General features: G+C 48.3%; 1 protein-coding gene across 1 annotated transcript; it reads left to right on the top strand.

Moving 5' to 3' along the window:
* The first annotated feature begins 23782 nt into the window (after nt 1-23782).
* Nucleotides 23783-66944, top strand: MORC2 (MORC family CW-type zinc finger 2). Its single transcript, XM_031948881.1, has 21 exons — nt 23783-24852; nt 35772-35825; nt 41970-42004; nt 51356-51424; nt 51649-51739; nt 54753-54861; nt 56421-56580; nt 56696-56807; nt 58320-58457; nt 59246-59484; nt 59700-59805; nt 59912-60044; nt 60720-60794; nt 60893-61285; nt 62091-62234; nt 63791-63845; nt 64017-64158; nt 64259-64456; nt 64576-64669; nt 65751-65939; nt 66659-66944. Exons 1-21 carry the CDS (start codon nt 24785-24787, stop codon nt 66725-66727), a joined length of 2673 nt encoding a protein of 890 aa, XP_031804741.1. The 5' UTR covers nt 23783-24784; the 3' UTR covers nt 66728-66944.
* Nucleotides 66945-70790: the final 3846 nt, after the last annotated feature.

The raw sequence follows: 70790 nt of genomic DNA, 5'->3' as shown, positions 1-70790 counted from the left end.
CTCAAACTAACAAGATGTGGAATACTGAAAAGACTTTATTTCACAGTAAAAGAAGGGACTCATATCCAAGTCCATAGATAGTCAAGAAAACTCTTCTTCCTACAAGGATGATTGAAAGGACTCAAAGTTGAGCCTACAGGCAAGAAAAAATTTTCTCTTTCTACAAAGTCCTATGTAATCCTTCTTTTCAAGTACTGCTCTATTTGACTCCAAATTTCTAATCTATTGCCTATTGTCCCCAGGATCAAATCCAGACTCCCTTGTTTAGCTTTTGAAACCCCTCCTAAGGAGGTTCCAACCCACTTTTCCACTGTCGTTCCATATCACCATCCTCCCTGCTCCTGCATTTGATGGTCCTATCAAACTGCTCTCTGTTCTTTCTATGCAATGATTCCTCTTCTTCCTGTGTGTCTTCATGCTGATGGACCCCCACACCTGGAAAGCGTCCCCTCCCTCACCTCCTTCTCCACTTCTACCAAGAATTCTTCACTTCCTTCAAACAGAGCTTAGATAGCACTTTCCACATAAAGCCTTTCCTGGGCTCTACCTCCAGGGACCCCTCCAGTGTCCTTACTCCTTACCTTCTTGGGACTTAGTCTATATTTACTACACATACATGACATTATATATCTATACTATATGTAATATTAAACATAGTATACATGCTATACACACTAAGTAAATATAGTAATCTACATTGTTGTTCTTATTGGGGTTTTTTTTGTTGTTGTTCTTTATTCTGGAAGAGGATCATTGACATCATGGGTGATATCTTGGCTTGCACGTGAATTGGATTTAAGTGAGACAAACTTGCACAAAATCTTCAGTCTCTCTCTCTCTCCTGAGTTGTTGAAGTCCAGTGGCAGGACTAATGACAAGATGACTGGGTATGGCTATGGCTATGACTTTTCTATTTGTGAATAATATTATATAATAACAGATAATATAATTATTAAATAATAATTACATCATCATCATAATATTCTATTTTTAAAAGACTAAGATCTCCCATTGCATCTGGTCTGACTTTTGTCTTGCCACTGGACTTTACTAATAATAACTGATATTATTGGTCCTTTTTGAGAATGAAGGATGAATAACAACATATATGCATATATAATATTAAATATGCTAGTATATATATGCATTATGTATACATACAATATAATATTACTATATATACTACTGTGAGAATTGGATGAGGGTTTAGTTTCCATAGAGTTATGTAAAAAATCAGATAAATGAAACTTAAATCTGAGAAATGAAACTGAGACTTAAGAAATGAAACCTAAAGGTTAGATTGATGGGAAACAAAGGAAATGAAAGGGAAGACATTAATTAGAATAATTAAGGAGCTATTAGATGCAGAAGGGGTGTAGACATACCCAAATAAGACTAAAAGAAAGTAAGAGCTAAAGTCACCAAAATGTGGAGGCTCACACTGAAGTGGGGCAATTAAGCACTCTGGATAGGCTATAACCTCTGCAGTACCTAGCCAATGGGTTGAAACAGGGAGAGATGTGTTTCAGGAATGATATAAAAAGTCATGTTTTGGCACTTTGTAAGGTGTGCCAGCTTCAGGACAACTGGTCTTGCAAGATCATGAATAATAATCTTTTTCTGGCTTCATAAGTTCTTAGCAAGATGCTCATCTGACATAAGAATACTACGCATACATATGTTGAGGGTGAGATACCCTAACAGTGATGGGGGTCCCCAGGCAGGTGCCATGGGATTTGTGAAAAAATTTGCAGTCCCAGTCTCCAAGCAAGGTTTGGCAAAAATAGGTTTATTTTCACTGAGGATCTCTTTCTCTCAGTGGGCCCCTTCCTGATTAGGAAGATAGCAAAGATTGGGGTAGTTTTGATTTTATATAGCATTCTATGGCTTGGGGCTAGGGAGCTATTTGAGGGACTAATTTCCAAATCAATAAAGGGTGATTGTTTCCTAAACCAAACTAATTTCCAGATCAATTGAAGGTGGGAGGAATTTTCCCCCGAGCCCAGGAGGGGTTGAGATTTTTTACTCCAGGCCCATCCCCCCACAAAAATCAGGGGAACACAGAATCCTATTATATCACATGCACATTATGCAATACATATTCTACATATGAATTATGTTTATGTTGTTATATATGCTATATATACAGAATATATTCTATATCTTATATATGGTACATGCATAATATAGACTATGTCTACATATGTAGTATCATATATACCATACATATACATACATACTATATATATAAAATGGTATATATATATATATATATATATATATATATATATATAGTCTATGCACATATATTTACACGTGGTGTATATCCATACCCACATGTCCCTGCCATAGTACACAAGTTTCTTGAGAAAAGACATAGTTTCATTTTTGGTATGTACACCCTGAGTGTTCAGCCCAGTGATGAGCACAGTGGGAACCATTACATGCTTACTGATTGCCTTTCTTTCCATTCCTAGTCCATGCTGTCTAGGGGATTTATAGTATCTGAAAAACTCAGTCCTCCCTAGCACTCGTGGCGCTATACCTCGTTCCTAGTTTCTCTTCTCTTTTGGCCCTTGGCTCTCTGTAATGCCCTCCCACTGCCAGGTCCCCCTTTCCCTCTGGCACTCGCTGTTTCTCTGCTGCTGGATTCGGTGTCCCTCTGCAGGCTTGGATTAGCTCAGGGCCACTTTCTCACTAGATCCTTTCCTCCAGGGCTCACCCATAAGAAGCTCAGTCATCTTTCAGGTCCACATGTAGGTCAACTTCTCCATCCCCATCTGAGAATGCTACTCCCCCAGTCGGTTTGTGTTTCTTGGTATCTCTGGGACCCGACTTCTAGCTCAAGGTCTCCCTGGGGCTACTGTCCCTTGCTGTGCCTCCTGTGGCCCACACAGCTCCCCTCTTTTTCGTCTGTGATGGGAGTTTGGCTTACCTGAGTTCTCTGGCCCATGCCCGCTGCTTCTCTAAATCCTGAAAACAACCTGGGTGCATAGATACTGTCTAGCAGCACGAGATCCATTCTCTCAGGGTCCCACAGGCACAGCCCAAGCCTCTTGCCAGGTTCACAGATAACCCGGAGTCTCCATCTAACCTTCCATCAACTCTTCTCCATGCAGTGCAAGATGTTCTCCATGTCTACAGGGGGATGGCCAGCATTTCCTTTTGGCTCTCTGTTGTCTCTAGACTGTCGCCCCTCCTCAATGACTGCCCCCATTCAGTGAGCCAATGTGCCCTGAAAATACCAGGTCCTTACCCAAACCCTCTTGCTATGTGCCCATTGCATAAAAGCTATAAGAGGTTTTACAGATGATCTAATCTAATCCAGCCTCCTATTACAGATTAAGAAACTGAGGACCAGATAGAGGAAGTGACCTAGCTGCTGATACAGAAATAGCCATGGCAGTATTTGAAGCCAAATCCTTACCCTTCCAATTCTGGGTTCTTTCCCCTATACCACACTGTCTCACTGATCTGAATAGAGGCTTTGGGACAATGTTAATGCCACGGGTATTTCCCCTCCCCCCTTATCAATTATATCTTTTTTTTAAATTTTTTAAAATCAATTATATCTTTATCAAATATCCTTTCATTTTATCAATTCTAGCATGAAAATAACCATGATTTTCTATTATTTTGCACAGATTTCCTCATCTATAAAATGAGCTGGTATAGGAAACAGCAAACCACTCCATTTGTTTGTAAGATAGCAAAGTATCCTTACTATGTTAGTAAGATAACATAGAGGAAGAAGAGAGTCTTAAGAGAGCTCTGTGGATACTGAGAGTTAGCAGGCATGAATTGGATAAAGATCCCATAGAGAAGCCTGAAGAGAAGTATTTGATAGGAGGAAGAGTATATAGCAGAAACAAAATTCAAACCAATGTCCTGACTCCAAATTCAGCAACTTTCTCTCCCATACAACACACTGCCATCTCAATTTAAGGGTTGTTAATATATTTCTTGCCATATATTTTGTTTTATGTAATCTTTGCTTCCTAAATATACCTCCCTTGCCCAGTGAGCCATTATTAGTAACAAAGGAAAAAGAAAAAGGGAGGTAGGGAGCAGGTCAGCAAAACCAATCAACATATAAACTATGTCTCATGGTATAAGCAACATTTCTGCAAAGAAGAAAAGGAAATCAATTTTTTTAACTCTTCCCCAGAGATAAGATGGATCATTATAATTATACAGTAGTCAGGACCATTTTATCATTCATTGTAGTCATATAATTGTTTTCTGGGCTTTACTTACTTCATTGTGCATCAGTTCATAAAAATTTTTCCAAACTTGGGAGAAAGTCTTCCCTTGTTTCTTGGGGAAGTCATCAGCCTCATGTTTGTCACTCCTGCAACTCCCCCTCTTCCCAAGCAAGAGATGATCTGATGTAACTCTTGGACTTACTCCTTCTCCTTGCTGAAGATTATGAAATGTGAGAGGAATCTAAATCTAATCTGATTGGGTCAAAAAATCACTTCAGTCTATGCTTTATGACTGGTATAGAGGAGACAATTTTAAAAAATACTTGTTGACCTTAGGATTTAGAGTTGAAAATAACCCGAGAGAGGAAATCACTAGCTAAAAGTAGAAAATTTCAAAACTGGATTCTGATTCAAAGCTCTTTCTACTCTACCACCCAGCCTGTCTCCCAATCTTCCTTTTCCTCTAGCTGCCAGATTCTTGGTATTTGGGGTCCAAAAGTTATTGCTCAAAAAACTAGAAAGAGATTGGCTTCAGCTCCTGCTGGGTCTCTTGAGGGCTTCTTGATCTTTGGGTAGTCTCTTCCACTTTATTATTTTTTTTTATCCCAGTTTAGGTCCTCTTGGGTTTGTGGGCTTCACAAAAGTTTTGCTCTACTCTTAGTAACTAGAAATATCTTAGCCAGTGCATATGATGTAGCCTATATGCAACATGTATAAATTTTAAACACACACACATACAAAATCAGGAAGTATATGTACATTTCACAATTATATTTTTCATTCTAGAATTCCATCTTTTGGTTGGAGTTATTTATTTTTAAATATTTATTTTTTTCAATGAACAAAGATTTTCTCTTTCTACTATTCTCACTCCTCAACCTACAATTGAAAAGAAAGAAACACCGCTTTGGTTACAAATTGGCATAGTTAAGCAAAGCAAATTCCTACATTGTCCATGTCCAAAAATGCACATCTCACTTGGTATCACGAGTCTATCATGTCTCTGCTAAGAGGTAAATATTGGAATGTTTTATCATGTGTGCTCTGAAACTCTGTTCACTGCTCTGATGAGAGTTCCTAAGTCTTTTGCTTGTCTACAATGTTACATAAATTGTTCTGGTTCTTCACTTTACTTTGCATCAATTCATACATGTCTTCCCAGGTTTATCGAATACATTCTTTGCATAATTTTTTATGATGCAATAAAATTCCATTCCATTCATATGCTGTGGTTGATTCAACCATTCCTCAGGAGATGGATGGAACTCCTTTGATTTCAAATTCTTTGATACCATAACAGAGCTGCTACCCTTTCTTTGATCTCTTTGTAGTATTTCTTTGTAGTTCAGTCCAACTAATCCAACCCAAGAAGCATTTATGTGCTTATTATGTGCCAGGCACTGTGCTAAGCACTGGGGATGCAAATAAGAAAAAAAAACAGTCCCTATCCTCAAAGAACATTTATAATCTAATGGAGAGATACAACTCACAAAAGGTGGGAAAGCTGGAGGGGCCACAGTGATATCTTGTTCTGAGGCATTGAAACCAAAGCAGCAAATATGGAGTGAACGGAAAATCTAGTTTCTGCCCGCTATAAAGAAAGACTTTCAGAGGAGTTTGGTATTCCACTCTTAAGCTTTCCAATCAAATGGAAGAGAAGGCAAGAGTTAATGAAGTTAGGTCTTGAGTTAGTAGCATGGGAATGAGATTAAACATGATGAGCCTCTCCTGGTAAGGGAATCTTGTTCTTAGAACTGAAACCAGGCAAAGCAGCAGATAACAAGTGGAGTACATGAACCATACATGTTAGTGCACCCAGATGACCTGTTTTTAGAAAACTGTTGCAAGAACAGGAGACAAGACTGATGACAATGTTAGACCAGTCAGAAGCTAGTCTGAATGGGGTCAAGTGACAAATGCCAGCTTTACCAAACATCTATCAACTATACAGTTCATATGGTGTTCCAGTGAAAAGTGTTATTCAGGTAATTTTCATCTACGTGTGATTCTCCATGGGGTTTCCTTGACAAAGATGCTGGAGTAGTATGCCATGTCTCTTCAGCTTATTTTACATTTTATATATGAGGAAACTGAGGCAAGCAGGGTTAAGTGGCATGGCCAGGGTCTCAGAGGAAATATCTGCGGCCAGAGTTGAACTCAGGAAGATGACTAACTCTAAACCAAGCACTCTAGACATTGTACCACCTAACTGCCTAGTAACAACAAAGAAGTGAATACAGGTTCAGAAAAGACAGAAGCAGTTCTCAATTAGTCACATCCAAAAAATGGAGCAATAACCATGCTTTTATTGCCAAATCTCTCATTGATCTCACTTGAAGGTACATGACTGGGAAGCAATAGAAGCAGGTCAAGACTTAAACCCTTAGGGAGTGATTTGGAGGATATTAGGTTGGAAAATATAAACAAACATTTAAGTGCCTTATGTATGCACCAGTGTTGACCTATGTAAACTTGGGCAAACTATGTCACATACCAATTATCACTTTGGGGGCTGGTCTGTATCAAGAGAATTGTGGTCATCAAAAGCTTATTGTATAGACAAATAGAGGAACTACTGGCAGTGATTCTCAGTATCTCATATGCACTAGAGTTTTTGGTTTTGAGATGGGTTATTGGCTGTTATCTTTCATTCTCAAAGACAACCAAAATGACCTCACTATGTTAGAGTCAAGGTACCGCGTGTCCAACTATGGGTGACCAGATCAGCTTATCACATGTCAGAAACATATAGTCCACATGAATATTTGGAGTGGGGATGTTTCTAAATTTGTAAATCTCATGTTGCTTTTGAACTATTGTAATTCTGCTCTGCACACAGGACACAGTACTTTCTTATGATGTGGTAGTCCTTTGCCAGTGTCTCCCATAACATGCAATTGATTCCAAAGTTCTTCAGAGAAATCTTAAAAGTGTCTTTGCATTCCTTCTTCTGAACTCCAGATAAGGGCTTCTCTTGTGTGAGTTTTCACATAAAATAGTTTGTGTGGCAAACCTACATTTAGCATTTAGACAACGTGATCAGAGCATTGCAGTTGTGCTCTCTGGAGTAGAGTTAGACTGCTTGGCAATTTAGCTTGAGAAAATACCTCAGTGCTTAGTATCTTATCTTGCCAGGTGGTCTTCAGACTCTCCCTAAAACTATGCAGATGGAAGTGATTCAGCTGCCTGGCATGGTGCTGGCATACTATCCAGGTTTCATACATACATACATACAACAGTGAGGTCAGCAAAAGACTCGGTACACCTTAATTTTGGTAAGCAGCAAAATACCTCTTCTCTCACACTTTTTTTTTTGGAGGAGGGGATCCCATTGAGCCAGCTCTGCTAATACATGTTTCAACTTCATCATCTTTGTATACATCCCTGGAAAGCATATTGCCAAGGTAAGAACTTGTCCATAGCAGTCAAAATTTCTCCATTTGCTGTAAACAATGGTTCCATGTAGGGATGGTATGGTGCTGACTGTGAAGAACTTGTTTTCTTGATGTTAATTGTTATAGCAAAATTAGCACAAGAGCAGAGAGTCCATCTATATTTTGTTGCATCTCAGCTTCTGAGGCGACATTGAATGCACAATCATCTGTGAACAAAAAAAAGCGTGCATTGACTCTCCCTCTATTTTTTAGTCTTATGGTAGCTTTTTCAAGTTAAATAATTTGCCATCAGTGTGGTAGTTGATCTTGATGCCATTACTGCCATTGTTAAAAGAACCTAACAATATTGCTGAAAATATCATGCTAAAAAGCACAGGAGCAATGCGCACACTGTTCTGCTTCACTCTCTTGGTTTCTGAGAAAGCACAAGAACATTGTTATCCAGAACCCAGACAAGGATGGGGTCATGAAAGTGACATAATACTGATGAACTTCTTTGGTTACCCAAATTTTGCTATCATTTTTCCAGAAGCCTTCATGACAGCTTCAAAGGCCCTGGTTAGATTGATGAATGTTGCATACAGACCTGTTCTGCTCCTAGCATTGTTCTTGAAGTTGTCAGGCAGTAAACACGATATTTGTAAATTGCTTAACACAAGGCTTAATGCAGTATAGGTACTATATAAATGCTAACGCTGATGAAGGGGAGAAACTCACTACATGGGAAAGTATGTCTTTGAAGATGTGGGAGCTACAACAGGGCACAGATAATCAGCTGATTCATCTGGATTTTAAAACTAGTTGGTCAGATAAGATAGGTACCATGCATGAACTTTTGAAATCAAGTTATCCTCCACTGTCCAGTCTTCTGCAATGCACTCACATTAGAGAAGCTATATGTGGGAATATACCAGACAATATAGACTGAAGGCAGTCACCCGTTGAAGTGAGATAATTCAATGAAAGAGAAAGGAGAGACAGGGGGAGAGGGAGAAGTCATTCCAGGGGAAACTCCCAAGCTGGGAATAGGGACATGCCCTTGACAGATGCTCTCATTTCTTCAGTCTTTTCCCTCAGCAATCTGAAATGCAATTGGCCTCTTCCATTTCCTTTCCTAAAGCTGAAGGTTGACTGGATGCTTGAAGAAAACTTGAAGTTTTCTAATCCCAAAGGAAGATTCTCTATAGAGTTTAAAAGGGGGATTGGAACTGAAGAGTTCTGAAACAAGACACGATGGGGATTCTCATTTGGAGAGTCCTAAAAAGGACTGGCAAAGACTAGAATTTTCTAATCTCTCACCAACTCCTGGCCCTTACCCCCTTACCTCACACAGGGCAAAGCCTTCATCTCCACTGATAAGGAGTGGGTCTTTTGTGGGGCAATGGACTTTGGAATAAGGATTACCTTTTTCTCTGGGGCTAAAACTCTTTGCTGGTCATTGGTAAAGATCAGCTGCAGCAGGTCCAAAGCTCCCTTATAGTATAAACACAAATATCAGTTTAATCCACTGTCAAATGCTTAAAATGCCACCATCCCAAAATGGGTAATGGCTTTGGCCAACCATGAGTTGTGTATTACTACTTTAAAGAGAACTAATGTGGAAACATACCTTATTCATCCAAAATAATAGTGATCGTGGAAGTGTCAATTTGTGAAATGTAGGGAAATGAACTAATGGAAGAAAGCAAAGCTAAAAGCTGGGACATCCTGAAGCTGAAACAATCCCTCATCTACAACCATGATGGATAACAAGCTCATTTGCAGGCTGAGAGTCACCAATTGATTATAAGTAAATCACTAATACCATTTAACGGAAACTGCTAGTTGTTTAATTTGAAAGCAATGAAAAACAAGCCTTTAGAATTTCTGTTTATAGATTTCCTAGCTTTGGAAAATATAAAAAGAAAATAAGCAACACCCTAGTGGCTTAAAATCACTCCAATAAACTCAATATAGGATCCAGGTTTCCACAATAGCCAAAAGTGATATACGAAGTTTTCACTCACTCCTTTCTTGCCAGGAGTTGGAAGCATCAAGAATTCACAATGTATTTTAAACTCAACAAATAAGCTGGGAATCTGAAACTTGGTTAGAAAGTTCAGCAGAATCAAAGATGGATTTTTAAATGCGCACATAGAATGCCACAATAAATTGTTTCATAGGCTTTTTTTTTTTTTCCTTTTTGTACATGTTTGGGTGGGAGCTGTAATTATCCGCTGACTCATTTTAAAATTTTTATTCTGAACTTAAATCAAGTATTTCCATAGAATTGAATAGAAAAAAAAAAGATTGCACATGAAACTATAAATTATATACTGCTATTCCTTTTAAATATATAATAAAGTTATGTAACACCACCCCCTTTTTTTTCTCCACCATCTTAGAGATGGTACTATTAGGCACAGATATGTATACATATGTAAACCTATTGAAGTTACAGGGTGCAAACTTTTCCGGTATTGGGCCACCAAAATGAGGTAAGGGGTGTTTCCCCAAAAGTATATTGGATTACAAGCTGGGGTTGCAGATTGTCTCAAAAAGATTTGTGTGCTTAGACCTCCTTCAAATCAAGGGGTTGCTGCTAAGACTGGGCTAAATCCATAAGGGTTGTTTTTTTGGTTTTTTTTAGCAAAGAAAAACAGTTTTAGCGTTAATAAGAGCAAGATAGATTTCCTAGCAAAGATGCCATTGGCAAGGGGTGGGGGGAATTACGGGGCTAACCCTAAAAGTTTAGGATCCCAATGTGTTACCTATTGAGATACTTAAAAAAAAAAAAAAAAGGTGTGTGTGTGTGGAGTTATGCCAAGCCCTAAAAGTCAAAGTCGGTATGAAAAGCTAAAGTAAGTTTTGTTTTGAAAACATGGAAGCATACCAAAATTGCCCTGGAGGCAATGTGGGGGTGGGTGCTGAACTTCCCCACCTGATATTCCAACTATGGAGGTCCCAAAAGAACAGAGATAGCACACACAGGAAGAGCATTCCTCCTACATCCAATGGCAGAATTGCAATGAACCCAAAGATACCAATGTACCCATACAGCTTGTGGAATATCTGAGTGTCACTATGACAGCAAGACATCAGAGAAGTGCCTCAAGGCATCCTTTTAATAACTGGATTTAACTTGAAGACAGGGTCTATGCACTATGAAGAGGACAACGAAGGCTACATTTTCCCCAATTCTGTGGGTACTCTGAAATTCCTACTTCCCTGCATTGAGGATTCCCTGCCTTTCTGAGTGGGGGATAGAGAGCTCTTCTTATATTCCCTAAAGAGGGCCCTCATCTCATTTCCCATCTATTTGAACTAGTCTGGACTCCCCCCTTTCCCTTTTTAGTTTCCTTTTGTGTCTTCACACAATTAAGACTATGAACTCCTTGAGGGCATCCCCAGCACTTAGCAAGGTGCCTAGCTTATAGTAAATTCAATGTTGATTGACTGTGGGCTCAAGATATTAACTGTGGAAGACTCCAAATCTCTATGGAAACAAGGGAATGATTGGCTATGGCTGTAAGCAAGTGTTCTCTTCCCTCTCTCAAAAAAGAGAAGTATAGCTATGTAGCAGCAATGTATATAGCTAGCTACATAGGTAATTTGTAGGCAAAAAGGCCTTGCAAGGGCAGTGGTAGCCTTTGGTCCATTAGTCATTGGCAAGCATTTATTTAGCATATACTATATAAAAGCACCATACTAAGTAACGGGGATACGAAGAAAAGCAAAAGGTTCTTGAGGTCTTCACATTCTAATAGAGAAATCATGTAAGTCATGCAATAAGACCACATAAATGCAAATTATGCAGTGTGACTGGAAAGCAGTTAAAGAATGAGTGGTGAGTGGGTAGATTAGGACCGGACATGCGATTTGAGTTGCATCTGGAAGCTTCCTGGTATATAATATGGCCGTCTCACTCCTACTCTCAATCACCAACAGACATTTTGAACATAAACTTTATTATGTAAAACAGATATACATGTATAAATGGAGGTCAAAAGTATATCTGGTAGCAAGAAACAACCATGACCCATGGAGAATTTCCAACAGCCTGAAGGTATAGCAATGGAGATCACATGATAAATGTAGGTTATATATTACCCTGTCTATTCACTGTTGAAACCACTTTCAGAGTTGGTATCAATTTCAGCTTCTTATAATCTAGGTTATAATAAGCTGCTGAACAGAGCTGGAGAAAATCTTGGAATCATGCTGATTGGATCCACTGCAAATTTATGCTACAAAATCTCGACTGGACCCTCACTGAAGGCAATCCTTTTATATTTCCCAAAGAGATTAAAATTCCACTCATTTCCATGGCTATTTCAAAGCTTTCCATCCCTTCTCCTCCCTTTTAGTTGAGTACTGTTTCACATGTCACAGAAAAAAAAAATTAAGGACATTATTGAACATCTTTTCTCTCATATGATTCAGATATCTTCTTCTAATAGCTTTCATTCCTGTATCATAGAAGGTGGCTGCTTTCCTTACCAAAGCAAATTCCTTAAAGCATATCCTTGATCTCTTCCTGAATCATATTTACCGCTCTTTAATCCTTAATTTCTCCCTTTCTGCCTCCACATGTCTATTTCATCCTTAAATCCTCACTTGATTCTACTGCTTACTGTCTTCTCTCCTTTGCTCCTTGAAAAAAATGCCATCAAAACGTCACCACTTCCCTGCTTCTTAATTCTCATAATCTGGCTTCTGACCTTACTATTCAATCTAAGAAATCTGGACTTAGTTGGGCAACAGGGAATAATTTATCAATCTAGCATGACAGGCTTTCTTTCACTTGTAGCTTGAAGTTCAAGCCAGAAGCAGCTATCAAAATTAAAGCTTGGTTTAAAACTTTTACAGACAGTACTGCATCTGTATACATGAACCGAATACAACATGAGATGTATGGACACAATATCAGTGACAATCCCAAGTAGAAAAAAGCTAAAATGAAATCTCATACACTCCTCAGGTTCTATCAGAAGTCCAAAGTCTGCCTTTTTATTCCCAAATGCTCCACTAGCCCAGCTTGTGATTATCTTCAGGCCAGTTTCATTAATGGGGTGGCTTGTATTAAATTGGTAGGTTCTTGTTTTTAAAGCTGAATCTAAAGTCACTTGCTTCCGTTGTCCAGCTTTGAAATGTGATATAATCTGCCTTCTTTTCTTCAATGGACTTCTTAGTTACTACTGGATTCTGCTGCATAGCCCTACAGTACTTTGTTTGCTCCTTTGGCTAAATGAAATTTAGTCTGACTGAATGATCCTGAGTGAAAACACTGTAGTTGAAACTAATCTTACCTTCTATTTATACTCGCTCTAACTTTGAACCTTAATAGCCATTCAAACCTTTTAACTCCCAAGGTCTATACTCAGGCTTAAAGAATTGGAAGGAGTCCCGGAAAGGCCAACTTCTTGAGGGAACTGCGCTTTAGAGTGGTTTGTACCTTGCCAAAATGGCCTTAATTTCTTCCCTACAGCTTAAGTTATTCCAAATGTGAAGAGTCAAACCCAAAAAAACTGGTTTAGGTCCCTTTTAACTGCAAAGAAGGGAATGGAATGCAAGCTGCAAAGAATGGAATGACTTTCATGTTCCTTTTGATGTGCTTCAGTTTCATTTTTTTTTTCCTATCTCAAACTCTTATTTTACTTGCACTGTATTTTGATTATTCTTGGCCCCAGATTTCTGCAGTTCCTAGAAAGGTCTGGTTTATGAAGAGTTCCTTCTCACAAAGATATATTTAGGAAATATATGGGCTTCATTCACATCTTTTTGGCTTCTTTTGACTCTGCAGCTCAATTTCACACTGCTTTAAAATGCCTTTATCTTTTCTAAAAGATAACTTTTATAAACTTTTCAGAGCATCAATGTTTAAATGTGAAATTATTTCAACGAGGATAAATAAATGACCATAGTATCTAAGGCCACAGACAGTTGGTGTCAACATGGACCAGAAGCCAGCCAAGTCAACACTTTTAGATTATTTCTGGCAATTTGAATTCATTCTTCCATTAAAATAGTGTTCTGAATCCTTAATAGCCTTAAAATTCAAAGAAAGAAAAAAAATGTTTCACGGTAACTCTTCCATCCTAGGAAACTTTTGATATCTGGTGAAATTTTTTGGGACATTAATAATAATGAATTCATTTACAGTACTTCTAGCATTGCCACTCGGAGAGGTAAATACTAAACTGAAGTTTGTTTTTGCTTTAACAACACATTCTGCTTTCAGAAATCAAGTTTTCTCTCGTTCATAAGGTTGCACTAGGGATCACTGCCATTCTTCTACATGTCTGTAGTACTTCGATTCTGTAGGACCAATGTCAAAGTACAGCACATATGGCCTCTTAGAAACATCTGGTTCTCATTTGTAAGTGGCCGTTTTCTGAAGATCAATTCATAGATTTAATGCAAATTTGCCTACAATTGTGGAAGAAGTAGATGACAGGAAGGGACCTCTTGACCCAGAGACTAGCAAACAGTTAATGTGTGGGAGTCAGAGACAGAAATGAGCAGCAGCAGGAGGAACATGTGCAGCCAGCCACGTTGAGAGCTGGCCAAATCTGATAGGAAGGACACACGAAGGTCAAACAGGATGGGGACACTCCATATCCAATCAAGGATAGATGGAAGACACAAGGGTCAAACACGTGGATGGACAAATCTGGGAAAAGATGATCTTTCAATGCTAGAAGTCTTCAGCCAAGTCATTCTTCGGCCTTGGTGGTTGTTCGAGTATCCTTTGGTTTTCACTTTTGTGTGTGTATATGGAAGATGGAGGGGAAGAGATGGAGAGCACATTGAGAACAGGTGATTTTGGGGAAAATGTGGATTTCTTTCATAATTCTTTATGAAGTTGATTTTGTGGAATCCAAATTTGGTCACAATTGTGTATACTAGAAAATTAACCTTTTTGCACTTAGAAAATAAACCCTTTATATGAATGTTATGGAATATTATCGTTCTTTAAGAAACGACCAGCGGGATGAATACAGAGAGGATTGGCGAGACTTACATGAACTGATGCTGAGTGAAATGAGCAGAACCAGGAGATCCTTATATACCTCAACAATGATACTGTATGAGGATGTATTCTGATGGTAGTGGATTTCTTCGACAAAGAGAAGATCTAGCTCAATTTCAATTGATCAAGGATGGACAGAAGCAGCTACACCCAAAGAAAGAACACTAGGAAATGAATGTAAACTGCTTGCATTTTTGTTCTTCGTCACGGGTTATTTATACCTTCTAAATCCAATTCTCCCTGAGCAACAAGAGAACTGTTCAGTTCTGCACACATATATTGTATCTAAGATCTACTGTAACCTATTTAACATGTATAGGACTGCTTGCCATCTGGGGGATGGGGTGGAGGGAGGGAGGGGAAAAATCGGAACAGGAGTGCAAGGGATAATGTTGTAAAAAATTACCCTGGCATGGGTTCTGTCAATAAAAAGTTATTTTAAAAAAATAAACCCTTTTGAGCTATGTGGCTTCCCTACTTCTTGCCCACATAATTTCCTTTTGTGCTTTTAATTGTCCTATAAAAAATTTCTAAGAGATTCCTTTTTTTTCAAATGTTTTATCTTGTTTTGGCACTAATTCTGCCCTGCATTAGTTAATAGTTTTTAATCTCCCATTCTTAGTCCTTATATTTCTGCCTCAGATACTTCTGAGACATTTCATCTTTGCTCAGGCCTACTGTTAGCATGAAACCTAATTATAATTTCAATTCTTCCCAAAATGTCGAAGGATTTGAACAGGTGGTTTTCACCAGAAATGAAAATTTTGCTATGTAGGAAAATGTTCTAAATCAGTATAGAGATGAGAAAAGGAAAACAAATCTTAAGAGGTAACATCTCACACCCATCATACTGGTAACCCCACCAAAAAGGAAAATGCTGTCCAGGATGTGGAAAAGTGAGGCACTAACGCACTGCTAGCAACTAAATGGGGCAGTGGATAGAGCATCATGCCTAGTCAGGAAGATTCATCTTCCTGAGTACAAATTAGACCTCAAGTCATCCTAGCTGTGTGATCCTGAGCAAATCACTTAACCCTACTTGTTTCTGTTCATCTGTAAAATGAGTTGAAAAAGGAAATGGCAAATTACTCCAGTATCTGCCAAGGAAATTCTAACCTCAAATGGATCACAAAGAGCTAAACATAAATGAAAATGACTGAACAAAAATGCACTGCTGGTGGAGTTGTAAACTGGTCCATTTCGGAGAACAATTAGAAGCCACATTCAAAGGGCAACAAAAGTGTGCATACCCTTTGATCCAGTAATACCACAACTACTAGTGAACTTCAAAGAGATCAAAGACGACAGAAAAGGACTCAAGATGTACAAAAATATTCGCAGCAAATTTTTTGTTGGCAAAGAACTGGAAAATGAGGGAATGTCCATGGATGACAGAACAAGTTGTGGTATATGATTGTAATGGACTATTATTGCACTATAAGAAACTCTCAAAAACTTGTGAAGACTTATATGAGTTGATGTGAAATTAACAGTAGAACACTGTAATACAATATTGTAATGACAATCAACTGTGAAAGATTTAGCTACTCTGATCAAATGACCCACAATTTAAAGGACTCATGATGAAAAAAATTTACTTCCAGAGAGTAAACTAAGAAACTGAATACAGATTGAAGTATCTTTTTTATATTCCATGACTATGATATAGTCATGCGATGGGGAGAGAGAGGAAGGGAAATTGAGAATCTGGAATTGGAAAAAAGTGAAAATAGAATTTAAATTACTTCAATTCCATTTACAGTTATTTTCAGTTTACTTAAGATTTTAAGGGAAGGTGAAATTTATAGATTTGAATGGCTTGGCTTACCATTCCAGTAAAAAAAAAAATATCAATGTCCAACTGTCTCTTCCATATGACAATATTGATCTAGAAACTGATATGTTAATATCTAGAGTCCATCGACTCAACAGAACAGCTTATAACATCAAGAGGAAAAATTAGGTCAGACTGAAAACGATTTTTAGGTAGCTTCTGGCTTTAAAATTGCACACTCTTTAATAGTTATTAGATTGAGATGGCCTGAATTTTTAAAAGTCATGACCCATCAGCTACTTGGCACTGAAAGCTAATTTGAGTGGAGACCTTTTCCTCTAGATCAGGGATCCTCAAACTTTTAAAATAGGGGGCCAGTTCACTGTCCCTCAGACTGTTGGAGGGCCAGACTATAGTGTTAAAAAAAACAAACAAACAAAAAAACTGTTATGTGGGCCTTTAAATAAATTTCATAGCCCTCAGCTGCCACATCCAGCCCACGGCCATGTTTGCGGAACCCTGCTCTAGATATATAGAAAGCCTATTACAACTAGTGGTAATCTATCATTGCATTCAAGGGGCTTCAGAGGGTCCACATAGTATGTTGAAAGGGCTTAAATAGAAGACAGTGTTCCTGAAATATAAACAGCTTTCAAATTTTAGTCTTGTATGTTTCTAAATTAAAAGCAGCACAAGTATGCACTGTATCCTGCTCAGCTTAAACAAATATTCAGAAATTTCCTGAGCACTGAGTTCTTTCAAAGTGTAAATACAGCAAGGATATGTCACTAATAATATCTTAAAAGATTTATGTGCTAAGGCAGAAAGGTTTCCCTTTCATATCTGGAAAGGATACACTTGCTGGCTTTGCAAAAATTTTTAAAGCTTTTTGTTCCATTCAAATATCAAATAAACCTGCTGACTCAGGAGTGGGAAAAAGTACTTCTAAATATTCAGCAAAACTCCATCACAGCTACATTTTGCACTTGATTTAAAGATCAATATGAGCTCTCTTCTTACAAATACAATTTCATTACTAGTTTCATTAGTTCATAGGATTTGGAGATAGAATTATCTCCCTCATTTTACAAATGAGGAAACCAAGGTTGAGAGACAATCTCTTTGCTTGAGTTAGCTAGGGTAGCAGAGCTAAACTTTATAAAACTAAGGCCCTTTCAATTTGATTTTACACCATGCAATTCCAAAGCACATTGGTTTTTCTTAGCAACAATGCATTTGGTAGAGTAGGAAATCCACTTTTTGTTCTTATTTCCATTTCCAGACTTCTATTACAGTGAAGTCTGTCCACAATATAGGTGTTCTCCCTAGCACTGCAACAAGATTAGGTCATCTACTATACCACAACCTCACAGAGGTCTTCAAAACTCACATAGTTAAGAGTGAATATGTATTTTATACATACATACACACCTGCTTATAACAATCTACCTTTTAGAAAGCTTGATCCTGGAGATGAAAAAAAAACCACACTTTACTCAAAAATCTTAATTCATTGAACTTCAACAAAGGACACCAGAAATCAAAGATGGGGAGAAAAAAAAAAAAAACTGAGGATGTGATTTAAGTGCCTAAAATAGAAACAAGACCCTGGTCTTTGCTATAAAGCCAATCTTTCTACTACATTGCCTTCTTAGTATAATGCTGTTGTCTGATGTAAAAAAGGGTGTTTATTCTTTTCAACATTTCCCTCCATTCTCACCAAAGCATGAGATGTTTTATTGAACCACTATGAAAGATTGCAAGTTACAATTTTCATGCAGTCAAAAGGCTTATCTGGTTATGTGATTAGGAGACTCCCCCCTGCCTGCAAGAATCAATGGCTGGTAGATAATTGGATGCTAAAAAGATAACCGGAGCCAAATTGATGGCTAGTATTCTGGAATTGGAAATAAGAAAATTATATGACCATCCAAAAGTTTCTAAGAGATCAAGGAAAAGATGTACATATTTTAGTTCTGCCTCATCTGTATTTGAAATTAAAGTGTCAAAGTGAATTTGATTTATCAAACTCATTTAGAAAATGTTTAGATTGAATTTCCTTGTTTTCAAGTTCTATATTGGCTGTAATGCAGGGAATTTGAACTAATCAAAGTGTTCTCAATTATCTTCCTTACCTATCTAGAATATCATTTTCCCATTAGTTTATTTTTATTGCTCTTTCTAAAACAGGTTAATTTTCTCGACAGAGAAAATGGGTAAAATTGAGTTGAGCAGCAATGTATTCTCTGCCAGAGATTATACTTGTCCCATCAATCCCAAGCAATGTTACCCAACTACACCTATTTTTTTTTAAAAAAGGCCAGAGCCCTCCTTGTTCACAGATTTCCTTACCTGGTCAACTCATTGTGAGATTAACCCTCATTAAAGAACTGGGATGACTCAAATATACTATGCTGCTCCACAATGGTTCCAGTTTTCAATTAATAGGCCAGTGAGCATGACTTTCATGGCAAAATTTTGTACTATTTAAAAAATTATAGAGCTTAGTCACCTTTGATATCAATGTATCATACCAGAATGGACTCATTTTACTTTTGATCAGGTCCCTAAACTAAAAGTTCCAGGGAATTTTATAGTTTAGATATGGAGAGAATCTAAATTTTGGGGGTTATACTTGTAGAAAAGCGAGATGCAGGCAGATCTAGAATTGGTTGAATGGCTAAACCACAATAGTCATTGTTTACTTTCAATTTGGGAAGGTTTCCAAGGAAATATCTGTGCTTGGCTGTGTGCTGTCATTTTTATCAGTATCTTGGATAGAAGCAATAAATGGCATGCTTATTAAATTTGTGGAAGACCCAAAGCTATAACATTAGCTAGCATACTGGATTTTTTTGGGAGGGGGAGAGGGTTGAGATGGTTGGGGTTAAATGACTTGGCCAGGGTCAATTTTAAGTGCCCAAGTTTGATTCTGAACTCAGGTCCTCCTGACTTTAAGGACTGGTGCTCTATCCACTGCGCCAACTAGCTGCCCCTCACTTGATTTTTAAATTCTTGATAAGCTAGAAAATGTGAGCTGGATCAAACAGGATAGAATTTGATAAGGATATGTGCAATTACGCACCTACCTTTAAAAAAAATTATCACAAGTAGAAAGTAGGGAAGGCATAGCTATATATTTTGAAGATCTGAGGAGTCTGCTGACAAAGACAGTGTGACTCAATATATTGCAATCTTAAACTGCACGGAGAGGACTTTGTATCCAGTCATAAGGGAATTACTAGGTCATAACTGAATTAACTGCCATATTTTAGGAAGGATATTGATGATCAGTTGATAGAACTAGGGATGTTTGGTCTAAGAAAAAATACTTAAGTAGGACATGAATGCTTTCTTCACAAAGTGTTTCACATGTAAGGTGGCTTAGATTTGTTCTGGAAGGTATCTGATGGTAGATTTATAGTGAGACAGAGGCAAATTTAAGCTTGTTAGGAAAATTCCCTAACAATTAAAATTATTCCAAAGTTTTAACAGGCATCTTGGGGCTCCCTTTTTTGAGGTCTTTAAACTAAGAGTACATGTGTGTGATAAAAAGGAATCCTTTTTCAAGTATGCCTTACACTAGATGGCCTGAGGTTTCTTCTAACTGTGGACTTTTGTTTTTGATGACATCTGTGTGCTCTTACCATCTCACTTATCTTGTGTTTTCACTCCCTATTATATACTTTTATGTTCTTTTCAAAGAGAAAAACGCAAACTAAAGACTGAGTTGTCTGCTTCTTTTTCCTTGTGTTATTGTTCCATGTACCCTACCCTTAAGAGTAGTTTATGAACTTTTCTCAAAGTTTCTCCAGAGCAAGGAATACATGAATACGCCTTAATACTTTTCTCCCAACCCCCACGCCTCACCAGTGTCTGATCCATACAGAAGCTTGGCATCTGACTGGATTAACCAATAAAGTAATTTGGCAGGGGAAATCTTCACATCACTGGTTTCCTTCCTGCTTTAGTATGAGGTGTTGCAAATTACCCAAATAGCACAACTAAATTTTAAGTGAAAATCAGAATAATTTTCTCATGGTCTAAAAAACAAATTCAACTAGATGATCTCTAAGGTCCCTGCCATATATAAATCCTACCATGTCAAAGAACTTCCAAATTATTACTTATATGGAAATAGGTTGACTTGAAGGTAGTGGATTCCCTAATCAGTGGAGATCTTCAAGGAGAAACTGAATTCACTTGTTATGAATGTTGAACAGAAGATTCATATTTCAGATGGGGTTTGGATTAGATGGCTTCTGAAGTGTATTCCAACTATGATTCCATGAGGCATTTTTTAACAAGGGATTCGTTGAATGTCCTTGATTTACACCTCTGCAGGATTCCTGAATCCTGGCTGTGATGACACTTTCCTGTAAGGACCTTTCTTCAAAGGTGCCTGTGGTTATAGGAACCTTTTATACTGAAACTAATTACTGAACTTGCTTGAGAATCCTCAAAGCCTGTAACATAGAATTTCCAGGAAGTGATGCATACCATGGCTGATCTTTTTGAGAGTGCTCTTGTTAACAGACAATAACACTACTCATAGACTGACTTGGACAGCTTGAGAGAAATTCAAGCTTGAATCTTAGTTGCTTTTTTTTTTCTCCTTTCCTTCAAAGAACTATGCATCACTTATATTTCACTTGATGTTATTTCCACAGAGTTAAATGTTCGAGATGTTTTTATCTACAGCAGCCACATCTTAGGGACTGCCTTCTTTTTGGTTCTGGCTCTTAGAAAGTTGGCTCCAAGACTCTGGCTGACATCTGCTTGAGACTGAAGGAAGACTGGTAAAATATGTACTTACTGCAAGGATCCTTGAGTCAAACTGACATTCTTCCAAGCCTTAGTCTTTATGAGTTGCTGTGGTCAAAAGAATCCATCAATGGTAATGAGCCTCTCTGAATCTAAGCAAACAATCGGTTATTTACCTACCTTGAAATATTTTCAGCTTGGAATCCTGCCAGAGCATTTATTTAAAAATAGACCCAGAAATATCTCTTTTTTCACAATAAAGCACTGGACAAAAATTTTAAATCATATAAATTAATTAGGTTTTTACATGCATCAGAAATGTACCATGTGTACTCTTATAAAAACGATTTATCATTTCCTTAAAATGTCAATACTAAGGCCAGAACAAATTTGATCTGCAAAACAATAGAGTCTTTACTTCTAAACACCTACACATTTTTAAACGTAAGGATTCTCTTCCTTTTGCTCCTCTCTCCCTACTTGACTCCATGCCTCCTGATCATAGCAGTGAGGTTAACAAGAATTTACATAATTTATCTAAACTCAGCACTACAGCTAAGTTTAGAAAACAATATTTGTTGGTCAAATCACTTCCATTTTACAGAGGAGAAAAGAGGAGGACGACTTCCTCTTTCCAGTCAATTGTAGGGCTAGTCCTAGAAGCCAGCTTCCCCGACTTCCAGTTCAGGGATCTGTGTCTTATAACAAAGGAGACAGCTCACAATTGCTGGGAGGAAGCGCAGGACCCCCAGCTTCAAATTCCTGCTCCGCCTCTCGCGTGTGACTCTGTTCAAGGTAACTCTCTCCCTGAATCAGTTTCTTTGTCTATAAGATCAGGAAATCGGATTTCTAAATTCTTTTTACAAACTTCAAAATGGAGGATCGGAATAGAGAGGGAGGTAATAGTTGCACAGGACCATGAGATTCACAACAGGAAGAAAGTTTTCTACAGTAAATCTCTCCCTTTTCTATAAAACTGCAGTTGCGGTTCAACGACTTAAGGTCAGGCGACTCAAAACTTCGGAGTCCTTTTACATTACTGCAGCCAGACAAAAGCCGCGTTATAAAATACCCCAGCAGAGCAGCAATCTCCCGTTACAAATAGAGCATCCAAGTCCCCGAGAGGCCACTAAGCGCTATCTCGGTACTTGATTCTAAACTGGGAGTTTCTGGTTTAAGTGTGGGCCGTTTGCTTTGGGCCGGGGTAGTCAGAAGCCCCGGAGGGCCTAGGACAATTCACCCAGCATTTGAAGCCCCGCCCTCTGGCCCTGTCGGGCAGTTTACAGAACCCACCAGACCGCTCTCGAGCCCAGTCAGGGGTCACTCACTGCCGGGGAGGGGAGGCCCCCACTCTGTGGGACTGGGGGCCTGCTCTCCCCCGGCGTCAGGTGAGGAGGGGCTGCTTGGTGACGATGAAAGGCTGGGACGACCCCTCTGCCCTCCCCAACCTCCCGGGAGGGGTGTCCCAAGGCAGAAAGGGCGAAGGGAGGGGCCTGGCTCCGAACAGAAGCCCTCCCCCTCCCAAAGAGGCACCGAGGCTCCCACGAGACCGCGACCACCAGCCCTCCCCCAACCACGGACCGGTGGGAGGCCCGGGCGTGGCGGGCCCGGCCCGTGAGGCGTCCGTCCGCCCACGGCTGCGGCCGCGGTTCCGGCCCTGACCGCGTCAGCTCAAGCCCGCCGCGCGGCGCCTCCCTCTTCCCCCCGCCGCTTTGTTCCCCTCAGGCGGCCCGGGCGCCGGGCCTCACCACCTGCGCTCCGGCCTCCGGCCCCGTCAGTTGCCGCGCGCTACCCAAACGAACAAACAACTGCCACCGCCTTCGCGCCGGCGCGAAGGGGCAGAGGGCGGGGCGGTACCGCGCAGGCGCCAGCGCGGCCTGCGAAGTTAGCCGCAAGACGAAACAGCCGCTAACCGAGTCATCGATCCCTGGGGTTCCCAAAGCTAGACGGGCGGGAGAGCTGCCACGTGTGTGGAGGCGGGGGAGTGGGAGTGTCGAAATTTTTGCCCCGAGACCCGATCCAGAGTTTCTCGACTCTCCAAATGCCCCATTAAAGCCCACTCGTGTCGCAAGTAAACCTAAAAACAGCGCCTGCCACGCCCCGGAAAACAAAAGTACCGCGGCACGTTAGGCTCGAGGTCTCTTTAAAAGGCGTAGGAGGACAGCTCACGTGACGCCTCCAGGCCTGCGCTCCTCTCTCCCTATCTGTTCTTCGCCGTCATTGGTCCCAGTACTTTAATCATCCGGGCCCTAGGCCCTTAGAAGGAAGAGATGCGCTGGGATTGGCCGGGAGGGACGGAGGGCGGGACACTTTTTCCCCGTGATTGACGGGCGGGGCGGGGTTCCTCGATTGTCTGCAGATGTGAGGGTATGGGTAGCGGGGGCACCGCCCTCGAATGGCACGTGGGCGGGGCTGAGTCGCTATGATGGACGCCGCGGGCCTGGCCTGTGATTGGCCGACAGAACCGAGCCGGGGCGCTGGGATTGGGCGGCGGCCGGCTAAGGGGGTGGAGGACGAGACGGGTGGGGCGGCTGAAGCTAGAGCGGAGCAGTGTGCTCGAGACCGCGGACCGGGAGCAGACAAAGCAGCAGTTGCGGCAGCGGCGGCGGCGGCGGCGGCGGCACATGGTCGGCGGCGGGGCGCGTGCCGGGGCGGTTACTGCAACATTCGCAGGGGCTGCCGACGGTTGGGCGTGTGCTCCGCACCGGGCGACTCCGCCGGCCTCGGGGCGCCCGTGACTCGCTCCCTCCCCCCAAGAGGAGGCCGCGGCCGCGGAGGAGACTCGGAGCCTGCGCCTTCGAGGGGGAGGTGCCGCGTGCAGCCTCCTCGGGAGGCGGGAACTGGAGCCTTGGCGGCTCGAGCCGAACGCCCCGCCCCCTCTCCGGTGTCCGGATCCTCTCCCTCTTTAGGGGGCGCTCACTGCCACTAGGGTAACCCTGGTTGCCGAGCCTCGAAGGAAGCATCGGAAGTCGCGGGGCCCCTCCCTGCACCCAGACCGGCAGCGAACCCTCCTGCTGGCTCCCATCCAAAGATTCTTAGCGTTCCCCGCGGCCGCCGAGACTCGGGGCGCCAGTCCCGCCCGGGATTCTTAGGAAGTGACACGTGCTGGGGGAGTCTGCCTGCTCCTCTCCCGCCCCTCCCAAGAGTGTTGGGAGCGAGGCCGCCGCCTGGAGGGAAGAACGATTGTCTAAGCGATTCCTGCAGAGCTAGCAGACTGCCTGCTGAACTCCATCCGGACTAGCCCGGCCAAGGACAGAAAAAGAAAGCCCACCCTATTCTAGAATCTTCTTTGAGCTTCCCCCCCCCCCCCCCCCCCCCCATGGAATAGTGGCAGGACTTGCTGGCCAAGGAACCGCAAACCCGAATTTTCCTGAAGAGAGCTTGAAAAGGTGGTTCAGAGCACGTCAGTCACCATCCTGAGAAGCTGGCCCTCTTCCAGTCCAGATTGATTCTCTGAAGGACTCTTCATGTCTTTCCGAAATTAACTCTTTAGAAGAATTGTGGCACCTTAACTGCAGATTTTTTGGGGGAGGGGGTGGTTAGAAAGCAGGATAAGTGACCCCAAGCATAATTGTAACTCCTGGGTGGGCGGTAGAGAGCCCCACATGTTCAGGCTTTGACAAGACCACCAGTTATGGCATTTACTAATTACAGCAGTCTGAATCGAGCCCAGCTGACATTTGAATATCTACATACAAATTCGTAAGTATCATGGGGGTGCTTCCTAAAGTCACCCATAGCCACGTTCCTATTTGTGCTGGAGCCATAGTTCCGTTTGACCTTTGAGGTTTCACAGGTGCAGGAGGTGGAATCAAGCCATGGGGAGTCGGCAGAAGAAAAGGGATCAGAGAAGTATGGGGTAGTTGATGCAGAAGAAGCCTCAACTTCACTTATTGGCTCAAGCTGTTCTACAGTGTTGATCTAACAAGGAGAAGCTTTGATTGAAGGCATTTTTATGTGGAGCTGTTTCGTGGAAGAGTTTAACCAAAACTCACCAAGGGCTGGCTGATCTGTGGATCCCCACAAGGGAGGATTTCCTAGCATCAACTGTGGTTTCCTTTAGTGGGAGCAGTGATTACCTGTCCCCTCCTATTGGAATGAGTGTATTAAAGAAAGGAAGCCATTTTGGAGAAGAACTTTCAATGATAATTCATGAGAAGAATAGTCTTACTTGTAGTAGTAAACAGAGTAGGCCTCCCCTGCCCTGGGAGTTTGCACATCTATCGAATAAGCAGCATATTCTTGTCAGGCAATAATAGCATCCATTTGAATCACATATTTAATTAACCTTAAGAAAGCCTGCTGATGGCAGTCTAGTGGGACACAAAGTGATTTGCTATGGTGTTCACTTGTGTACCTAGACAGAATACCATCCCTCTTGTAGGGTCTTGAGCCTGTGGTAGTATGTTGCTTTTGTATTTCAGTTGATGTTTTTCTGTCTGAGCTAATCAGAATGAGGGAATTTTTGCTCCTACGGACTCTCTGTTTAGAGGAAAGCCTCCCACTAACACTCCCGGGAGGAAGGTAAGTATTCTAAGGTTCTGTTAAGGAGTTGAAGAGCAGTTTCAAAGACACTCCATATTATTTGGTGAGTTGCCCTCCATCTGGATCAAAGTAGAAGTTTCTAGTTTAGAATTTATTGACACATTGCCAAGGTACTCGCTGTTGTCAGAAAAGGACGAGATGTCTTAGTTTCTTAAAGGTCCCTGGAAGAGTTTTAGAGAAAAAGAATTGATCTATTTTTCCTCTAGGGAGGTAGTAGGATATTTAGGAAGCAGTGATCCCTGCTGCTATAGTGATAAGATCAAGGTTATTTGCTTGTCTTGGTCCTGGAAAAAAAAGATGTAAAAATACTGTCTATGGCCTAGAAGGCCCTAAGTAGCAAAAAGTGAAGGAATTAGATCTGATGAAGCTCTGGGAACAAAGCGGGGGAAGGAAGAGAAAGAAAATGCAACAAATTAGTCTGTTTTGCTAGTTGTAAAACACTCCTTTTGGGTTTTTCCTTTTATCTAAAAGTTTAGTGGAAAAAAAAAAAAACAAAAAAAAAAAAAAAGAGGTTTGGAAATTTCCTCTGGATTTCAGATGACACCAGTTTGCAGCTACCTCTTTTAGCAGGTACATCTTAGGCCTGAAAATGTTTTGGAAGCTGTAATGATTGCAGTTTGGATTACACTATTACTCTCAAGTTTGAGGAGGTTATAGACCCTCAGAATAGAAAAGTGTCTTATAGGTCAGTTAGTCTAAATGTTTGCCTTTCTGTCTCACTTTCTCTTCAGTTCATCTGATTGAATTAAGTGAATTTCTCAACCTAGGTCACATGTCCTCAGGATTTCCTGACATTTAGACTTACTGCTCCATTCCCAAAGCATGATGGGAAGGTTTGAGTGGGCACCATTTATTGATTGCATCAGCCATGAGGTGTTTTTTTGTTTTTTTTTTTTGAGCACCATATAGATACCAAGTTTATGAACCACAACCAGAAGAGAAGATAGACCTTTTTTAAGATACTTTGTTCAGTATAGGAAATAAAAAACAAATTTCTTGACCTCAGAATCAGAATTAGGATTGGAATTCTCCCTTGGGCCTTAGAAACCCACACATTTAGATTTTGATGTGAGGCTTGAGACCAATATGTGACCATGGTGTTAGAATTCTGTTTCTAATCCTGATTTCAGAAGGATGAAAACAAGTATTGAGAACTTGGCCTGTGCCACGCACTGTGTAATCATCATAGTTCACACATGATAAACCTTTTAAGGCAGTGAAATGGAGATGACTGCCTTATCTGTTATCTAAGGCGTTCTTTAGGGAAGAAAAGATATCTTTTCTCATTATCTGCTGCTGTTGATCATTGCCATTTTAAAATCAAACTAAATCAGGCCTAGGTCCTGTCTTTTAACATAGAATCTGACATTGCATCTGAATGATTCTGAATAACCTTACATGATATAGTCTCTTGTGTATTTTTAAAAAGTTGCTTTTTAAAAACAGGATGTCAATGAATCAGTAAGTCAGCACTTCCTAAGCCCTATGAGCCAGGCACTGTACAAAGTGCTGGGGAGACAAGTTCAAGACAAACAGTTCCTGCCCTCAAGGATCTTGCCATATAATGGGAGAAAACAGCACATAAAAAGAAGCTGAAAAAAGGGTGGGGAAAGGGGTACCCACATGGAGAAGTCTGAAAAATCCCAATTTCCAAAAAAATCAGGTGGAAAATGAACTCTCATTAAGTGGAAGTTTTGGAGTTCATGGTCCACCTTCCAGTCAGAGACATTTTATTGTTTGGTGGTTGTGGTTGTTTATTGTGATTGTCTTACTCTTTGTGACCCCATTTGGGTTTTTTTTTTTGGTAAAGATACTTGGAGTGGTTTGCTAGTTGCCATTTCCTTCTCCACAGATGAGGAAACTGAGGAGAACAGGTGCCCAAGGTGACAACACCTAGGAAATAGTATTGCATTGTGATTATCAAGGTTGATTGGATTTTGCCCGGTGATAAGGTTTGCTCCATGATGAGCCTCTAAGGACATGGCAGAGAAGTCTTTTTTTGGTTTGTTTAATGTGTTGAATCACATTAAATCCTGTTGCTGAAGATGGCACCTACTTTGTGCCTATCCCTAATGATATCAGAAGAAACTTCTAGCTGGGTTTTAAATTGTTTTCTCTGGCTCATTGTGACCATATTCTTATTTTTGATACTCAGTTATTAGGGTAGACCTAACTAGGCCAGGGATATTTATTTATTTGCACTTAATAGTATTTTGGGTTTTTTACAGTTATATGTAGAAATAGTTTTCAACATTCATTTTTATAAAATTTTGAATTCCAGAGTTTTCTTCCTCCCCCACTCCAAGACAGCAAGCAATTCAATACAGGCTACATAGGCATGTTAAACATTTCCCTATTAGTCCTATTGTGAAAGAAGAATCAGAGCAAAAGAGGGAAACCATGAGAAAGGAAAAAAAAATTAGAAGAATGAGAATAAGTAAGGTTTGCTCTACGTTCGGTCTCCATAGACCTTTCTCTGGATGTGGATGTCATTTTCCATCACAAGTTTATTATAATTATTTTGAATCATTATATTGCCGAGAAGAGCTAAGTTGATCAAAGTTGATCATCATGCAGTGTTACTGGTACTGGGTCCAATGTTCTAGGCTAGATGAATTTTTTTTTTTTAATTGTGAACTCGGGGGTTTCTGTGCATTGTGCCTTCGGTATGGTTCATGCTAATGGGATGCATTAGAAACTGGATATCGGCTCTGTGGCTATGATGTGGTTAGTGGCAGAAGTTGGTATGTGTGGCTTTGCGTATGAAATCTGGTAAAAGAACTGACAAGAAATAGCTTGATGAAGGGGGTAAGACACTCCCCTATCCCCCAGGGTCACGGTAGTGTGTCTTAGTCATTTAATTGTCTGAATGTTTTGAATACTGTGGATGGCTTGGGAATTGGACTTGGGGACTTGGGGATAAGATTCTTTGGTTCTCTTCCTAGCCCTAGAGACTTAACCTGTGGTCACATGATATTTCCATTGGTTGTACCCATCTGTGACTGGAAATGGAACTACCAACCAAATAGGACCACTAGGCTCAATTAAAGAGCTTCGAGCCTTTTAAAATGTCACTTAATAGCACAGAGACTGTTGTTTATTCTGGATATAAAATATTTCTTAAATTTTTCTTAGAAATTTGGACAATTGCTTCCCTATGAGCAATTTTTCCTTTTTGAAAAAAATAAAAACCAAGAAAGTACACTGAACTGAGCTTAAAGCTAATAATTTGTGGGTCCTAGTTCAAGCTGAGCATGACTAGATAAACCATCTCCATATTTAATTACATTCTTTTGTACTTATTTCATCCTGCACTGAAAAGTGAGTTTGAATCCAAATTCTAAGCTATAAAAATTCTTTGTGCCAGAGTTTGTTGCAAAGTGATTTTTAAGTGGTTGATCTCGTGAACCCACAGGCAGAGAACCAAGATGAAAAAGTCAGTTTTCATTTGATAAATCGACTTCTAAAAATTCTAAACTGAAGTGGATCTTTTGCTTGCCCCAAACGGTTATATAGTCTATTTTATGATTTGGATGAGCCTTCTTAGTTTGAAGATATGTGTTACTAGAGAGTAATTTAAGAGCTCTTCATATGTTTAGTAATGGTATTCATGGGATAAAGGACCATATTATTTTAGGCCACATTATTTTTTAGATGAAGAAACTGGCCCGTGGTCAGTCAGAACCAGTCCTCCCAGTTATGAGCTCTGCCTAACCAGCTTTTCATTTCTTATATAAAGTTGCTCTCTTGGGATGATTGGTAAAAGGAGGCTGGTAAAATGGCTGAATGGGCTATCAGGCTGCACTTGGCCCTTGTGCAGGAGGCTCGGCTCTCCTAGGCAGGTCAGCGGAGGTCACTGAGCAAAGGGCTGGAAAGCATGGACCTTCCCAACTTTTCTCCAGATCTCTGCTTTCAGAAAGCAGAAACCTTTGGGAGCTTGCCTTGTGCCTGGAGAGATCGTTTCTTCTGAAATTAGTTCATTCTAATTCAAACTCCAAGTGTCTCCACTGGTGTTAATGAACAAAACATGAAGTAATTCCAGAAGAAGCTGCCCTGGCCCTTGGGGGGGGGGGGGTGCCTGGGGTCTCCCGGAAGGTGCCGGAGCATCTGGGTGTAGTGCTGTGCCTGCAGGGCCCAGGACAAGAGTGTGCTTTGGGTGCTCCTGAAAGCTTTCTTGGGGGGCTCCAAGATGAGCCTTTTTTTTACTCAAGGAACCACTTGTTAGTGTCTCAAAGGATACTGTGCCAAGCTTTTCTTTCTCTTCTCGAAGACTGAGGAAAGTTCTTTGTGCCTGTCAGAATTACTTAACCAGAGCCCAGTCCACCATCCAGATTTGAGGGCCTCCCTCCTGAACCTCTACTCTTTTTTTACCTGTAGGCATCTAGTATGAGTTCTTTCCTTGGAAGAATGTAGATTCCTTCAGGAGAGGAATTATTCCATTTTTGTGTCTTATTGTTTATGACCTCGGCACATAGTTGGTGCTTAATAAATGATTGCAGATTGATCAGTTCTCCAGGTGCTAAATTCTTAGGGTCTTTGCAAATTATTCTAAATTTTTCCAAATTCAGGTGGAAAGGCTGCTTATCTTTTGTGGGAGCATCTCAATAATTATGAGCATTAAATTCATTAATTTAGTACATTACCTCATAGGAAATGTCATGAGACTCATTAAAAATTTTTTTTTCTTTTAAACATCTCCAATTACTATGTTCTTTGGTGCCCATTTTTTTTGTAGGATGGAAGTTGAGGTAGACGATGGTGGGATACTAGATTTAGATTCAGAAGTATTGGGTATGAGTCTGGTTTTGTTACTGTGTATGAATTTAAAGACAGCTAGGTGATGCTGCAGTGGAATCAGGGAGATCTGAGTTCAGATCTTACCTCAGACCTTTACTAACTAGCCTTGTGACCCTGGATAGTTACTTCTCCCTGTTTGCCTCTGTTTCCTCATTTGCAAAAATGAGCTACAGAAGGAAATGACAAAGCACTTCAGGATTTTTGCCAAGAAAACCCCAAATGGGGTCACGGAGAGCTAGACATGGACTGAACAACAACAATATTTGACCTTAAGCAAATCTCTTTCCCCTTTGGACCCCTCTTTGAATGATGATCTCTTAGAGTTCTTTAATTCTAAATCCTGATTCTTAGGAAGTGATTTCCTCCTGATCCACAGAGTCCCTACAGTTTAGCATTTAGGTCTTTAGCAATTCATTGCAAGTATCCATTTTGGATTTGACTGGACAAATAGTCTGACCTTTCTAACCAAAGATGGTAAAGGATGAAATTTCTTGATCTGTAGTTTTCCCTTTTATTGATTTCATGAAGGCCTAAGTTAAAAGTTGAATTTCTGTTCTGGTCTCCATTTCGGAGATCTTTTTGGCCTTACTACATCCTGGGATTTTCCTCCTTCTCATCTTCAGATGCATTTTCATCTACGATTCAACTGGCTGAGGTCAAGCTCGGTTGAATTGTGTTATTTCTTAGTTTTCCATGGCCATTTCTTCCTTTCTCCCCATAATTACCATTTATACATGGTAAGTGCTTTTTTTTTTATAATAGCTCTATGATACAGGTATAAAAATTAGTAGGTTTTTTTTTTTTTTTTTTTTTTTTTTTTTTTTTTTTTTTACAGTGATGAGAACAGAGCCATAAATTAAATGACTTTACTAAGCTCACCCAGCCTCAGATTAAATGTCAGCACCTGGACTCTGCATTTTCCTTTCATGGCCTTAATTTTCTTGTGCATTTCTAACAGCATTTTTCTGGTTTGAGGGCATTGGGCTTCCTTGAAATCTTTCCACTCTTCAATTTTCTTAGAAGCCAAGGAGGAAGAACTCCATTAATCTTCGTAGAAGTAGCTTGAGGAGGTCAGTGTAAGGGAAAGCTTTGGGAAGTTAGTACCAATGCTTCAGAAGCCAGGTAGGGAGCAGTCTGAGGGAACAAAGCCCAGCAGGAGAGTTAGGGCCAAAGGTTAAGTGGTAACACAAAGTTGATTTTTGACTCTCAGATCTTGATCTTAGAAATTCTAAGTTACTCTAACTTTCTGTGTTTCTCTCTGGGCTTTCATAATGGGATCCTATACAATGCTTTTAAAAATTTCAGTGACAATCATAAGAGTCCAGAGATGAACATTATTATAGTGGTACAGAGAGGCAGTGGTCTTGCTCTCCACTTAGCTCTGAGTCTCAATTTCCTTATCTGGAAAACTGATCATGGAACTCACTCCCAGGCAGGTGATTGTGGGGAAAGCTGCATAAGCTACTTAAGATAACTGATAAAGGAAGGCCATGAGTACAGGGAACACATGGAACCAGAAGAATTTGTTTTCTCCTCTTTCTGTTAATATGATCCTCCTTTTTCTTGGTGTGTTGTCTTTGGATTAGGAGAGCTCTTGCTTAAAACCCTGTACCTTGGTGGCCCTGCTAGAACTGGGGTTCCTCTGGTGTACCTTTTACAAATTGGAAGAGTTGGGAGACAGTTTTATTAGACATAGCTTTTTCCCTTTTTTTTTTTTTTTTTTTTTTTTTTTTTTTTTTTGCTGAGGCAATTGGGGTTAGGTGACTTGCTCAGGGTCACACAGGAAGTGCTAAGTGAGGCTAGATTTGAACTCGCATCCTCCCCTGACTTCAGGGCTGGTGCTCTATCCACCATTGCCACTATTTGACTGCCCTTCTCTCTTTTTCTTAAAGAAAATAGGTCTATGCCTTTTTGTCCTAATAATCCACTTTCATTTGCAAATATATCCCTGTCTTCCTAGATTGTGCCTTGTAATAAAAAACAAAACATAAGAAAAACTGAGATGGATGAGCAGAATTCCAAGGAGAGCTTGAACTGGCCCCGGTGCCGGTGGTGTTCCGGTCACCTCTGTCCTTCTGAGGAAGGAAGGGAGGGATGCTTCCACAGCTCTTCTCTGCCATTGGAAGTGCACTGGTTTTGTTTCCATTCGGTCTTGTGTATCATTTCCTTCTGCTTTTCTGCATCTCTTCATGCAAGCCTTCTCATGCCCCTCTGAAGTCTTCTTGGTACCAGTTTTACAGCACAGGGATATCCCCTCGCGGCCTCAGTCTGTCTGTTCTGCAGCCTCAGATACCCTCTTCCTTTCCAGTTCTTTGCTCCCATAGAAAGTGCCATTGGGGGTCTGTGGGGCCTTTCTGTCTTTGAGTAGGTTGCCTTTTAAAAGCTTTGACTTTGCAAACTGAAACTGTATTTTTCACCTGCAGCTGGTCAGGGATGCGGAGGTACTTAATCTGTTTATCCTGCCCTGGGGAGTCCTTGCTCAAGGCCTCAGGGGCCTTGGCTTTCTGCAAAGAGAACTTGTTGTTCTGGAAGGCTCAACTGCCCAGGTGGATGAGCTACAAGTCAATTACACCTAATTATCGAGCTCATTAAAAATTAGTAGCAGAGTTTCATCATCAGCTTTTCTTCTTGGGGGTGGGGGGAGCCTCAGATTCCCACAGAGGTGACTCATTTCCTTGGAATCAGTGCCCCCAAGGGGAAGCCTGCCTTCTAATACCAGTGGGCTGGTACTGCCCTGTGACTGGCACTGGTCACGTTAGTCCTTTGTTGCCAGCTTTAAAATCTTGGGGTGAGTAAATTCAGGTTCTGAATGCTGTGGTCTAGGCCCGGTGTCATGGAACATATCCGTCTGAAGCCCACAGGCCTCTCCTGGGGATCTTGTTTGTTGCAGAATCAAGGGAAATGTACAGACACAAGTACAAGCAAAGATGTGACTTTCCTTTCCATCTAGGTTCTCCTAGACCCCAAAATCTTTGCATGAATCCTTTGGGGTTCCATGGGGGCCCCAGGTAGGAACTTGATCAAGATGAAGCTTTGAAGACTAGTGGTCGCTGTTATGGATTTTTTGCCAAAGGGTAGATTAATGTGAAGAAGTCCTTTGTCGTTTTAGAATCGATGCCAATCCAGGAAACCTGAAGGAGCTCCATAGGGAACCGGCAGTGGGTGGCTGTCAGGGTCCCTGGTTACGGGCCGATGCATTGTGGTAGGGCAGAGCAGTGGAAAGCCGGGGCTCTCCTCCCCGTGTAATGTTTTGGTCGGCCTCTAGTACTGTTGTCACTTGTCACAGTGTAGATGATCTTCGGTCCAGAGGACCTGGATTTGAATCCAGGTTTTGCCAGTCATCATTAAGTGACTTGCCCCGTCAGTTCCCCTCAGCTCCCTGGACTGTGACCTTCTGGTCCCAAACAGTTGGAATTGGTCTCCCCTTTATTTTCCTCAGCAAGGGGAACTGTTGACTCGAGTTTCTTGTTCACCTGCAGAAATTGAGGAGTGAGTAGGGAAAAGGAGAGGAAATACAGGAATGTATTGGGTGACATCAGATGAAGGGGAGTCAAGAAAGGGTCTGCTCCTGAGGCCAGTGGCCCAGGGCCGGCAGTAGTAGAAGGTGGCAAGAATCAGTTCCTTACTTGGCTTCTGTGTTCTGGAAGAGTCGTCTTTGGGATCAAAGGAAAAGGCCCGTTCTTCCTACCCTGCCTCCAGAAAAATGACCAACAGGGAGTTGACAGCCAGAGAACTGGGGTGTAGTGGGATAACAGTCCCAATTGATTCTCGAGGAGTTTGCATTGCTAGACCTTGAAAGGCCTCCTGCAACTGGCTCGAGTACCACAGCCCTGGAGAACAGGCCTTTTCTGGATTTTCCTTCTCTTCCCCCCAAGAGGAAGAGCCAGCAGACTAGAAGCCAGGGAGATTGACTCTGATTTCTGGCAGCTCTGTAGAATTTATTGGTGGTTCATCATCAGCAAGAAAAGGGAGCGGCGATCCCAAAGAGAGGCAGCCTGCGATTTTATCAGAAATGTGGTTTTTTTGGCAGGTCACCTGGTGTATCAGGGAATTAGCTAAATTGATCAAAATACTTGACATATTGTTATCCTCGTGGACAGGAAGTGGGTTGAAAGACAGTACGATCAAGTGAAGTTGGAACTGGTTTAATTAAGGGAGGTTCAGTAGGTGGTTTGAGGTCAGTTAGGCTTTTGGGATCGTGTTTGACCCAGTGCTGCCCATCCTTTTATAAGCAACTTTAATAAGGGCCATGCTATGGGCTTCTCCAGTCTTCAGATGGCTCAGAGCCAGCAGGGACAGCTCTAGGAAGGCTGGAACCCCGAGCCAAATTCAATTAGATCCGATTTTAGAGTCCTGAATTTGGGTCCAAGAAATCACCTTCGTAAGGATAAGATGTGAGAAGGTGACTAGATGTTTTAATTGGAAAGACAGGAGTGACCAGTGTATGTGAGCCAGCACACTGACAAGGATGCTAATGAGACCTGAAGGAGCATGAGGGAAGTCATGGCTCTGCCATACTCTAACCTGATTGAACAGCCACGGCGATTTGGAAGAGGCAAAACTTGGGCTGGATGTCAGGAACCGGCTTTTTGTAGCAGAGTTTGCCTGAGCAAACTCTGCTACAAAAAGTGTGGAGCTGGGAAATTTTCTTACCCAGGAAGGAGTGACTTTGTAGTCACTGGAGATCTTTGAGTGGAAGTTCTGCATCAGGTGTGTTATTGAAAGGGTTCTTGGGTGGGAATTCTATGAGGTGTGCCGCCACCCCCCCCCCCCCCCCCCCCCCCCCCCCCCCCCAAGGTCTGTAATTCTATGCTGAGACTGCCTGGAGCAGCATGTGCAGATGGGAAACTGAGCTAGAGAAGGAAGGGACTTGGGGATCCCTTCTTCCAAACCTTTCGTTTTATGGACCAGGACTTGAATCTAAAGAAAGAAAGGCTTGGCTGACTTCATGCAGTCTTCATGCAGACTAATAGTAAGTGTCGTGGCTGACATTCTCTCCCCAACTGGAGCTCTTTCCATCCCAAAATAGAGTAGAGGTAAGGCAGCAATGGAAGTAAAAGTACAAGCCCCTTCTATTCATGGAGCTGAGGATCCATGATGCTGAGAAGCACCAATCAGTTCAGCTGGTGGGAATTGAATAAATTAGAAGAATAAGAGCATGGGATGGGGAAGTTCTATCCTAAATTGATAGCAGTAACTTAGATTTTTTTTCTCATTTTTCTAATGATGCTCATTTTGATGTGTCTGTGACCTCACTGACTCTGCCTTTGACCTTTCAGAACCACCCATGAGTTCCTGTTTGGAGCCCTTGCTGAACTCGTGGACAATGCCAGGTTTGTATCCTTGGGGCTTATCTGTCCTGCGTGGATGGGAGGCTTTTGTGTTGTGATGTGTCTTTGTTATGTTTTTGTTAACTCACCGATCTTTGCCCTCCAAAGCAAGGTGAGTGGAGGTTCTGTTTTTGGTGGTGCTATGAAGGATAGTTACTTGCTCACTTAATGGAGCAAGACCATATACACACGTTGATAATAAGCCAAAACATTTGTCCTCTAGCACTGTTGACCCTAATGGAGACAGAGGAGCTTAGAGTTAGATGGATAGGGTTAGAGTTGACAGCGGAAATACTTGTGAACAACCCTTGTCCATGTTTGCTAGTGGTTTTCCCTTTGTAGCTATAGTAGATAATTTTCATCAGCTAAAATCTTCAAGGAGATGTGAGGGTTCTGGCTGATGAGGCTTTGACAAAAAACGAGTTTTCTTTTTAATTCTTATTGAAAACTTAACAATGTATGAGTCATTTTCCTGCCCTAGTAAGGAGAGTAGTTTAAATATATGAGTTTTTCTTTTAGGATCTTGCAGTGCCTCACGTTTAGGTGTTGAGTTTGCATGGGCACATGTCACCTTTGGTGTGGAGGTCTCCCCTGACTGCTTTTCTAGGCCCTATGCTAACTAAGACCTCTCTTTCCATCTCCCATGATCCTGTTTGCTCATGCTGCCCTCTGGTTTGTCCGATGCCCACCTATATTGATTTGGAGGATTTGGCAGTTCTTGTGGTATCGATGGATTACCACTCCTTAGGATTCAAATCAAATGCCCTGGGGGAATCACATTCTGAGTTTTCTGGGCCTACTGTCTTCAGTTTCCAGAAAACAAGGATCTGCCAAAGCAATGTCTGCCATCAGACTCTGGTCCCCGTCATCATCTCCAGAAGTAGCATGTCTCCTCCTTCCTCTGTGCCCTAACCACTCTTCTTACTCCCCCTGAACTTCAGTGGTGGGTGGAGGGGTTGGTGAGCAGGTGGACATTTCCTGGGAAGACTGACAGTTCTCCTTCCTCCTTCTCTCCCTCCCCATAAAACCTAAAAACCGTTTGGTGTCCTGCGTTTTTAGCCAGGATCCTAGCTTGAGGAATTACCGTTGGTGCTGCTGCATGCTAAGCCTGGGCATTCCTTCGAAGGCATTTCCCCGTCCTCTCTGTAGAAGAGAATCAAATAGACTTGGGAGTCTCCATTCTTTTACCTGGCTGCCAGCCCCAGCACAGAGACAATGCTGCTTTCTCTGCATTTACCTGCTCCTAATCACTCAGGCCCTCATCTTTCGTGCTTTTGAACTCTCCCTCTTCCTGGCTATTCTCTTTCCCTTAGATGTCTGTCTCCATTGGTTCTCTGCCAGTCTGCCTGCCTAAATGCTCCGCTGTCTCCTTTCTTGCTTCTCTTCCACATTCTTCCCCCTGATGATGATTGTCCCATAATGCTCTGTGTCTCTGCCTTGTTGATCTCATCACCCACACATTGAGTTATCACCTCTCTTCAGAAGACTCTCCTCTCTGTAGATCCAGCCCTGCTATTTCCCTGAGCTCCCACTCAGTCCCACTGCCTGTTAGACTTCTCCATCTGGATGTCCTTTATGTGGGAGTCAGTTGCAAAACGTAACATAACTAACAGAAAGCTGCTTTGTGCCAACCATCCTTCATCCTTTCTAGGGTTTTTAAGTGTGAAATTGGAAGGAAAGAAGTGAATATATGGAAAAGAAAAAAAAAAAAAAACACAGAACTTTCTAAGACAAACCTGCATAAGGGACAGTGCTGCCATCACTGAAGGTGAGGAAACTTGTGAACCTGGTTGCTGCAATAAGGCAATTAAAAAACTACCATCAATCAACCCATAGGCCTTCACTTCGGAATTCTCAACGATAACCTTGAGATTGTCCTGAAGATGGATCCATGGCCGCCTCTGTGGTGTTTCTCAGGACAAACAACAACCCTCTGATCCTCCCAAGGGGAAAAAATGACCCGGCCAATGGCCACTGACAGCATTATGTCTCTTCCCTCCATTGAGAGAAGAGGGAGATGGGTTTCATCATCTGTCCAAGCTCAGCCAGTCACATGATCACAGTCAGTCTTACAAAGTTACACGAAGGGAGCAGGAAGGTTAACTCTATATCAGTTATACATTTCAGACACAAAGAGGTATTATGATTCCACCATGCTCCTAGTTTTTATTGCCCCCCCCCCCAAAAAAAAAAAAGCAGAACAGAGATTCTTAAAATTTGAGATGCGCCAAAGCCCATGGACATCTTCCGAGAATCATATCTTAAAAGGTATAAGACACATAGAATTTTAAAAGGAAATGAATTGCAGCAAAATATACTTATTAAAAGATGGGAAAAAAGCTTCATAGAGCTCAGATTAAGAACTTACGCAGCGGAACAAAATATATACCATAAAGCTTACCTCCATCGAGATGTCTTCCACGTATATGCTAGTCATAGAAGATTTTCTGAAAGGTGTAGAAGAAATGACTATGGCTCCCATCAAATGAGTAACAAAAGCAGAAGTGTCAGCCACTGCTATGAAGGATGCTGAGGTTATGGCCCAAATGAAAGAGATTCCAGGTGGGCCCATTTACAGGTAAACATGTTGCTTGCATCAATTCATTTTCAATCAAGTAAACGTTTATTAAGCACCTCCTTTGTGCCAGCCACTGCTTAGCACCAATAAGGAAAAAAAAATAGAGTTCCTGCCCCAGAGGAGCTTATGGGTCAATGGGAGGAGACTATACCCAAAAAGAAGCTGAAAAACAGGAGAGGAGGAGCCATTGAGGATACCCACAACATGGTTTGTGGAGTGGAAACCATGCAGACCTGCTGATGGAAAATGGAGAATTTTCTCTACAAAGGAAGACTTGGGAAGGTGTTTACTGCTCCAGCATCCAGCTGTCCCGTCAAAAGAGAGTCAAAATGTGCTAAGTGTCAAAAACTTGAGTCCATCCAGGTGGTGAGAGATCAGGCACGTCTCAGTGACGTGCACAAGTCACTCAAAAGACTAAGATTACGCAGGAAAAACCTAATGGATAAAGAGTGTTCATTGTCCAGAGTGCCATTGGGCTATATTGGTTACTTGATCAGATGCTGCAGATGGACAAAGGGTAGGATTTGATATGAATAGGAGATGGTACAGTGGATGGAGCACTGGACCTGGAATCAGGAAGGCCCAAGTTCAAATGTGGCTTCGACACCAGCAGTGTGACCTTGGGCAAGTCACTTTACCCTCTTTGCCTCGGTTTCCTTAGCTACAAAATGACTTGGAAAAGGAAATGGCAAAAAACATTCCAGGGTCTTTGGCAAGAAAAAGTAGAGTCATGAAGAGTTAGACGTGACCAAACAGCAGAAAGAGAGTTCGATGCCTTTAAGTAATGATTCAGTGCTTATAGCGTCTCCAAATGGTGACATTCTAGTATCGCTGCCTTGCTTACCCACAGTCTCCAAAGAATTAGTCAGAGGCCATCCAAAGAGTGATGGAGAGGTGCCTAGTGGGCTCAAAAAGGTGGTAACCATATTCAGCCGAAGTAGTCTGAAGCATTTTAAGAAAAAGATGACCAAGAAGGGCGGCGGGTTGGCTTGTCAGTGAAGTGGAGGATCCATCAAAGAGAACTTGTACTCCTCTGGGATCTGTGCTGATGTCAGCAAATCCTGAAGGCCGAAGAGAGTGGAATATTGATGGGAGGATGGGCAGATACAGATGGATCACACTCTGCACTGGTGGAGGAGACGCCCCTGTGGGTGTTGAAGTGTGTTCACATTGCCTGTGCTTTAAATTATAGCTCCTCTGCACAGTCAGGCTTGCTTCTCGGCAGTCCTGCTCCACTTCCCCATCACCCCACTCTGCTCTGTAGCCTCCCCTCCCCTACTGTCCCTGTGCCTGCAGCACTCCCCCTCCTCATCACTTCCTGTCTTTCCCAGCTTCCTTCCAGCCCCACTTTCTATCCTACCTGGTCCAGGAAGCTTTTCCCAACCTTTCTTAATTCTGGTGCCTTCCTTCTGTCTGAGGAGTAGTTCCCCTGGATGCACTCCGGGGCCAGTTGGTTCAGAGTTGTTTACACGTTGGCTTGCAGGGACTTTGTGCCTAAGCTGTGCTGGAGCCTCCGGCACAGACCAGAGTCGATCTGGTCAGCCACACATAGCGAAAAGGGTCATTTTGGCCCTTTTCAAGTAAGAAGGACAACAACCAGCATGTTATCCTCTCCAAGGGCAGAGACCATCTTTAACCTTCCTTTATTCCCATTGCTTAGCACGATGCCGGGCACGTAGTAGGTACTCAATCGACGTTTATTGACTGGATTAGATGGTACCTATGGTCTCTCCAGCTCTGAGCTTATAATCATGTTGAAAAGGGCCTGGAGAATCGGCCCAGTCCCCATCATAAAAGAAAACTCTGGTGTTCTCAGCTTATAGTTATCCAATCTTGGCCCAGACCACTCAAGTCAGGAGGAGCTCAACCCTTCTCAGAAGCCGTTTTCTATGGGATTTGTTCTGCCTCTTTAGACAGGACTTCCTTCAGCCGACTCAGCCCAGCACTAACCAGTCAGACCCTGTGTCTGTGGGGTGACCCTGTGGGCCCCACACAAGTGATTCAGCTGCTTTCCTCAGGATGGAGCTTTGGGGATTTGGACGGGTGATGGAGCCATCCTGAAGGCTTTTCTAAGGGAAACATTTCTAGTTCTTTTAGCTCTCCTCTCAGGATGTGGCTTTCAGGCTCCTCTGCATTCTGTCAGCCAAAACTGATGACAGCATTGTATTTGCATCTTTTTTGTTGTTTGCTTGCTTTTTAAAAAAAAAAAATTTTTTTCTTTTTTGATCTTTTGATCCTTTTGATCAACATAATGATGGAAATACTTATAAAAAAATCTGCACAAGTTTAACATATATTGGATTACTTGCAGTCTAGGGGAAGGAAGGTATGGGGGAAAGGAGGGAGAAAAATTTGGAACACAAAGTTTTGCAAAGGTGAATGTTGAAAACGATCTTTGCATGGATTTGGAAAAGAAAAAGCAATTTTTTAAAAATGCCCCAAACTGAAGACAATGGGGTCTGAGCTCAGCCAAGGTGACAGTCCAGAAAAAATGCTACACGTTTCTGGGTTGGAAGCTGTGTCACATGGTTGACTTTAGTCCATTTAAGGCAAAACAAACAAAACCCAAGTGTTTTTTTCCTCCGAATTGCAGTTTAGTCCCATCTTGGATTCCTAAAGTACAAATCCAGATGACTTAACGAGCTACTTATCACTCTGCCCATCTGTCTAATGAAGATGTTGGAGGCTAATGATCTATCGGGTCCTCACGGCTCTGAAATGGGATTTATCCTGTAGAAAGCCGGTTTGACACAGGCCCTGTAGGTGGCTTCCCTAGTGACTGGATTCTGTGCCTGACTCAAGCTCAGGCTAGAAAGGAGGTTAAATGAGTAAACATCTGTGAAGAGACATCTGCTTTTTTCAGGATCAGGAGAAAATGAGATGAGGTCTTGTGACTTGTGACTGTGTACTCTCCACGTGACCTGCTTTTCCATTAGACCTTGGCAAAACACGAGTTCTCCACTAAGCCAGGGGCAGATGTGATACTGGAGAAGAAAAGCATGGCAGGGTTTGGTTTCCGTCTCTACTGCGGCCTGCCTCGGGACCAGGCATTTACTCTTGGACTCTGGACCTCCCCTAAAGGCCCTTCCAGATCAGACTTTGTGTTCTTCTGCTGCTTCTGGCCCGGATCTTGATGACAAGACCCACGGGACTGATACTGCATGATGCTTTTTAACTTGCAAAAATAGAAATGAAAACCAAAAAGGCTGCGAGCTGAATCACAGGGAGATCTGTAAAGGAAGCTTTTCTAACTCCTCTTACAAATGTTCGCACCGTGAAGGCATTTGTAAGATGGGCCTCTCTGTGGCCCATTGCCGGAGCCCAGATAGCCCAGACATGGGAAGGCAAGGCCTTGCTGCCTGGAGAAGTCAGACGTGTGCTGGTAGTGCCCCCAAGAGTGCCTGCTGTGGAAATGCAGAATGCTGAGCCTGGGCGGCCATGAGGTCTCGGAGGTCAGCTTGGGGGGAAGTGACGGGGCCATCTTGAAGCCGGGTTGGGGCAGCTTGTTTCCGGTGCCCATCTTCGATGCTGATCCTCTCTCTCTCTTTCTCTCTCTCTCTCTCTTTTAGAGATGCTGATGCCACCAGGATAGATATTTATGCAGGTAAGAGAGCTGTCGGGTCTTAGGCAGTCATTACTGGGCCTGGAAAAGGAGAGGGTGGGGAAAGAACTTTGCCTTGGGAAAAATACCGGTTTTGGAGACTTAGGCTCCAAATGAGTGCTCTGGTTACTCTCTGTGAGAGTCTGGCCATGTCACTTAACATCCCAGCCCTCCCGGTTTTTATTCCATCTTTCAGATGAGGGGATTAAACCAGATGACCTTTGTGGAAAAGGGCAACCACAAAAGTACTCTGAATGATAAAAAGTCAGCCTCAGAGATTAAAGAAAACATTAAGTACCACAGGACAAGATGGAGCATCCAAAGATTATGCAGTTAGTCACAGGAGATCAAGAGAAATTTGAGAGGTTGAGGCAGGAGGTACAGCAGCCAGTCTGCAAGGAGGGAAGTGTCCAAGCCTTGGCTGAGCAGGGGCTTGAGGGGAGAAGTGGACGCACCACGAGGAAGGCCTTCAGAACACATCCTCTTGAAGTCCCATCTGCTCTGGAAAAACCAGGTCATCCTGCTCTGGTGGCCTTCAGAGGCTCCCCGGGTCTTCAGCATCTGTGAGTGTGGTTCCCCACTGAGTTGTTGGCAAAGCCTTGCCTCTTGGCTTAGAATTTTAAGTTCCATCATCTCACTCATCGCCGTCCTTAGTTGGGCTCTGTCCTTTTGCAATAATACTTTTTTCCCCCCAACTGGGTAGAAAGATGAAGGATTTAAGTGTCTTTATTCGTTACTTTGCGTTATTTGTCTATTGGGTGTTTCTATCGATACCTTTCCCTCTTTATCATTTGAGCAATGCAAAGTTGGAAAGAGAGCAGAGAAAGGCGGCTTTGAGATTTCATGTGGCCTGTGTCATTTATTTTTTCCTGAGGAACTCCCTGTGGAAGAGACAGCATGGTATAATGGTCTTGGAGAAGGAAGAGTCGAATGCTGACTCTGATGCTTGTTTTATGATCTTGACAAAGTCATTTCTTTGGGCCTCAGTTTCCCCACCTGTAAAATGAGGATAGTACCATCTGTCCACAAAATCCTTCTCAGCCTCAAGGAAGACAATGCGCAAAAAGTGCTTTATGTAACATGAGATAAATATTTGGCAGCTATTCCAAGAGGTTTGAAGTAATTTTGAATGGAATTAATGAGATTTGGAGAACTGAAGATTGGATGTTGACCTGTAAAGTGATCTGCCTCAATTCTTTATCTTTTGGGGCTTTGGTCATTCTGCAAATAGAAACTTCCTTGTGACAAGTATCAGGAAAGCAATCACTTCTTTCAGAGTGATGAACCTCCCCAAAGGGAGCTCAGTTTCCCCTTTCTCTATCTTTAGCGAAGGAAACGTGCACTGCCCTTGGGCAGCTGCCCTGGGTTTGACTCTTGAAAACCTAAAATAGCTCTGTTCATTCCAGAAGGAAAAAGAAAAAGGAGGTTATTGGTCACAATGCCCCTTGAAAAGTAGGCTTTATCCACTGCTGCGTAACATGTGACCACATTCATTATGAAAGAAGGAGTGTAGGACTTGGGAGAGAAGACCTTTACTCCAGACCCCTTTATTTTCATAGATCTCAGTTTGAGCCCATCTCTGTACTTAGTACCTGTCTGATCTCAGGCAAGTCTCTTTACAAGTACAGGATAAGGGAGGTTGAGGTAGACGAAGACCTCTAATGTCCTAGCATTCTGTGCTCTTTGTCCCTGAACTTAGTGTTAACAGGAATGAACTATGTAACTTTGATTTTTTAAAAATGTCATTTACTAACATTTTAAAAAATCTTTGACACTCAAATTGTCTCCCTACCCATTGAGAAGACGAGCGATACGATGCTGATACTCCATTGTTTAAACCCAGAAGACTGGCCCTCACCCCATTTCACCCAAAAAAAACACTAACTAAATGATGATCTCCGGCTCTATTGAGAAGCAGAAGAAATGGCGAAGTTGGCTTAATCCTTTGCCTATGGGGAGCAACATTATTTGATAGAACCCCTGGATTGTCTCGTGTCAGCACGCCTCCAGATGGACAGAAACACGGAGCCATCATCTACCTCTGCCAGAGAGAAGGAAGAGGGGAACGTTTTTTAAAGAACTCGACAGGCTTCTCCAGATTGGGGCAGAGATCCTTGGCAACCTTAATGTGAAGGTTGAAAGCGGGCATGGGGGAAGAGATGGCATGGACTCTTAGAGGCCTGGGACAAGACCTGAGACTTGTGAACTGCTCAGGATCCTCCGAAGATCGTTAGTGTTGCCATTTGCTTTTCTAAATTCTTTATTATGAATCTAACCAGCAGCAGCAGAGTAAAGTTTTCTATGTTCAAGAAAGAACAAGTCTTAGATAAGAGTTTATGTATTTTTTAAAATGTGTGTAGTTATATATGTGTGTATGCACACGTATACACATGTATATAATGAAGGAGTAATAAGAGATTTCCACTTGGTGACAATTCTGGAATTCTTTGATCTTTGACTCGGAAAGATGATGAGAAGGAAATGGCAATTTTGGAGAGATTGTGAGAGAACAGGCACGCTTTTGGAAGGCAGTGTGGAATTGTATACAAAAGTCACTCAGATGTGCATAACCTTTGACTCCACAATACTACTACTAGGCATGTATCCCCGGGAAATAAAGGGCAGAGAGGGAACCCATATGTTCATGACTATAATAACAAAGAATTGGAAACAAGATAGGTGCTCATCCATTGGGAACTGGATGAATCAGTCAAGGTTTATGAATGTCTCTCTACCCAGAGTGTTCTCCCTGGTGAAGACTTTCCGGGCTTCCTTCAAGACTTGACTCAAACTCTGCTTTCCTAGGAGTCCTTTGCAGTCTGCATTCTTTCTCTAGACTTGGATTTCCTTCTGGAAGCTCACTTCAACCCTGGAATCATCCATTGGAAGTACTCTGCCCTTTCTCCCCTCCTCTGATTGGATGGCTCTTAGCCTAACCTAAGGAGGCTATTCAGACCCACCCTGACTTTTGGTCCCACCCAGGCTGAACACCCTGTGTGCATTTTGATAGCTCCTGTGGCAGCTGCTATACCTCTCCTCCCCCTGCTTGTTTTTATGTGTTATTTCCCCCAAGGGAGAGTAAACTCTTTGATTGTATTTATTTGCATTCCCAGCACTTAGCACCATACCTGGAGTAGGAGAAGCCTGATATGTCCCACCCACTTGGAGTGTGTTCCCTTGCTGACAGTGCATTAACACTGCCTGGGGCTTGTATATAGGTAGCTATTTGTACATTGTCCCTCCCATTAAAATGCCCTCTGAAGTTCCTTCCTTCTCCCTCTTGAGTCTGGCCTACAAAAGTCAGAGCTTTCATCTGTATCTTGTTACCAGGTTTTAATAGAGGCTGGAGAGAGATGTTGAGTTCAGTAATTCAATTCAGTTATGAAGCACCTACTATGTGCCAAACAAGCATCATGCTAAGTGCTAGAGAAAGAGTCAAAAGCCAGTCCCTGCCCTCAAAGAGCTTACTAATGGGGGAAGACAGAATATAAAAGGAAGTAGAAATAGAAGGGCCCAGGGAATACCCAGGGCATGGGCACGATATTCATGATGTCTATGGTATCACAAAGCAAGCAGGATTGTTAAATTAGGGGTTAGGTAGGCCAAAAAAATCATCAGAAGATTGTTTTAGAATTGGTCATTTCTGCACATTTTATTGGCTTTTTGCCACCCTCTAATCCCCAGAAATGAATCTCTCCTTGAGCAAAGCAGTGCCGACCAAAAGATCATGGATTTTTGAGCTTGAAAGAACTTAAGTCCAACATTATACCAGAAATGAAAGCAAGAGAGATCGACTGGTCCACATTGGCCTGGATACTAAATGGCAGAGCCAGGATTCAGCCTGGACTTCACATTGCACTGATGCTCAGGTTCAGCCAAAGCAGCTATTATTCTGACCTTACCTGTTAGTATGCGCAATAGTCTGTTCCTCCTGTTACATAGTCTTTGTGAATTAATTCTTTAAGTGCTTGACACAAAGGATACTGAATAACACAGCAAAAAGAAAAAAAAAAGGGGGTGAAACAGTGAAGTTGACAGTGCAAAAGTTACATTGGAATTGTTATCTGTGTGCAGTCAGAGCATTGACCAAAATAAAAGTCATGATAACAATTTAGAAGGCAAGCTCAGGACAAGAAGGGCAGTGTGAATAACCTCATTGAGATTTCCATTCACATGTGCTGTTGATGCTGAAGATTGGGAAATAGAAAAAAAGGCAGAAATATTGACCTTGATAATGACTATTATCGGAAGCTGATGGCTAACGTTTACCCATAAAGATGGTGATGATGGCCTGATATGAGCTGCTTGTAAGATATTGGGGGATGTTCCAAGAATTATTGTTTTATAAAATTGCTCAAAGCCACAGAAGCAGAAAATAAGGGTAGAGAAGCATTGATGTGAGCCCCAGCGGTCTTGTCACCCCAAGGTTGGAATCTTTCATGGGAGAACCTGCAAGAGGACAATACGAGGATAGAAAATGGAACAGATGTGATGATGTTATTAGGGGGATGGATTATCTCAGGCTTGAAGAAATAGCATCATAGAGAAGAAATTGAGAATTGCACTAAACCAAAGCCAGTGATTCCTGGAATCATCAAGAAGGTGTGGAAGATTGGCTTTACAGGGTAACTCACTTAGGGAAAGAGCTGAAAGATTGGAAGAAATCACACAGACCATACCCAAGAGGCCACTGAGAGTATATATTTTTTAAAAAATGATTTTTATGAAATCAGGGTGATATTGATCTCAATGGTATCTTGAGAGTATTCTTGATGAAAATGTAAGGGAACAGGCAGGCTTTAACAATCCTCTACAGCTGTGAAGTTTTATTTGCACCAGTTGACCAAAACATGCAGAAAATGCAACAATCCTATTCTGTGTGATTATTGATGACCAAAATTAAATTTAAATTTCAAAAGGTGTTTGTCATGATAGAGCTTTACAAGGTTGCACCAAGGATGTAGATGTTGGGACACGATTTTTTGATGATTGGGACTGCCGTCCGCTGTTCAATTTTCTATGAGTAATATCAGCTGAGGAATATTACAGAGATGTCTGCTTGCCAAAAATGTTAATCACTGTCTTGGAGGCTTCCTTGTGCCACGTTCAAGAGGAAGAATTGTCTTTAGAACCAGGAGAGTCCATTCTGAAGTTTATATTTGTGGGTGACTGGTGTTCTCAACACCGAGATCCAGAACTATTCAGAAGTAATTGGTCTAACGGTCCATAGGAAAAAGGTTAAATGTGTGGAAAAATATCTTGTGTCCAGAGTGACAATTATCTAAATGACTAGAGTCCTAGGGAATTGTCATGCTTTTCACCCCAAATTTGATAGCAATCGTATTGCAGAGGGGGTCACTGCTGGAGAAGGTCATAGTGGGTAAGAGCAGGCTGTACCATCTTTCCAAGGATGACGAGGACTCGAGAAGCAACATGTCAATAAGGAAATGTCTAGAGGAGGAGGCAACTTGCCTGGTCATATGGCAGAAGTGAAAGATTGCAGATGGAAACCCTCCAGTTGTAAGGTCTCAAAGGCCTAGAGGAAGGCCTTCACTGGCACATTGGGCAGAGCTTCTTCAGAAGAGAATTCTGGTAGGGTCTAGGCCAGGAGAGTGTCCTGTCAATAAGGTCAAGCTGAAGTCTGAATTGTGTTGGGTTCATGTTGTTTGCCCACTTTCCCAGTCTGTTCTCCTAAGCCTTCAGCCCCAAGCTGCCAAGTACCAGTTTACCTTGGAGTTATCTCCTTGGGCCAGCTTGCTTTCTGACTCTTCTTGTTTCCCATATGGGAATCACCTGGACTGGGAGAAACCACGGAGATTGTCGAGGAAAACGAGGATGCCCATTGATAGATAAATGAGCCCAGCTGGCCCATAGGGAGAGCTTTTGAGGCTGATTTGGAATGGGCATCCTTGCCTTATATAATCAAATCATTTAAAGCAATCTTCAACCCTAAGTGCTTCATTATGGTCATCCTTTGTCCTCTAAGAGGACCAAAATGAAATCACTTTGCTGAGTTACTGTGTGTCCGACTGGCCGATCAGACCATTGCGAGCCTGGACTGCCCGGCCAAAAGTCGGACACAAATAGTCCATGTGAACATTTAGGGTGGGCTCTCCAACTTTGTACATCTCGTGTTTCTTCCGAGCTAATTCAATTCATCTTTGCTCATAGAGCCCCTTCTCTGATGAGAGCATTGCCATGCGGGGCGGTCCTATGCCAGTGTCTCCTATGGCATACAACTGATCCTGAAGTTCTTAAGAGAGACCTTGAGAGTGTCCCTTGCCCTGTAGGAGCTCTCCATAAAATAATCTTTTTGGCAAGTGTCCATCGGACATTTGAACACCAGGGCGACCCAATGGAGTCGTGTTCCCTGCAGGAGATGGAATGCTTGGCAGATGGAATGTTTGGATGGAATCCCTCACGAAATTCCTTGGGGAAAGGACCTTGGTGTTTCGTGTCTTCCCCTACCAGGTGATCTTCCCACGTGCCCGTTAGCACTTCTCTAAGTACTAGAGACACAAAGGAAAATCAAAGTGGCTCTGCCTTCAGCAGCCTGGAGGTTAATGGCCTGTGTGCATGGAAATGGGCAGCCTTACAGAGATGGAGGTTAAGCTGAGTCTTAGGGGAAGCCAGGGAGTGATTCTGAGAGGTGGAGGTGAGGAGGCTCGGGGCCCGGCCAGTGCAAAAGCGTGGAGCTTGGAGATGCCCCTGTGAGTAAGGAAAGACAGAGAGGATGCTGGGGCTGGGCCTGCCAGGTGTCTGGAGGGCAAGAATGGGTAACAGGCCCGGGTTATGCAGGATCCTGAGGGGAATTGAACTTGATGAAGCCCCCTGCCTTGGTGAAGGGCCTGAGGGGGGCCAGGCCCACCCACTTATGGCCCAGGGTGAGCAAACATGGAGGAAGTCATTGGCACTGACTTTAAAAAGAAGGCCTGGGGAGACTCGTCCTGTGCTGCAGGAGCTCTTTTGGCCCTGGCGGTTCCTCAGAATGTATGTTTGAAAAGGATTAAATAAAAAAAAAAACCGTAGTACTAAGCAGTAAATGAACTATATTGAAATGAGTTATCAAAGTATATATCTGTTTTACAAAACAAGTTCTAAGACCTCAGGTTAAGCGCTGTTCTACTTCAGCCCTCTCATACAGAGAACGGAAACTGAGGCCCAAAGACCAGGGAATGAATGAATAAGGAAGCACTTAGCAGTGCTTAATATGTGCCAGAGAAGGGGAGGGAATGAGCACTTATTAAACACCTTCTGTGAGAGCCAGGCACTGTGCTGAGCACTTTACAAATGAGATTTTATTTGATCCTCACAGCCAGCCTGCTGGCTCGGGGCTGCTATTATCCACATTTTAGAGTTGAGAAAATGGAGGCAGACAGTGCTTGAGGGGCACTGCTGGGCAGTCACACAGCAAGGACGTGAGGGAGGCTGGATTTGCAATCAGCTCTCGCTGCTTCCAGTCTAGTTCTCTTAACTGCCTCATGGTGCTATAACTACTGATGCAAATCATCTCCTGCCCTCAGAGAGTTTACCTCCCCCCCAAATGGTGCACACTTGCTGGCCACAGAGTTCATTTTGGTCCATTTACAAGCCCTGGGAGATCAACCTGATTACCATTGGGGTAGACTGAGAGCTTCTCTCTGCCCCATCCCCCAAGTACTTCTCTTTCTCATGGAGGGGCTGGCCTATTGCCGGGCTGTCCCCCAGGACCCTAGACTGGGACAGTGTCACACGTCCCCAGACCCCTGGCCAGTGCCCAAGCCGCGCTCCCCTCCCATCCCTAGCCGATGGCCCCACGGGCACAAACAGGCAGCGACAAGGGCGGCCCTGGCATCTCTCTTGTAGAGGCAGAATAAAGCTGGGCTCGAAATCAGTGACCTTGTGACCCGCTTTGAACTTTCAGGTATTTTTCTTTTCTTGGTAGGAAATTGGGGGCTTTTCTTGCCCCGCTTCCTTTATGTTGCTTCTGTTTGGGTTTTCTCAAGGATTCTCATAGCCCCCCTTCTCTCCGCCCCCCCCCCCTCCCCAGCCTTCGTAAGGCTCTTCATGGGCTCCTGGACTTCATTCAGGGGATCATTTGGGAGCATAGACATGATTCCTATTCTGTCTTGGACGAGGTTTTGATAATTTTAATGAGAGTAGGCCAGAGAGACCTTCTGGAGTGGGGCTGGAGGATGCTGTAAAGGAGGGACTCACTGAGGGGCTGAGGAAGAGCAAGAGCTCCTTCCCCAATCTTGACAGGCAGCTTGGAAGGGCTCCCTGCCAGGGATGTGGCGGGCGCAAGTTAGGGTGGAGACTTCTGGGCAGAGTCTGCGAGTGCTCACATGCAGACATGTTGTGGTACGGCCCCTCCTCTGGGAAGGGAACAGGTCAGAGGGATGGGAAGCTTCCTCATGCCCAGAACAGTTGCAAGGCTTGCCCAGGGTGGAGGACAGTTGGCTAGACATGGAAAAGCTGGTGGAGAGGAAGCCAGAGGAGGACAGAACTCGGACCCGAATATAGATGTTGGCAGGGGCTGGTTTTCTGTCCGATGTCCGGAGTGGGCCAGCAGCCTGGGGTGCTGAGGGAGCTCTCAGCCCCTGGGGTTCTCAGTTTTCCCCTCGCTTGGGAATATGGGTGAGCTTCCTGCCGGGCGGTGGGACCTGGACCAGATGCCTCTGAGGTTCTTCCATCTTCTCCCTGCTCCCCCCCAAAAAAAAAAAAAAAACACAGAGAAAAAGCTCAATGCAGGAGAAATTAAAACTGGAGGAAGAATTGGAAGGAACTTAAGGGCTGGCTGGACAGAGCAGTGGTGGAAGGCAGCAAGGCCCAGGTGGTCATTTTGTCTGTGAACAGCACTCATGGGCACAGGAGAGTGCAGACTATACCGGCTTCTGAGGGGGACCCTTCTTCCCCCGGACTATCCCGTCCCCCATTAGCTTTTTGCCCCCCGCTGGCGTTCATGTGCTCCTGGATGGACTGGCTCGTCCGGGTCCCGAGTTCCATGGTGGCCGCCTGGGGCAGATCTCATCCCGGGTGTTGGGGAGCAGATCCCTGGATGTCTCAGAGGTTTTCGGCCAGTTTGCAGAAGGCGGGGGGCTGCTGCTGTTCTGGGCCTCCTTCTGGGCTCTTTGGCCATGGTTGGGCTCCCCTGGGCCCTCTGGTGGGGATACTGGGCACTGCAGCCCTTTGAGCCTCCTCCATTGTATGGGAGGCATAGAGCCCCAGCCTGGGGCAGCCAGCCTGGAAGGGGACTTCTCCCTGTGCCACGTGACCAGGCCCTGCCGCCTTAAGTGCCCCTGAGACACTGTGCGACCCCCCTTGAGGGCTTCCCCTTGAGCCCACCACTCACCGTCTCCTGACGCTTCTTTACAGAGCACCAGGATAACCTCCAGGGAGGCTTCATGCTCTGCTTCCTGGATGATGGTGCCGGAATGGATCCAAGTAAGTGACTGGGAGGAAGTGGGGCGGCTTTTGCCTCTAAAGCGGGACCCCTTTCCTGGCCTCGGGTCCCCGGGCCAGGAGTCAGTGGCAATGAGGAAGCGGTCTCGGGCCGGGCGGTCCCATCGCCCTGACGCTCCTCCCCCCCGGAGCTCGGTGCCAGCCTCAGCCTTCCTAGGGTCCTGATGGTGGCGGTCCCTGACCATGCCCCGGGGTCTGTGTTGCAGGTGATGCCGCCAGCGTCATACAGTTTGGGAAGTCGGCCAAGCGGACCCCTGAATCCACGCAGATCGGGCAGTACGGCAATGGCCTGAAATCGTAAGTTGGGGTAGCCCCTGGGCACAGTCCCGGAAAAGGCCACTGTGCTCCCTGGCTTTCCCACTCACCCCGACTAAGTCACTAACTCCCCCCTTCGTTGTTGGTTCCTTGACCGTCCTTGGAGTGGGAAATGCTTCAGGCAGGCCCCAACTTGGCAGCCAGCCGGGAACCTCGACGTTCTCGAGGGAAGTTGTTGAAGGAGTTTGTGTTTAAAACCAGGGCCTGTGAGAGTCACCCCCGGGTAGGCACCTGGTTGCTTCCTTGTGGCTTGGGGGGGCTCAGCTGCAGGCGTCAGGCAGGACTGCCCTGCCAGCCTCGAAAGACGGTGCCGGGTCAGGGCCAGCCTTGCCCAAGCATGCGGGGAGCTCGCCTCAAGGCCCAGGGCAGGGGTGGGGCTGGCCCATGGGGAGGGGGCTCCTCGATGGGCTGGACAGAGACGGCTGCCATGACCTTGTGCTGGGGATCCCAGCTGCCCGGCTCCCCTTTTTGGCTCCGGTTTGTGGGGAGCCTCCGGAGTGCGATTTCTCTTTCTGGTAGAATCAGACGATCTGGGGGAGCTAGAGTGCCCTGGAACAGTGCGGGGGGAGGGGGGGCCGGCGCCCGGCTGGGCTGGATGGAGGCTGGACCCAGAGGGGCACCTGTGATGCTCCCGCCCAGCGAGCTTAGCCTCCTCCGGCTCTGCCGTGTGGAGGCGATGAGGGCAGCAGGATTGGCGAGCCTGTGACTGCCCGTTGGGGGCCCAAGCTGGACTTGAGGCCGTGTCGTCTAAGCCTGGAGAAGGGCCACTGGGGAAGGGCGTGAGAGGGATTGGGGGCAGCCTCGCCAGGAAGCTGGGCTACATTTGGGGCCGGGGACCTCGAGGGCACCAGAAGCAGCTGTCAGACAGGGCCAGGCTGGGGACAAGAATGGGACCATCCCACTGGGAGGGGTGATGGGGTGAATGGGCCTCCAAGACTAAATGTAGCTCTGTGACCCCGGGCAAGGCCCTGCCCAAGCCTCCACTTGCTCATCTATAAAGTGGGAGGGGTGGAAGGGACCTAGGAGGAGGAGCCCAAATGGCAAATAACTGTCCAAAATGAAGACAAAGGAAGCTTTGGAAATGGGGGCCCAGCAGCTGGGAGGGAAGAAAGGAGTTTCCTGGATACCGCGTTGTGAGCCCAGAGTCACGGAGGGAACAAGGGATATTCCCGAAGGAGAAAGGGGGCCGATAACAAGGGGGCATGAAGAGCTCTGGATACTGAGAGGTGGGTGGGCTGGCTGCCCCGTGGGAGGGGGCCTGCTGGCAGAGGCCGGAGAGCGGCTCTGCTGAGGTTGGGGGAGATGCCCCAAGTCTGCCAGAAAGCCGTAGGCCCTGGCCCGGAGGGCCACGCTGGGCGGCCGAGTCTGGTCAAGGGCTGGATCGAAAAGGGCGTCATCGCTGACCCCCCCGGCCTGGGGGTAAGGCAGAGGCTCCGAGGGAGCTGGGCCCCAGGGTTCCTGTCCCAGCCAGAACTTTCCAGGCTGGTGCTCGAGCCTCCAGGCCTTTGCTGCTGATAACGTTTCCCCTCTCCTCCCCCTCCCCTTTACCCATTAATTTTCCTCCTGTGCCTTATCTCTGCTCCATCAGCCATTTCTTTCCCTCAGACCTCACGTGGTGGCTCACGTTCTAATCCCTCACGTACGATTTTGGATCCTGGAGTTGTTTGGATGGGGAAGAATGGGGAGAATCTGCCCCTGTCCTGCCAGGCTCTGGTCAGGTGCCAGGTTTTGTGGCCTCCTGGGCCACGGATAAGAAAGGGCAAGGAGCCCTGAGGCTGGGCCCCCAGATGGTTTCATGGCACAGGAGAAGCCCCCCTTCGGTGCCCTCATTTTCTCCCTCTGGAAGTTAAGGAGAAACAAGCCAGATTAAGGCCTCTTCCAGCTGACCTGGGAACTGGACGGATCATTGCCAAATTAGGGCAAAAGAAAGACAAATCCCGAGAGTTTGCCCAGAAAACCTTACATTTTCTGCCTCAATGAAGAGTTTGCACATTGCCAAGGGTGAGGAGAGAGGGCGTTCACAGGTCAACAGGAGAAGAGCTGGAAAGCTCCTTCACCCGGAGGCCTTGATGCTTTCCAGACGGGCTCTTCTAAGTATCTCGGGAAAGCTTATTTCAGCGTGCCTTCCCTCCCAAGGGCAAGCAGGCAAGTGGGGGCAGCGAGTGCCTCGGACGCCCCCGTACCCTGACACAGAAGCAGATGTGGAGGGAGTCTGGGGAAGGCAGGAGCCCGGCTTTTCACAGGGGCCGTTCTGTAGGACCGCAGTCACGGGGCCTTGTGGGTAAAGGCTCCGAAGGATGCAAGCTGGAAGGGTGGAGATTCGGTTCTGGATGTTCGTGCTCCCGGAAGGCACCACAAGGCATGTGGGGAAAATGGGGTGACGTAAAAAAGATGGAAAGTTGAAAAAAATGGTGGCAATTTTATATCTGTTTTGTGGTAAAGTCTAGGCAAACTTTCCAGAAATAATTGGCCCTGCCCGGGGCCTCAGGGCCCCCTCCGCCTTCTGTATGTCCTTTGACCAGAAGTGGATGGCTGGAGGGTCACACCTGGTGCTTAGTGAAGCGGTGCCACTTTCTACCCAGGCACTCTCTGGGAAGAAACCACACAGAAGCAGTGCCCGGGACACTCAGAACCTTCCCTGAGAACTCAGTTGCATCAGGAAAACTCCGTTCCGTGGTGGTAGCTGCCCTCCGAAAGGAGGCCTCGGGGTGGGAGCTTGGCTGCGTGAGGAAGCTCAGGCTGGAGGCCTCAGGGAAGGCCTTGGAGAAGGCCGGGGCTCCGAGAGGTCCCTGCTATGGCCGTGCAGAGCTGAGACCCAAACCCGGGTGCTGCCTTCTCCCTGACCCAGGGGGCTGCGGTGACTGGGGGGCCGGGCCTCGGGAGGCCCGGCCTGCTCCTCTCCCTCTCCCCCTTCCCCCCCTCCCCCCCAGTGCTCCCAGATTCCCAGCCTCCTTTTGGGGACCGCCTCCCATGTGTTTTATTTCCTCCTCTCCAGGGGCTCCATGCGTATCGGCAAGGATTTTATTCTCTTTACCAAGAAGGACGACACCATGACCTGCCTCTTCTTGTCGCGCACATTCCATGAGGAAGAAGGCATTGACGAGGTAGGCCCACCACATGGACCCCAGGCTGGCCCTGCCCGGGGATGGGACACACGGCAGTCAATGGGCTCTGGCAGAGGAGAGGCCACGTGTCTGGCCAGGAGCGCGTCTGTATCCAGAGAGCCTGTGCCGGGCGGCTTTTGCGTGGGGCCCAGAGGGACCCTGGGGGTAGGACCAGGCCCAGGAGGCGATTCTTCACCTTGGATTGCCCAGGCAGGGGGCCAGCCCGTGGGAGGAGGCCTTGAGCAGGCACCCCGCGCTTCTGAAGTCCAGATGTGAGCTCTCTGCTCCCGTGTCCCCGTGGCCAGCGGGCTGAATCTCCCAGGGCTGATGGAGCCGGGCCACGCTTTGCGCCTCGGCTTCTGTGGCCCCCTTGGTGAGATGCAGGCCTCTGGGGAGCCTCAGTCAGCCAGGCCCTTGCACTTCTGGAGGATCCAGGGTGGGAAGGGTTCCGGGGGATCCTTGGCCAGCTGTCAGCCCCAGAACCTGGCTCCCCCTTCCTGTGGGTGCATGACAGAGGTGGTTGGAAGCATTGTGGAAGCCTCTGGCATCCGCGGCTGATGGCAGTAGTTCAGGGCGTGGAGTTGGGAAACTGGGCCCATCCTGGCCAGGAGACCGGGCCAGGCCCTTCCTTTTCTGCCAGACAGCTGGGACCACAAGAGAATGTTGTGATAAAAATACAGGATAAAGAGAAACTGGTCACAAAATTCTCACAATGGTCGATTTATTGTCAATGTCCGAACCGTGACATTGGGAGGTCTGGCCAGGACGGGCCGTGAATGGGACTTGTGTGAGGAGGAAGCAGGCAGGGACCCCTGGCTCTCTTTCCCCTGCAGAGCCGGGGATGGGGGGTAGATCAGGACAACCAGACACGGCACCGGGGCAGCGGGAGGCCTCGGCTCAGATCCTCCCCGGGTCTCGGTCTGCCCAAGGCCGCGCCACTCGGTGGTTGAAGTTGGGCTGGAAGCGAGGCTAGCGGAGGCTGGAGCCCTCAGAGAGGCTGGCAGAGCCGCTCTGTGCTGGCCGCCGGGTTTCAGTCCCGCTTGGTCGGTTCCATTGTGGACCGGCATCCTCCGACTGAGCCCCTCTGGGGGGCCCCGTGGCTCAGATCGGTAATTTTGTGGTTCAGAGGAAGTTGCTAAGAACGGGATCCCCAAATCCAGGTTCCGATGAGGTCAGGTGCCCCGAGCAGCCCCTTCTCGGTCAGTGACTGACCCATAACAGCTGTGGTCAGGTCGCACAATGAGCCAGTTGAGTTCCAGATTTGAGAGAATGGGGGGGAGGAGTGACCAGCACGTGGGGGTTAGTCATTTGTACTTGACAAACGTTCCTGCTGGCCCCGGGGTCCTGGAGCCTGTCCCGGGCACTTCTCACGGGCCCCAAGACGCTGGTGCTGGGGAGGGGAGGGCACCCTGTAGGAGGGCCGGGTGAGACAGGCCCAGGCCATCAGATGCAGGCCCGAGGCCCGGGCAGGGCCATGTTCTCCCTCCATCCCCTGCCCCCACCCAACCCCGGCTCCTACAAATGTGGAAGGGCCCGTGTGGCTTCCCTCTGGTTTCCAGGTGATTGTGCCGCTGCCCACCTGGAACGCCCGGACCCGCCAGCCCATTACGGAAAACATGGACAAGTTTTCCACCGAGATCGAGCTCATCTACAAGTATTCGCCCTTCAAATCGGAGCAGCAAGTCATGGATCAGTTTAAGAAGATCTCTGGGGAGACGGGTACGAGACGGTCCCTGTCTCACGAGGGCCGTGGGGGGAGGGGGGTGGACACGGGGTGTGGACTTGGCGCAGGCCCCGAGTCCCGGCTGAACGCACGGCATCGTGGCTTCTCTAGGAACGCTGGTCATCATTTTTAACCTCAAACTCACGGACAATGGGGAGCCTGAGCTGGACATTGTGTCGGACCCGCGGGACATCCAGATGGCGGAAACCACCCCCGAGGGCACGTGAGTAGAGAGGGCCTGGGAGGGGGCGGCGGGCGCCTTGCGGGCACAGCCTTGCCGAGAGGCCTTTCCTCCTTGTGGGTTTTCCTGGGTCCCAGGGAAAGCGGAGAAAGGAGAATGCAGAAGGGTTGGGCCCGAATTAGTTTTTTCCCTCAGCCTTAGGGATTTTGAAGAGTGGGAGTTGTTAGTATTTGCTAAAGTCATTTGTGTTTCCCCGTTGTTAATTTAAGGGGTTAGTTTAAAAAATTTGATGAGAAAGGAGAAGAGAAATTTTTTTTTTTTTTTTTGGGGCAATGTTGTGATGTCCGGGTCACCCGCCGGGTGTGTGTTGAGGGATTTGAAGGGCCTTGAAGGGTGGTTTGACTGACTACCAGTGTAATTTTTATAGAGGAGGGAAAGAGAAAAATTTGTCCCGGTTTTCCCTTTCTCCCCTTTTATTTCTTTGGTTTGTTTCCCTTTGTTTTCCCCATGGTTTTCCCCCTTTGGGTTTTTATGGTTTTCCCAAGATTTTCCCCCCCTTGGTTGGTTTTTCCCCTTAGGTTTTCCTTTCTTTTCCGGAAAATTTTGTTTTGGGGTTTTTTTTTTGCAAGAAAGGGGGTGATTTGGCGTGTTGTGGTGAGGGGGTGAAATTGGGTGGGTGGTGAGTGGGGGTGGTCCCCAGGAAGTATTTTGGGGTGTTTTCCCTAACCCCAGGATGAGGAATTTTCCCGGGCCACAAGGTGAACCAAGGGGTTTGCGTTGTACAAGAGGGGGCGGGAGGGAAAGGCAGGTGGAACCAGGTTGGGGTGTAGGCGGTTGGACCCGGGGTGACATGGTATTACAGGATTTGGGAACCCAAAGCAAGACAAGGAGAGAGGGGAAGGTGAGAGTGGTGGGATAGGTCGGGCCGTTTTTTTTTGGTTTTTGTTTGGGCCCCAGGTGTTCCCCAGATGCTTGGGGTGCCCATTTTTGGCAGGATGCCCGGGAAAGTGTTTTTGTTTTTCCCCTTTGGGGTGAATTTGAAAGTGTTATTACAGAGGGGAAGCGGGAAGATTTGATTCCTGTGGGGAGGAGGGAAAAGACCCGGTTTAAAGGTGGTGGGCTGTTTCCTGGGTGTAGTGCAGGGCCCCTGCCCAGGTTTAGATGGAGGTGGGGTTTTTAGGTTCCTGACTTTCCCCACATTCAAGGGTGGGTTTTGGCTTTAGGAAGACCCCGAGAGGGAGAGCAAAAGGCATAGGTGCCTTGAGGGACCTCCCCGGGTCGGGGTGAGAGGAAGGCCAGAGTCGGGCGGGAGGGAGGGGGCCCCTTGGGGAAACCACCCCAGTTTGAGTGGTTTGGAAAATGGGGTTTCATGGCCCGGCAGGATTTGGGTTTTGGTATGAATATCAGGGCAGGGACCCCAGAGCTGGTTTTAGAACTTTTGGGCTGGGCTGGGTGGAGAGGGGGGTGCCGTGGGATGGAGGGAGGGGTGGGGGGTGGTTTGGAGGTGGTAGGGGCGAGAAGCGGGTGGCGGAATGCTGAGGGGGATTTGGGCAGGGACCGGGCGCCGGGGCCGGCCAGGGGGGTTTTGATTTCCCGGCTGTCTCCCCTGCCTCCCCCTCCCGGTCTTGGGGGTCCAGGCAAGATCAATCGGGAAGCCGACATCAAGAAGCGCATCAGGGAAGCCAAACAGCGGTGAGTGCGTCAGGGAATTGGGAGGGGGTCTGGGGTGGGGGCCATGGCCAGGTTTGGATGCCCTGGCGAACAGCGTCTCCCTCTGGGATATGTCACAAAGTGTTTCACCAAAGAATTTAAATGGTGGAGGGGTGGAGTCTCCCAGAATCAAGGCGGGGGCCTCGCCCCCACTGCCAAATGGCCCAAAATGGGGGGGGCCGGTGAAGGGGTGGTCCCAGTGACTTTGGGGGGCCTGTGGGGGTTGGGGTGGGGTGGCTGTGCTGGAAAATGGTCCCAAGTGGGGTGGGGGGAGGGAGGGGTCCCAGTTGGGGAGGGGTTCCTGGTTAGGTGGTGCTCTTTTTGAGATTGGGAGGGGTTGGGGTTGGGCCCCTGGGATGGCCCTGGGGGGGTGGGTTTGAGTTTACTTGGGGGCCCGGGGGGATTTAGGGTGAGTTTGGGAGCCAATGGATGGGAGCCCGGGTTTAGTCCAAAGGGCCTTGTTTTCGGGGACGAATTTTTACCTTGTGGAAAGTTAGAAGGGGGTTGGGTCCCGGTTCCTTTTGAGGGGGAGTTTTAGGGCTGTCCCTGGGTTTTCAAGGAAAAAGGTAAATTTTTTTGGGGAAATTGAAAGGGGATTGGGATGTTTTAAAGTGATTAAGATGTAAGAAGGGGGGCTCGAGGGAGGATGTGGCTTCCCGGGGTTTTTGGGGAGGGGGATGACCATTTTCTTTGGGGGGGGGCGGGTGGGTGATTGGTCCTGGACAAAAGCGGGGGGCCAAGGGCGGAGCTGAAGGATCAACCTGGCCCAGTATGGAAGGCGTCATCGGTAAGGGGCCGGAGGGGCGGGACGGGGCGGCGCGGGGCCAGCAAGGGATGAGACAGGCCCCACCCTGTGACAGCCCTGGGGGTTGCTTTCCAGCCCAGCGTGGAATCATCAAGTTCTGGGATGAGTTCGGCTACCTCTCAGCCAACTGGAACCAGCCCCCGTCCAGTGAGCTTCGCTACAAACGGAGACGAGCCATGGAGATCCCCACCACGATCCAGTGCGGTGAGCGTGCTCCTGGCCCGGGGCAGAGCCCAGCCTGGTGGGCGGGAGTTTGGTCCTCGGGCCAGGACTCTGGCGGAAGAGTTAGAGCCAGGAGAAGGCGTCTCCTCGAGGATGGGCCGTGGTGGCTCCAGGGGTCCCCAGCACGTGGCCCTCGCAGAAGCTTCGGGGGCGCTGATCGCACGTGGCTGACCCCCCCTTCCGGGCTCTTTTGGCAGATCTGTGTCTGAAGTGGCGGACGCTGCCTTTCCAGCTGAGCTCCGTGGAGCGGGACTATCCCGACACGTGGGTGTGCACCATGAACCCAGACGCTGAGCAGGACAGGTGAGGGCAGTGGCGCATGGGGGGGAGGGAAGCGGGTGGGACCCCCTTGGGGAAGCCCGGGGGTGCCCCGAGCTTCCTCAGCACCGGCCTTTGTCTGGGGGCGCAGCTGTAACGCCTCTGAGCAGAAGCAGAAGGTTCCCCTGGGGACCCTGAAGAAGGATTTCAAGACCCAAGAGGAGAAGCAGAAACAGCTGACGGAGAAGATCCGGCAGCAGCAGGAGAAGCTGGAAGCCCTGCAGGTGGGTGGGTCCCAGGCTGCCCTCGGCCCCTCGGAGTGCGGGCTGGACGGCCGCCAGGAGCCGGGTTCCTGGGCGTGGCGTTGGTGAGCGGGCCTGGGTCTCTCAGCTCTGTCGCTCCGCCTCCTTGGAGTCCGCTTCCCACCGCGGTGGGCGCTCCGTCCAGCTCTCCGTTCCACAAGCTCCGCCCGCCCCGGCCCCTGCCCCACTGGTGCTTTCTCCCTCTCCGGTTCCCGTGCGCCAAGAGAGCGTCCCCCGCTAGACCCTCGGCTGGCCGAGGGCCCGGGGCCCGGCCCACCCACGCAGCTGCTCCTACAGGCTTGCTGAATGAATGAGTGAATGGATGAAGCGGGGGGGAGGGGACAGGATGGAGAACGTCCCAGTCTGGATTGTGCCCCCCTGTGACCTTGGGCCCCAATTTGTCAGGGTCCAAATGGGTCATATCCCCCTCCTTCCCCGTCCGTCTCCGCCTTCCCGAGGTTTACTTTTCTCTTCTCTCAAGGTGTCCCCCGGTGTCCGGTGAACCTCCCGGCTCTCACGCCGCCTGGCCTCGGCTTCCTTGTCCAGCCCCCTGAGGACTGGGGAGCCGGGGGGCTTCGGGGTGGGGGCGGGGGTGGGGCGAGCCCGTTTCCTCGGAGCGGGGGGCACGGGTGAACTTGGCCTATCATGTCCCCGCAGAAAACGATCCCGATCCGATCCCAGGCTGATCTGAAGAAGTTACCCCTGGAAGTGAGCAGCAAGTCTGGCGTGGAGGTAAATGTGGTCCGGGGGAGGGAGGCCGGCCCGACGGGGCGCCCACGCCTCCCAGACCTCCTGGGGTGACCGTCCTCGCCCTCTCCCGTCTCTTGCAGGAGTCCCATGCCGTCCGTCGACTCCCACGCCCTAGGTCCCCCCCATTGCCAGCTGTGATTAAGAATGCTCCGAGCCGCCCCCCACCCCCACCTCCCCCACCCCCACCGACTCCCAGACCAGTCTACCCGGCCAGAAGGGGCTCGCTGTCCATCTCCCCGAGACCGGGCCAGTCGCCAACTCAGGAGGAAGCCAGCACCTCCAGGATGTCTCACCCACCTCTGACCCCCCGGAAGTCCAGCGGCTCCATTGTCAAACCGGCTCACAGAGTGGTCTCCGTGGTGAGGTCCCCCACACCGCTTGTGCTGAATTCCAGGCCCCCCCGTGACGTGCCCATCCCCAAACCGGTGAAGACCCCAGTGCTCAAGAAGCCAGACCCGCCCAGTAAAGCTCAGGTGATACTTTGCTTCTCCACCGCTCCTAGCCCACCCACAGCAGCCTTGTTCTCCCCAGCATCCGCCCTCCACTGGGCCTAGACCTGGCCGCCTTCCGGTAAGGAGTGAGGCGCTGTGCGTCCCCGGGAGCGGTCCCAGGCGCAGACCCCCTCTTCTGACCTGGCCGGCGCGGGCTGTCTCACGCCCTGGCCGGCAGAGGGCGTGGCCTCCCATTTCCCAAACCGGTCCCGGCCATGGCTTTGACCCCCCTCCTGAGAGCCCCTAGAGGAGGGCAGAGGGGAGGGAGGAAGGGCCGGCTCAGACTGGTCCTCAGGGTCGTCCACCCCCTCAGGCGAGAGGAAGAGCCCATTAGTGCAAGCGTGAGGCTCCTTCTGGGACCCGGGGCGGGTGGAGCAGGAGGAGGAGGGGGAGTGGAGCCAGGCTGGGCTGGGGCAGGCAGAGCAGGAGCAGGAGGGGGAGTGGGGCCAGGACGGCCGGGGCTCCCTTGTCCGCCAAGTCCGTGCTGCTGGGGGCGAGTGCCGGGGGCCTGGGAAGCTCCTGGGCTTTTGCACCGGGAGCTGCTCCCCCCCGGGCCTTGGACCCCCCCGGGGTGGTGGTCACAGCCCTGGGGCTGATCCCCCCCATGGCTTCCAGTTGAGCCCCAGCTGTGTAAGAGAAGTGATTTCTGACATGAGGCTTCCTGGGGTCCCCTCGGCCCCACTGCTAGGGGGCAGGGGCATGGGCAGAGCAGCGGGCAAGTCCCGGGGCTCCCACCAGCCCCCCCATCCCGGCGCCCTCGGCAAACTGCCGCTCCTCCTCCCTGCAGATCGTCAGCGCCCGGAAGAGGAACTTTCCCCTCACAGAGGACGAGGCCGAGGAAGACGTGGAGCGGAGGAAAGAGAAGTCCAAGCGGGGCAAAGTCCTCGTGGTGAAAGATGAGAAGAAGGAGTCGAGCGAAGTCGTGGTGGAGGTGAGGGCCCCCCCGCCCCTGTGGGCCACCGGGCCAGAGGCACCTCAAGGCTGCTCCCCGTTGCTCCCCCCAGCACTGGCTGAGCAAGCCCGTACCCCAAGGGTGCAGGGCCCCCTCCCCAGGCCCGGGCTGCTGCCGAGCGGGGCGAGGGGGCACCCAGTGCGAGCTGGGCCCGGTGCTGAGACGGCCCCGACCCCCAGTAGCCCACCTTCGGTTGAGAGTTTGCAGAATATGCAGAGTCGTTTTAGAGGGGACAGTGTTAGCGGGAAAGCAGCCTGGCCCAAACCCGGGTTCAAGGCCTACCTTAGGTACTTAGCTGGGGGAGCCTTGGCAGTTCTTCACCCGCCCCTGAGTCTCGGGGCTTGGACTCCCGGCCTTCAGGCCCCTCCAGCCCTCGATGATCCGGCAGCTCCCAAAGGTCCAACTCTCTGAGCCGGGATCCCAGAGCCTGGATGGCGGTAGGAGGCTGGCATGGGGGCCGAGGGATCGGTCTTCACATGGGGTCTGGGGCCGGGCCCGGGAGCTTTAGCCGTTTTTAGGGGCTGAACGGCCCAGGGAATGAGGGCAGGAGTGGAGGGCTCAGGGATCCCGGCAGCCAGAGAGCCGTTCTGGGGGCCTGTTGGCTCTGCCTACACTCCCTGTGCTGCCTGATGCCCGCCCCCCTGCCCTGGGACCTCCAGGAGCTCGCTTCTCCGAGATTCCCTAGAGTCCCACGGCCCCGCCATCCATTCCCATACAGGCTGGGAGCTCCCACCCTTCCCACGGTGCCCTTGGAGTCGCTGCTCCCAAGGCCGCAAACTTGGGTCCGTCTTCCACTCTTGGTTTCCCATCTTGCCCTCCCAACGCCTGTCCCTGGGCCCCCAGCCCCATTGTGCTGGTCCGGATGAGGGCTCCTCGCTCTGTCTCCTCCTCTGAGATGGTCCCCCTCTTTCTGCTACCCAGTCAAGCTTCGGGGGCTGCAGCCCGCCGACCCCCAGCATGCTCCCCTTCTTTCCTCCCTGAGTTTGTGGGTGGCTTCCATGCTTGCTCTTCTCCCCAACTTCTGCCCTCTGCCCAAAAGGAAGCTGCCGAGGGAGGGCAGGGGCGGTTGGAGCCCTTCCCCCAGCATCCCCGTGCTCTGTCTTAGCCACTTCTGCCGCCCCCAGACCCGCCCGGGATCTGTTGGGGCTTTTTGCCAACTTTTATGGCCAGGCTCCGGCCCTCTGAGGGGCCCCGGGCTCCCAGGGATCCCCCTCTGTGGCCTCCTCCTTGCTTCTCCGGCCCTTACCTCTCTCCCAACTCGGCCTTCCATGCGCAGCTCCCCGCGGGCCCCTCAGACAAGATGTTCACAGACATCTCTGCCCGTTTTCCTGCCCGGGCCGCCCCCCCCCCCCTCCTCCCGGGCACCAGGCTTGCTCCCTCGTCCCTGGGCCCCGGTGATGGCCAGGCCCGGAGTCGCTCCCATGGTTCACAGCCTGCCCTGAGCCCGGGGGAAGTGGCGTGTCTGGGAGGAGGGGGGCGGGGCTCAGGGCAGCGGGGGCCTGGGGGTGACGCCCGGGCTTGCGTTCTCTCTGCAGCTGTCAGACAGTGCCAGTGAAGAAGACCTGGCAGAGCTGAGACGAGCCCAGAAAGGTGAGGGGGTAGGAGGGCGCCCAAGGGCAGGGCGGGGGATGGGGGCGCCTGTGCAGACTTCTGGCTTTAGGGCCCGGCCCCATCCCGGGGATTTGCAGGGACCCCTCCTAGCATCCCTTGGGGCCCAGGGTAGGGCTGGACAGGGAGGCCCCTGAGCCTGGTCTCTCTCAGACAAAGGGCTGCACGTGGAGGTGCGTGTGAATAAGGAGTGGTACACGGGCCGCGTGACGGCCGTGGAGATGAGCAAGCACGTGGTGCGCTGGAAGGTCAAGTTCGATTACGTGCCCACGGACACCACGCCCAGAGACCGCTGGTGAGGCCCCCTGCCGGGTGGGGGAGAGCCGGGCGCGCAGGAGGGGCCCGGGGCCCGGGGCCCAGGACCGGTCTCAGCCTGGTTCTCCTGCCTCCCGCAGGGTGGAAAAAGGCAGCGAGGACGTGAGGCTGATGAAGCCCCCCTCGCCCGAGTACCAGAGCCCCGACACCCAGCAGCAGGAAGACGAGGACGTGATCGCCATCGAGCCCTCGACCTCCGAGTGCATCCGCATCGAGCCAGACACCACCGCCCCCAGCAGCAGCCACGAGACTGTGGATCTGCTGGTCCAGACCCTTCGGTGGGTGTCGCCCCAGCCCCCTGCCGGCCCCCGTCCCTTGCCAGCCCCCGTCCCTTGCCAGCCCCCGTCCCTTGCCAGCCTCCTCTGAGACCGGGCCTTTGGCTTGTCTCTCCCTGCAGGAACTGTCTCCGCTACTTCCTGCCCCCCAACTTCCCCATCTCGAAGAAAGAGCTGAGCTCCATGAGCCCGGATGAGTTGATGGCCTTTCCTCTGGTGAGCCGTGCTCCCGACCCCCAGCAGCCCCTCCCCTGGACTCCCTCTCCCTGTCACTGGGGGGCGGGGGGGCTTCAGCCGTCTCTGACGCAGAGCGGTGCGTTCTGAAGGGCCCGGACTGGGGCCCCGTGTTTGGTGACGGTGAAGTTGGGCCTGGGCCGTAGGGGGCGAGCTAGAGGGGCCGTAGGAGGAGCCTTATCTGACAGCGGAGGCCCAGGGAGGGGCTACAGAGCAAGCTGGGGGGCCTGAAGCTGCGGCCCCTCCCGGCCCAATGGGGGTGGCCTGGTCCTCCCCCACACCCCCCCAGATGAGGTCAGAGCATCTGCTGGGGCGTCATGGGCTTGATGTGCTGGGCGAGTGGGGGGAAGGACACCAAGGACCTCAGGGCCCACCAGCCCCCATGCCCGCGCAGGGCAGGGCAGTCCCCAGCAATCCCCAGCGGCGTCTGCACATTGTTATCCTTTCGCAGCCGTCTGAAAGACGGAGAAGACCCCAGGCTGCTGAGGGGGCTCCCTTAGCGGCCCCTCGCTGCGGGGGCTTCTTGGGCCGGCGGGACCCGAGAGGCCGTGTCTAGCAGAGCTTCCCAGCTGTAGGCCCTGAAGAAGGCCGGGGGGTTCAGGCTAAGGAGCTTAGGATAAGTGGGCGACTCCAGGGGGGGCCTTCAGGAAGAGGTCGGCAAAAGGATGGCGAGCATCTAGGGCCCAGATTTCCGCCCACGTGGAGATGGATGCCCCTAGAGCTGTCCTGGAGGTCGCCCAGAAGGGGCGGGTGTTCCAGCATGAAGTCGGCACGCGAGCGTTTGCAGAGCGCTCTAGAACTGCTCACAGCTTGGAGAGATAATGGTATAATGCCCAGCTCACAAATGAGGGAACTGAGGCAAGCCCAGTCCAGGTGACTCCCCTAGGGCCACACAGCACCGAGCTCGGCGGTCTCTCCGGCCACCTGGAACCCCTGGCCTCCGGACTGTCCCACCCGGTGGGCCTCTCTTGGCTCCCTGAAGCCCTGTAGGAGGAGTCAGGCTGAGCAGGGGGAGCCCTCGGCCATGTTCGGGGCTGACCCTCCTCTCCCTCTCCCTCTGCAGAAGGAGTATTTCAAGCAGTATGAGGTGGGTCTGCAGAATCTGTGCAACTCGTACCAGACCCGGGCGGATGCCCGCGCCAAGGCCTCTGAGGAGAACCTCCGGGCCTCCGAGCGGAAGCTGCGAGAGACCGAGGAGAAGCTGCAGAAACTGAGGACAAACATTGTGGCCCTGCTCCAGAAAGTGCAAGAGGTGAGGGGCCCCGGCCGACTTTCTTGGCCCTGATCTCAGGGGGGAGCCGCCGGCTCTGATCTGGAGGAGCCACTGGCTCTGATTGGGGAGGAGCCACTGACCCTGATCCGGAGGAGCCCACTGACCCTTAGGGGAGCCACTGGGGCCACCGATCCTGATTGGGATGGAGGGCATCAGCCCTGATCTGGGAGAGCCACCAGCTCTGATAATCTCTAGGGGCCACAGTGAGAGTCGCCTGGCACTCAGCGAGCATTAATGAGGCACTTGTTGCATGCCTGCTTTGGTATCTGCGGTCTTAGGGCCTAGCTGAGCGAGGCAGCGTGCCCATTTATAAGTAAATGCAGAAAGGTGTGGCGGCAGCGGGGGGTGGGGAGAGGCTTCGGGATCCCTGAGCCAGGGATGAATTCTGAGAGTTGGAAGGAGAGGAGGCTGGTCTCGGGGACAGTCTAGGCAAAGATGTGGAGGCCGGAGGTCAGACACCGGAGGAGCTGCCACCAGGTCAGTGAGAATGAGCTGTGGCTGCGAGAAGGGCGCTAACCTCCCGGCAGGGGGTCATCGGGGCACCTCCCCAGCGGCCGGGCAGCCGGAGCGGCCGAGCCAAGAGCCCCCCGTGGCCTCCTCCCCCGCCCCCGGGTCTCGGGACAGGTGGGCCTCCCAGGGCCAGGCCGCGAGAGTCTCCCGGGGGCCACTGGCTCAGCCCGTCTCTCGCACCCCATTAGGACATTGACATCAACACCGACGACGAGCTGGACGCCTACATCGAGGATCTGATCACCAAGGGAGACTGAGCCGGGTGCCAGCGGGGCAGCCTGGAGGCGGGCGCCATGGCCAGGGTGGCCTTGGGTGGCCTCGGAGGCCAGTGCCTGGCCTGGCCCAGAGGCGCGGGACCACATCTCCTTCTTGGGCCCTGACCCACACTTGTGCCGTCACAAGGAAGCTCTGAAACCTGTAGTTCTTCAGATTCCCCTTCCTTTGTTTATAAATATTTATTTTTAAATGAAACGAGCCCACGAGGTCGTGCTTTTTCGTTTACAGCAGCAGAAGGTCCTTCTGGCTGGGGGGATGGTCTTCCTGGAAGCCCCGCCCCCCCTCCCTCTGCCCCTGCCGACGCACCCGGGTGGTGGGATGAAGGCTCCAGAGGAAAGGGACTCGGCGGAAGAAGCAGGCACGGGCCGGGCGTCCTCGCGGGAGGAGCCGCACCAGCTGCTGCCGCTGGCCCTAGTGGACACTCCCTGATAATAAAAGGTTTAAAACTCTGTGCCCTCCCCTCTTTGTTTCTTCCTCTGCTGGCTTGAGGAGGTCCCCCCCGGCCACTGAGTGGCCCTGGGCTCGAACCCCGTCCCAGCCATCTCTGCTGGGTGCCCTGGGGTCCGTCCCTCAGTATCCTCTTCTGAAAAAGGAAGACTCTGCGACTCGATGGCTTCTAAGGACCCTCGTGGTGTGGGGCTGACCTCTCGAATACCGAACTTGGTGCCGACTGCATGGGCACACGTGGCACCCGCCGCAGGATCCTCGGAAGAGCCCCGGAGGGGGAGCGGCCGCACGTGCCTGGCGTGACCTCGAGCGGATGTGCACATAGATCTCTGGGGGGGTTGGTGAGGCTGGTCTACACCTGTGACTTTACTGGCCCAGGGCATCAAGGGGCAGAGGAGGCTGACGTGCGAGTCCCTGGGAGGGAGGCCATGGCCATCGCGCTCCGCTGCTGGACTTGGGAAGACCCAGGTCACCACTGCTGCTCTCTTGTGTAAAATGGGGACCAGCAGCCCCTGGGGGACTGGGAAGGCTGACGGTGCGCTCTGTGCCCGGCTGCTGCTATTGTCAAGAAGCCCGGAGCACCGAGAGGTCAAGGGCCTTGTTCGTCCTGCCGGTGGCAGGCAGGGACTGAATCCAGCTCCATCCTCCCGGCCCGGGCCTGTCCGCCTCGGAGACAGGGACCGCTGAGCTCCACCTGGATCCCCGTGGGCCGTAGGTCGACTTCCTTTTAAAATCTGTCTCTGTGGAATCGTCTTTGTATCTGTTGTGTTGCACTTTGATGTGGCTGGGCCGCCCTCCTGCAGGGCCCGGGCCAGTCTGACCTTTCCCGCCCCCAAAGGATGCAGCTTGAGAGCTTGCCGTCCTTTGTGGGCTACCCCACGGCTTTCTTTGGGGTCTGGCGCTCTCCTTCTCTCCCTTCTCTCCTAGGCCCCCAGGCCCCTCTGGGTTCTGGGCCTTCCCGCTGATGCCGAGGGAGCGCACGTGCCAAGGACAGACGGAGCGGGCTCCCCCGTCAGCAGGGACCAGCAGGCGTCTCCGGCCTCAGTGGCCCCAAGAAGACCGGCCCGAGCACCCCGGGATCCAGCCAGGTCCAGCCAGGGCCCCTTCCTTGGGGTTTGTGCAACTCGGCGCCAAAGACAGGCCAGGGATTGTAGAAGAATCGTGGGGTGGTCCCCGCTCACCCTCAACACCAGGGAGTTGGGGGATAGGTTTCACCTGACACCCCCAGAGATCCAGAAAGACTCGTGTTCCGGTTTCCCCTCGGTAACAGCTTAAACTAGTTTGGGAAGTATTTTATTAGAAAGGACTTAAGAACAGCCTTATGACTGGAAAGTGGACAGCGTCCCCAGATAGCAAGAAGCCCCAGAGCCCTGGACGGCATTGATCACGGGGCTACCCCATCTCTTCCGAGACAGTTTCTGCCTCCCACTGGGCCAGAAGCGGTGGGGGGATCCCAGAGGCAGGAGGACTCCTCTCCCCAAGTTCAAATCTGACCTCAGACATTGCCTAGTGACACTGGGCAAGTCACTTCACCCTGACTGCCTCAGTTTCCTCGTTTGTAAAATGTACTGGAGAAGGAAATGGCCAACCAGGATCTCTGCCAAGAAAACGCTGAATGAAGGGTCACAGACTGGCCAGGAAGTGGGCTCAGTTCCCGCAAATCTCAAGGGCACGGCCTTTCCCCATCCTGGAAGCCTGCACCCAGGATGCTCTTTGCCAGTGCTGACATTCCACATCTAAGGCTGATCACTAAACTGCTGGGGGACCCCATTAAACAGACGGGATGTTGTCGGGAAAGACAGACTTTTCCTAAATGGCCCAAAGCTGGGCCCTCTTGCATCTCGGGGGCAGGGTCCGATGGCTGCTGCTGCGATTTCATCCTGGTCCCGTCACCCTGACCCCCGACCTTTGGGAAGAAGAGCCCGCTGGGGAGTCACCCCAGCTTCCTTCCTTTTGGGACTCCATCACTCAAGTGTCCACGGGGAGAGCAACGTCCTGGGAGAATGTGGACAGAGGTGGGTTCAGAGGTGACTCGGCCTTATCCATCATCCCCAGGCGCCCCCGGGCCTCGGACCAGGTCATGTCGGACACCACGTGGGAGCAGCAGCTGACGATGGACAAGTGGATCCCGGAGGCGGGGGTGGCCCGGCCTCAGACTGTGACCCGGCCGGGTCCTCCCTTCCCCACCTCAGCATCCTCATCTCTGTGGGACTGTGAAGCTCAAACGAGTTACTTGTGAAACCCTGTATCAATGTTAACCATAATTATATATAATAATGAGGTCAACAGGCGGCATCCATGGATCTGGGAATTCCGCCCCGGATAGTGCTGGCCTGGGAGTCAAAACAAGCGGGCTCCGCTGGGAGGGAGGCGGGAGGGACCTGGTAGACCCCAAACCTCGGGGGTTTAAAGGGGGGCCTGACCCGTTGGCGACCGTTCAGAGGAAGGCGGCCAGGATGGGGAAGGGTCTGGGCCCGGCGCGTTCACGGGGGCGGCCCGGCAAGGGGCAGGGGGCTCGGCCCAGCAGGCTTCCACGAGCGGAGGGCGCCCGTTCCCAGCCGGGGGCTCGCTTCCCGGTCACCCTCTGGGTGAGAGGATGGGGGAGGGTCTCTGCAGGGAATGCTCCCTTCCCTTCTGGGCCTCGGGCTCCTCGGTAAAGTGAGGGGAGTTGGGCGAGTGCCCTGGAAGGCACCTCCCGGCTGCAGCCCCAGGGGGAGACCCCCCCGCCCCCCGATAACTGGGTGACCTTGGCCAGGTTTCGAACCTCCCGGTGCAAGCCCTCTGACCGCCCGGAAAAGATGCGCCCTTGGGAGCGAGCGCTGAGGGGAGGGCGGGGCCAGCACCTGGAATCGAGGGCCGGGGGAGGGGGGCGGGGCCTCAAGGTCACCCAGGGACCAGCCCGTGACCTTCGCCAGGTCCTCCGCCAAAGCGGGGGCAGGCCGGGGCCCCTTAAGGTCGCCCTCCAGGGGATTCAGGCCCCCCCCTCCCGACCCCGGCTGGACAGACCGTTCCGACCGCCGCGTGCTGGGGGCAGGGGAACAAATCCCCGAGCGCACAGAGCTCTGGCCCAATGCGACCACCAGGTGGCGCACGCACCCTGCCCGGGCCGTCCTTGCTCCCGGAAGCTCGCAAAGGGGCCTGAGCGCAGGGAATGACGGGCCCTTCCGGGCCGGGGAAGAAGCGGGACCGCCGGCCTCCCTCCGGGTACTGGAGGCCCAAGTAAGGGGCGAGGCGTGGGCACGGGCCAGACCCGCGGGCTGAGCGCCAGCGCACCGGGCGAGCCGCGTCACCCCCGCGCGTGTATCAGAAACCTCCCCCCCTTCGGGTGAGGACGGAGGGGCTCGCACTTGACCCTGGTTCCCAGAATCCGGCCTTAGTGTAGGGTCAGCGGCCGGGCCTCTGAGCACGGAGCCCCCTCCCCCCATGGACACAAAGGAGAGAAAAACAGGCCCCGCCCTCAAGGACCTGGGGCCGGGGAGAGGGGACCCCCTGTAACCAATCAAGCTACACTGGGGAGGCTCGGAGCTGAGGAACCAAGGGGGGGGGAGAAATGGGGGGAGGGGGTCTCTCGCAGAATGTGGGACTTTGGCTGAGGAA

Source organism: Sarcophilus harrisii, chromosome 1, assembly GCF_902635505.1.
Source record: "Sarcophilus harrisii chromosome 1, mSarHar1.11, whole genome shotgun sequence".
NCBI classification, from domain to species: Eukaryota; Metazoa; Chordata; class Mammalia; order Dasyuromorphia; family Dasyuridae; genus Sarcophilus; species Sarcophilus harrisii.
This window is presented reverse-complemented; position numbering and strand designations above follow the sequence as displayed.

Excerpts from the sequence above, each read along its gene's own strand:
- MORC2 (XM_031948881.1), top strand. The coding sequence starts at position 24,785 with ATGGCATTTACTAATTACAGCAGTCTGAATCGAGCCCAGCTGACATTT. Across the intron at positions 51,425-51,648 it reads TGGTGCCGGAATGGATCCAA|GTGATGCCGCCAGCGTCATA; the intron begins GTAAGTGACTGG and ends TCTGTGTTGCAG. Across the intron at positions 56,808-58,319 it reads GAAACCACCCCCGAGGGCAC|GGACCGGGCGCCGGGGCCGG; the intron begins GTGAGTAGAGAG and ends GGATTTGGGCAG.